The 72,089-nt window shown below is 36.6% G+C and overlaps 1 protein-coding gene across 1 annotated transcript; it reads right to left on the bottom strand.

Annotated features, from left to right (window-relative positions):
- Nucleotides 1-15,787: 15,787 nt before the first annotated feature.
- Nucleotides 15,788-46,363, bottom strand: LOC149777226 (uncharacterized). The gene is made up of 8 exons (XM_089941969.1): nucleotides 46,244-46,363; nucleotides 40,855-41,110; nucleotides 37,761-37,843; nucleotides 27,132-27,548; nucleotides 23,803-24,370; nucleotides 21,643-21,773; nucleotides 20,060-20,185; nucleotides 15,788-16,803 (listed from the first exon to the last, which is right to left on the bottom strand). Exons 1-8 carry the CDS (start codon nucleotides 46,361-46,363, stop codon nucleotides 16,522-16,524), a joined length of 1,983 nt encoding a protein of 660 aa, XP_089798095.1. The 3' UTR covers nucleotides 15,788-16,521.
- Between the last annotated feature and the right edge of the window lie 25,726 nt (nucleotides 46,364-72,089).

The raw sequence follows: 72,089 nt of genomic DNA, 5'->3' as shown, positions 1-72,089 counted from the left end.
CAGACGTTGAGCAGAGCGACCGCCAAGTATCCGATACGTCGCGTGGAAGTGAAAACCTTCACCATTCCCAAGGGACAGCGATCCATGATCGAAGATCATCTGTTTCAAGGACAGTTACCCAAACGTTTAATCCTTGGTATGGTCGAGAATTCAGCCTTCAACGGAGACTTCACTGAAAATCCTTTCCACTTTCGACACTTTGACGTGTCCAAGATCGAAGTCAGTCGCGATGGCAAGACCTTGTGTACCCGACCTTTCGAACCTGACTTTACCAACAAAAATTACTTGAGATCGTACTTGTCCCTGTACGAAGGCACTGGACAATTAGGGACCAACACCAGTCACGGCATTACGTACGAAGATTACGCAGGAGGCTATGCTTTGTGGGCTTTCGATTTCACTCCAGACCAAGGCAGCGACGAGGGACATTTCCACCCTATAAAATCCGGCCAGATTCGTGTGGAACTTCAATTTACTAATGCTCTACCAGACACGGTGAACGTCATCCTGTATGCAGAATTCGATAATACCAAAGAAATCAACAGTTTGAGAGAAGTCATTCTAGACTATTAGAAGCTATGGAAGACTGTTCTCCCTCTTTACCTAGTGGAAAAGCTTTGAAGATGGAATGTGAGGAGACCGTGGAAGGAGAATCCCAACACAAAGACGAAAAGGACATCGTGATCAAGTCGAGATGTCCAGAACAAGAACAGCAATTGGTCTCCTACTGTGCTACATACCTGGCAGACAATTACGATATGGATGAAGCATGATTACTATGGATGTCAAAACATCAGTCAAGAAGAAAAATTCAACGAATATCTGGACGAAGCTTGGAGTCTGTTTAAAAAAGACGTGTTACGTTGGTGGTATAAAGACTTGCGTGAACATTTCTGTCCTCCATTAACGACTCGAGACATCCATTACATCAATGCCCTCTTTGACAAATTCAAAGAGAAAGTCGAGATCGAAATTGATCACTTATTATCAGCAAAAGAACATTTAGTGACTTATTTTGATCGTGATTTTTCTAGAAACGATGAGAAAGTAAATCGTTGATTTTGTGACTAATATGCTTATTTTGTTGTCTTCAGCTAGGAAACGTAGTGTCCATCCATGACTCAATGACTTGCAACAGAGGAAATCACAATTTCATTCACAACGTTGCCAACCCTGTTTAAAGTAGAGTGTAAATTGAAAAAAAATGTCATTTGAAAAAATGTTTGACGTTATATTGTTGGGTTATTGTTAAAAAATGTTAGAGTTGTTGGTTAATGTTAAGTGATTTTGAATAAAAAATGTTCTGTTTTGAAAAAAATGCCTTTGTGGTTTGTTTGGCTATAAGAATGTTGATTTATGCTCTTTGACTTCTTACTATCCCTCTCATGACACTCATTGAACGTTACGGCTCGAAAACCGTAGAGGGATGTTTTCCTTCACGTCCGCGCTTTGACTTTAAGAACCGGGTTGTTTCCAGTCTAACCATCCATTGTCGACTCATCCTCCTACGAAGATGTGCTCCAAACTAGCTAAGCTAAACGAAGCCTATGTGAATTTGCATAGGGTCAGACACAGTCTGATACCGAAGCCAGAAAAGATAGAGAATGTGAGAATGTTAAAAGTTACTGAAGACCTGATAGAAGAGCTCTTCAGAGAAGAAGTGAACAGGGAGAAAGAAGAATGGACAGAGAAGTACAGACTTCAGAGACAACAGCAGCAACAGCAGCAACAACAGCAACAGCAGCAGCAGCAGCAGCAACCTGAACCTGACAGAGGCTTTGTCGATTGTCGTATCGACACCAAAGAGTTCTTCTTCTCTTTCCGAAGAAGCAGACCTATTGCCAGAAAGTCTATCCTCAGAGGACATCGCATTCTTAGAAACTAAAAGATTGCCATAGCAAACAAAAAAACAAAAAAAAACAGCCCTTTTCAGGGCTACCCAATACTCTAGAAAAGACATAACCATCAATTTGCCAATGTGTGTAGGCAGAGTAGTGTGAATATAAACACTAACTCTTTTTTTAATAGTGCGAGTGAATGTGTTTGTGTGTTTGTGTTTGTAACATCTCACGTACGTTGGTGTGGATAGTAGATTAAGATCATGGCTTTTTTTGGCTGTTTGAGGAAAGGGAAGAGTAGATTTGGGGGGTTTGATTGGATTGCTTTGCGTATGTGAATAGTATATTGAAGTGATTAATGAAAAAAAATTTTAGAATAGGAATGGGTAGTATAAAAAAGTGAGTAAGTGTTTCTTTTAGGTCCGCGCGTTGTTTGGTCATGATCTAGGTAAGATCAATTTTATGTTTTTAGGGTGATGTTTTCCTTCACGTCCACGCTTTCACTATAAATTGAAACTCGCTGGATAGTCTAGCTACCCTTGTTGATTGATCAACAATAAAAATGAGTAGCAGACTTGAAAAACTTTTTGAACTCCAGATGCACCTGGAATATGCCAGATGCCTCCTGAACGAGCTGGCTGCGGAGGCCCTTGTGGAAGAAGCCAGGATAGAACAGGAGGAGGAAGAGAGAAAAATGAAAGAAGAGGAGGAAAGAAAGAGAGAGATCAGGTGTCACCCTATGATGAATCCTGTGTGCAAGGTGACACCTAAGGCAAGAACATCTCCCGAACCTGTAGCTACACCACATTTACAACAGGAGGTAAGGATGCCAATTCATCCTAGAATAAGAAATAGAAGAAGAGAAAGGGAAGTATTCACTATTCCAGAGACAGAAGATTGGAATAGTGAAGCCACTCAACCCGCCTCTGCGCTGACAGCAACAAGGGTGAATTGGCAAGGAGACCAGGAAGGTGCCAGCATTAGATAGGTGCATCTGGAGTTAAAAAGCAGCCTTTTTCAGGGCTACCACAATCTCTAGAAAAGATATAACAATCGATTTGCCAATGTGTGTAGGTAGAGTAGTGTGAATATAAACACTGACTCTTTTTTTCTTGTGTGTGTGTGTGTGTGTTTGTAAGCGCCCAACTATGTTTGTGTGGATAGTAGATTTGGGTTTGTTTATTGTTTCTTAGCGTATGTGGAGAGTATAGTTTGGGTTTTGTAACCGCTCACGTACGATTGTGTGGATAGTAGATTATGGATTTTGTTTATTGTTTCTTAGCGTATGTGGAGAGTATAGTTTGGGTTTTGTAACCGCTCACGTACGATTGTGTGGATAGTAGATTATGGATTTTGTTTTAATGATTTACGTGTTTAAATAGTAGATTTGGGGTTTGTTTATTGTTTCTTAGCGTATGTGGAGAGTATAGTTTGGGTTTTGTAACCGCTCACGTACGATTGTGTGGATAGTAGATTATGGATTTTATTTTAATGATTTGCGTGTGTAAATAGTAGATTTGGGGTTTGTTTATTGTTTCTTAGCGTATGTGGAGAGTATAGTTTGGGTTTTGTAACTGCTTACGTACGATTGTGTGGATAGTAGATTATGGATTTTGTTTTAATGATTTGCGTGTGTAAGTAGTAGATTTGGGGTTTGTTTATTGTTTCTTAGCGTAGGTGGAGAGTATAGTTTGGTTTTTGTAACCGATCACGTACGATTGTGTGGATAGTAGATTTGGGGTTAGTTTATTGCTGATTCACTTATGTGAATAGTATATTATATGAAATGAGAAAGTAGGGGGATGTTTTCCTTCACGTCCGCGCTTTCACTATAAGAACTCACAGTTTTCGTCGTTCAAACCATTCTACAAAGAATAAAAAAAAGAAGATGGCTTCGAACCAGCTCGATAAAATGAAAACATTACAAGACGTCCTGGACAATTTAGGTATGATGGAGCAAATGTTAGTGAGGTTAAACGAGGATCACTATTCTTATAGCCCCCATCGAGTGAAGATGGAGATTAACAAATTAAGAAAAGTAAAGGACATGATAAGTGATGTAATGAAAGAAATAAAGGAAGAGAAGGAGGATGAAGAAGAAAGGATAAGGATGAGAGTATGGAACGAGAAAATTGAAAAGGAAGAAGAAAATGAGAAGAGGAAGAAAGAAGAGGAGGAGAAGCAGAAAGAAGAGAAAAAGAAGGAAGAAAAGAAAGAAAAGAAGAGAAAGAGTGTAGGAGAGAAAATAAGAAGTTGGTGGAGAAATAGAAGAAATTAGAAGAAGAAGAAACCCAAAGGCCCTTTTCAGGGCCACCCACATTTCTCGAAAAGAGATAGCCTTTCGATTGCCTACCCCTTTTTTAATTTTTTTTTAAAAAAAATCCCATGTTCAATTCCCCTTGTCCCTAAAGTAGTTTTTTTTTAACATGTTCAATTCCCCTTTGTCCCTAGACAAACCAAAACTCTATTCCCATGTTCAATTCCCCTTGTCCCTAGACAGACCCAAACTCTATTACCCATGTTCAATTGCCTTTGTCCCTAGAATCGATATTTTTTTTCCATTGTTCGAATGCCTTTGTCGCTAAAATGGATATTTCCTTTTTTTTTTTTCCTTTCTCCAATGTTAAATTCCATTGTCGCTAATCTAACCCAGGTTTTTTTGCCCATGTTAAATTTCCGTTGTCGCTAATCTTACCCAGGGTGGTTAATGTTAAATTTCCATTGTCGCTAATCTTACCCAGGGGGTGTTTTTACTGCTAATTCCCATTGTCGCTAATCTCACCCCATTCACTACTGGCCTTTCTAGAAGGAAGTGCCTCCATCATGTTTGTAAATAATAATGTACTTAGTTTTGATGAAGTAATGTGAAAGTATGTATTCTCAATGATGACAAGAATATCTAATTGAAAAAACTGTCGATTTAAATCTCTGTAGAACTATGGCATTCATTTAAATTCTAGTATTTTAGTAGATGGAACAAATTACTCTTTAAATGCGCCACTGAATTTCAATCTTAACGATGCAGAGCACATTCCATTGCTGCAGATATATCTGTAAGCTTGTACATATGTATATGATATTTTATGTTTACAATGTTTTTACTTTATATCTATATTTTAATTTATGTAGTCCTAGATATAAAAACATCTTATCTAGGGTAAACGTCATCGAGAGCAATGTTGATGAGATTTTATGATGGCATAGCTTATTTTAGTAATGAGTTAGGTCAGAACCGGATAAGTGGGCATGAGCCAAGCAGTTCCCATGTAAATCTAAAGGTGTTGATTCTGTATCTCGAAGTGAAATATTTGTGATAAGGATTAATATTCTGTACAGTGGAATAATGTAGAAGGGATTGTTCCATTATCTGGATACGTCTTTTATTGTTATTATGATGGTAACTACGGCGAAGTCGGATTTATAATATTGAGTTGACTGACCCAGGGAAAGAGTAGGAAAATAGTTCCCTGTAATGTGGTGTTAGAGTGGTGATTTGTATTTTATGGTATTTAAGTATTGGCGCTACGTTAAGGAAATCTAACAAGGAGAAACCATGAAGTTGTGAGGTGCCATGTAAATGTGAAGTTGGGATTTTTGTGGTCTTTCATTGATTAGAGGAAAATTATTTATGGTCTTGGCGCGTTATTATAACTTTCAGTAAACAACGGTTGTTGTAGAAAAGTCCTTGGAAATAATGGAAAAACGAGGGACTTCAAGCGGAATTCACGTTAGTGTTAGATTCGCTCGGTAAGGAGATCCCTTTGCATATTACAGTATAATAATTAAAAAATGGAATTTCGTCTTGGAAACTCCCACCTCAATTTTAGCTTAGTCAATCAGGATAAAATTTATCTAACCGTCGTTATTGATACACGCCCATCGAAGTTAGAGTAGTTCTCTTGTCCGCCATTGTTTATGGCGATTTGTGGAGAATTTAATTTATCACACTTATTTCAAATGACACATAATTGTCTCTGCATCATTTCAATGCGTTTTCCGATGCCTTGACTCCAAATTCACATAGCCTATTATACGTGTCAAACCGTTATCAAAATGGGTTTTAATTAAAAATCAATCATGCCTCAAATAGGAACATTAAACGCACCTCAGGCCAGCGATTGAATACGGTGCCTAGCCCATTCATCAATTTAATTGTTACCTGTCTCTTTGACCTTGGTTAATTTAAACGACATTTACAAAAAATGTGCACTATTACCTTACATTCGCGGATAATGAAAGTTATTGATGTCAGGTATCAATAAACTACCGTACATTCCGAAATAAATCAAATGAAAACTAACAACTTTCAGATCGTCTGCTGAAATGAATCGCAGCGTCTATATGCAAGTCGCAGCTATCTATGGATTGTACTTTTCATATTAAAAAATTAAAAAATGTTGGTTGAACTTTCTCCGATTGGGAGTCTTCAAGGGCAAGAAAGGAAGAAAAAAAAAATGGATGGATGCAAGTAAGGGAGAGGAAAGAATTGTGTGTATGAACGCGCGAGCTGCATGTTTAGTGCTCGTTACGTCTACTTTGAAACTTAATTACCAAGTATGCAGGGATCTGTTTAACGAGTCCATAGATTTTCACACATACCCACGTCCTGCAACAATTGCCACTTTTAATGGCGGGGCCCCGCGTGACAAATTCGTCTAAAGTGCTAGCCTTTACCGATTACTGCCATCTCACCCGTGTCCGTGTCGGTTCGATTCTCTGGTTCTGCCAATGTAAAGCTTGCCAGTAGTTTCCCATGGGTCGCTGATTTTTACCGGGGCTTTACGACTCCACCAGCTATACTATATGCCATTTATTGACCGTCTTGCGTCGAGAAATGGCAAACAACAACTATTTTCAATGGTGAAAAATACTCTCCAAAGTCGTTCAGAGGTTTTAAACAATATTGCGGTTATCCAGCTGATTCTACGAATGAAATCCATCGAAATAATGGTCTTCAAGGGCAGTTTTGTTGCATAGTGCCGACTCCTCTATCTCAGCCATGTATTATCCATTGTCTTGGAAGTATTTTCATTTTTTTAAAACTGATGCACGTTTAACGGCAAATGATCACATTAAAGGTTATATCTTGTAGAGGTCATTGAAGTAAAATGTATTGGCCCGAGTCATGGAGGAGGCCGACCTAGACTGATCTGGTTAGAATTCGAACCTGATCCCTTCTGGTCGCGAGTCTGGCACACTAACCACTTAGCCAACCCATAAAGTCAACGATTGATTCATTTGAAAGAAAATATCTGCACAGTTTTTTAATATAAGAATAACATCAATGTTAATAATTATTACTGGTGGGGATATTGTGATGTTGAGATGACAAGAATTTTTCAGAATACTGTCTTGCTAGCTCTGTAATGACATAACCTAAGTACCTTGCAAAGTATTTAGGGTATGAAAAGTAGGCAACTGTGACCTTTTTTTGTCCATGGTGAGTAGTACTCTCCAAGATGAATATCCCCATCAAGTTTCATGACTGTAGAGACAGGTTTCAGTGAAGCTAAGCTAAATGCGAAACATTATTATCATCAAGGCGTGAAAAGTCAGGAGTAATGTTTACCTTTGATGAACAGTACCCCACATCATGAATAAAGTTTCATGACCAAGCATTTGAATGTCAAAGAAACCGAGTAAAAGGCAAAAGCTTAATGATGATGCCAACACAAACAACAATTACAAAGTGATGCCTATCTTTTGCAGACAAGACAAAAATGTCAACAACGATGATGATGATAAGATGATAATGTTGTGCAGTACACCAAAATCTGAGAAGTTTTGATGGTTCCAGTCTGATTCTAAGTGGTCTTTAAACAACATACAGCAACACATTGTGCACTGAAAAGTTTTTTTTACCCATGGTTTTGAAAAAGGAAATAAAATTGCACATAGGAAACCTGTGGTTGGGCAATCAGTACTCAAATGCAAATTTTGATAGAGATCCTATTTTAAAATGTTTGCCAAATAAATATGACCACCCATTCAAATACAAAAAATGTAATTAAAAAATGCTGCAAGATCTTCACTTTAGTTAAGAAATGAAGCAATCCATAATTAAATCCTTCTTTTATCTTCCATCCAATCACTCTTGTTTCTTTCATCAGATCTATACAACTTTGCAGAGAATTCAGCTTCACCAAGGCCTCTCTCCCACAGCAAACCTATTACTAAAGTCTGAAAAACTGTCCAGCCACTTTACTTTACATTATGTTATATCTCACATGTCTGGCCATCAGATTGATACAATTTTCATTTCTGATGAACAATATGTTGTCAAAAGTCTTCTGGTGAAAACCTCAAGGTAATATGACTTTCCATTCAGAGGGAGTTGTGATAACAAGAGTTTCAAGATGGCCACTGTGACGGCAATAATAGACATCAGATCAGCCTCATCTTCATTTAGGATCAACTAAATATCATTAGTAGTCTTTAACTGAGGGAAAAAAAACAATGTTGATATGACCATCCATCCTGGAGGAGTAGCAATAAAATCTTCAAGATCCTCTAGTGAAACCCCATGGAATGTAACTTTCCATTCATCAGGTGTAGCATTAAGACTTTCAAGATAGCCACTGTGGTATCGGACTGTTGTTGATGTTGAGATGACAAGAATTTTGCCACAGCAGATCAGCACCATTGTTCGTTAGGAGCAGTTAGACCATGGGATGAATGTGCGTGTAAAAGGTTCATGGCAATCCTACAAGAGGAGAAGCAATAAGAAACATATGCTAATGGATAGACAACAGAGCATCACATAAACTCTTAAGCGCCATGAAAAGTACAGCTAAAATTCACAAGATATTTTTGTTCAATGCAAGAAGCCAGAGTGTGTGTGTGTGTGATTTGGATTTTTAACGTAGCTTTAACAATTTTTCAGTCATATCGCTATGATGTTTGCAGCGAGTTTATAGTAATGTCTAGCACTGGGGCATAATGCTGCAGACATGTAGCGTGATGTCCCACAAAGTCACATTATCCTGACACCAGTCCTAACACTAACCTCCTAATGCTGAGCGCTAAGTGAGGTAGCTGTTATTACCATTTTTTAAGTCTTTGGTATGACTCTGCCGGGATCGAACCCATGACCTCCCACATCCGAGGCTGATGCTCTAACTACTAGGCCACCAGAGCGGTCCCTAAGAAGCTAGACTTATCTGGTTGAAAGACAATGGCTTTAAGTAAAGACAGCCAGTACAACCACTATCAGAAACATAGTTTATGCATCTGTAATTATCCTGATTAACCACTACAGCTCAACTTTAATGTGAAATGTTGTTGTCGGGCTTAACACAATTTTTCAGCAGATAATGGGCTAGAATATTTGGTAAAGAACTCCAGACCTGCCAACCCTGATAACTGAGTCTCAGTAAGGCAGTCGATTTTTTTCTGTAAGATTGACTAGTTTTCAGTAAGATGTAACAAAATATCAATAATTGCTATTGTAAAGCTGGAAAAGTTTGACGCATGGACGATAAATATTATGTTCAACTGAAAAGTTTGTAAAGTATGTGTAGACTTTATTTACCACTAGTGCAATTGCACAAACTCTATTTCCAAACCCTATGCAGCTCAATGGCTTGTTGCTATCTCTCAACTTGACATAATTCTTGGAAATTCTTTTCCATTTCACGCGACGACGGCAATCATATCTCCCGCAAGGAGACATACTCAAATTGGCACGTGATGTCCAATAAACGTAATTGCGTCCTTTCCATCTTTTATTCACAGGAATCTGAATACGTTTTTATTCTTCTGTGTTGATTATTAACACTTTTCTAGAAGCGTAGTTTCCCTTTCATCTTAAACATGCCTCACTTTCTGGACGCAATTTTTAAAAATTATATAATCAACAGTTTGATCATGCAGACGCGTTGCATGAACAATAAGTGCATTTTAAAACATCTGGGGTGCTGCTGTAAAGTTAGTCTGGTTCACTGACTAATTTCACTAATTCTAAGATGAGATCCAGATATAAATAAAACTATCAGGATTTTTTCGCAACAATTTTTTTTTTTTGGTAGTTTTTGCTAGTATGCCATAAGTCTGCATTTTAAGGGTAATCTTCGTACGACTTAGCGGCAAAATCGTAAGAGTTGGCAGGTCTGCAACTTGGTAGAACCCAGAGAAGAACTGTTGACCCATGGGAAACTTTTTCCAATGCCATCGTTGATTAAGCCACGACTTGAACTCTCCTGGAAGTGAGATATGAGTGCCTTAGGCCACTTAGCCAGCAAGGGCACCTTTGAACTGCATGTAGTTCACTTAATTCTGATAATCAACTGTATAATACAGTCATCCTGCTGAGGGTTAACTATCACAACATAGAATTTATAAGATTTTCAAGATGACTGACATGGTGACCATGTTAAGTGTTACACTGGCATCTATTTTTTTTATATTTATAACCAACTTACATCAAAAGAATTTTTTGGGTAAAAAGCTCATGTAATTAAGATCATCCATCAAGAAGGACTGACTTTTTAGTTTTGGTTTTAATGCCATTCTTCAGCACAAGACAGACCATATATATATATAAATATATATATATATATATATATATATATATATATATATATATATATATATGCCAGTAAATCTGGGAGTAAAAACCCGAGAAAACCCTGGGAAGAACAACCAAACCATAGGAAGCTACTGGCAAGCTTTCTCACCTATCCACATTGGATGAAATGAGACTGAAACCACTCAGAAAGAGGTTAGATGCCAGCGATCTGTAAAGACAAGTGTCCATTCTACCATCCAGTCCCCCCTGCCAACATCTAGGAGTCTAGAAGAATGAGCAAAAAAAGCTTTTTTTTTCCCCTTCAAATTGGCTGACAGCAGCTATACTGGTATAGTGTATGACAGATTTGCACCATTTTTATTTAGAACCAACCAGATGTCACAAGAAATCTTTTGCACAAACTTAAGTATTACCAACCATTCAGGATGAGTAGCAATAAACGAGTTTCAAGATGGCTGACAGTGTCCAAATTGAATGTCAGATCAGCACCATTTCATTTCGTACCAACCAGACATCATACAAAGTCTTTTAGTGAAAACCCCTTGTTGCTATGTAAATCCATTCAGTAGTATTTTTAAGATTCTGACACTTGCCACTGTGGTGGCCATGTTGAATGTCCAAACAGCACCCTTTTTGTTTCAGTCTAACTTGACCATGGGATGAATGTTTCTGTAAAGTTCATGGTAAGCCTCCAAGTAGTTTAGGAAGGTATGCAATAAAAAAAAACTTGAGCTAACGGATGGATGGATGACAGCAGACTATCCCACAAGTTCTTCAGGTCTATGACCAATTGAACTAAAAGGCCTCTGTGCTGGCCATATTTAATATCCTAGAGAAACCATTTTCATTTAGGAAGCAGAACATGTTGACAGTGACCTTTGGTTGTTAAAACATAGTCTAAACAGGGATGCATCCAATTATCGAGTTCATGATTGGAACATAGCAGACCCTTGTAAGACATTTCAAAAAAGTTAATGAAACATGAAATACAGTGCAGAGAGGCTGCCGTTTGCAATAAGGTTTAATTAAGATGCATTCCCTCATCTAGTTTCAAGATTCTAGGAAGAATAGCATGCACAGGCTGCAACATGCAAAATACTTGTGTATCCAAAAGCTAAACACACATACACAAAATTTACCAAAGCCAGTAAAAGACAATTAGCTTTTAAGGATGAACAGCGCCTGTGAAATGAGCATCAAATATTTAATTCAAACCATGTCAGTGGAGCATTAAATATGGGACACTTCTGCAATGATCAAGTAGTGTCCATCAAGACACATCCCTTCAGCAAGCTGGATGTATGCAAAAACCTATATTATTATAAACTAAATACAAAGGGGGGCCCCAGGTGGCTGAGTGGTCTAACGTGCTTGCCTTTAACAATCCCTGCCACCTTACCATTGTCTGCATGGGTTTGAGTATCAGGCTAGGCTTATGCAGGCATGAGAAAACTTACCAGTAGCTTTCCTGTGGGTCTTTGGTTCTTCCTCCACCAGCTATACTGGCTGCCATGTACAGCCTATTGTGTACTGAATAATAGCATTAAGTTCACAACAGCAACTAAATAAAAGATCTTTACTTACACCAGTAACCTGAAATTCGGACTAATACTATACTGAGCATGCAAAATAATATCAAGGAATTCAGTTTAAGACCATTGCATCCTTTCAACTGTCAAGTATAGAAACCATTTTAGAATCTTTTTAAAATAACAAAATTTTCAAATTAGCTGCTATAGTACACATGCTATACGTCAGTTTGGCACCATTTACCTTTACAGCAAAGTAGACATCATTGGAAGTATTTTTTTAAGCAACAACAAGATTTTCAAATTAGCTGCTATAGTACACATGCTATATGTCAGTTTGGCACCATTTACCTTTACAGCAAAGTAGACATCATTGAAGTATTTTTTTAAGCAACAACAAGATTTTCAAATTAGCTGCTATAGTACACATGCTATATGTCAGTTTGGCACCATTTACCTTTACAGCAAAGCAGACATCATTGGAAGTATTTTTTTAAGCAACAAGATTTTCAAATTAGCTGCTATAGTACACATGCTGAATGTCAGTTTGGCACCATTTACTTTTACTGCAAAGTAGACATCATTGGAAGTATTTCGGCAAAAACCCCATTTCTAAATAAGCATCCAATCAGGAGGAATAGTGACAAGACTGCAGCCATAATGGTCATACGACAGACACCATTTTCATTTAAGACCATCTAGGTATCATAATAACCCCATCTTTATATTGCCATTGCCTGGACACAAGTAGAGATAATATTTCCATGATTTAACTTTCTGAATGGAGTAGCATCAACAAGACTTTCAAGATGGCTACTGAGGTGGCCATATTGGATGTAAAATCAGTACCATTATCATCTAAGAACTAGCCCGAGATTGTAAAAAGTCTTCTGGTGAAAATTACAGATCATTTTCTGTTCAACTACAGCTGGGATAACATTTTTATGATAGCTTCAATGGTGGCCACATTGGACATCACACTGGTACCATTTTTATTTCTGACCAGCTAGACTGCATTACACAACTTTGTAGAAAAAATTGTTGATACAACCATATATTCAGGAGGAGCAGCTGTAAGATTGAAAAATGGATGCCATTGTGGCCATACTGGACACAAGATCGCAACCATTTTCACCTAGGACCAATGAGGTATAAAAAAAATTTAAAAGTGAAAATCCTATATTGATAAGACCATCCAAGTATCAATAACAACATTTTAAGAACTGGATATCAAATTAGCACAAGTTCAATCAGGTCCAAACAGACATCACAAGAAATCTTTCAGTTAAAACTCCATGTCCAAACATCATCATTTTTATTTAGGACTAATTAGATTAGGTGTCTCAACATATGGCCTGCCAGAGCAGGTCTCTTGTGTCAAATCTGTATGCTCATAGTTCATGATACGTATGGCCCAAGTGAAGTACATTTATATCATATCTGTCCTGCCACAGCAAATGAGTTTGACACCCCTGAACTAGAACATTGGATGACTGTAAAGTTTCAAGGCAATCCTCTAAGATGTTGTGAAGCTGTAGCAGTAAAAATCTTGTGCTAATGGACTGGCAGTGGACAACAGACCATCCCATTAGCTCTTCTGGTCTATGACCATTACAACTAAAAACATAACCCAAGCCTGCAAATGTAAAATACAGGTCATAGCTTTTGTTGTAAGGGTGTCAATAAAGCATGAAATTGGTCACAATGACCTAACTTTGTGACATGAGTGTAGTCCTCATTATGAATTAAGGTATAAAATTAAAAAAAGGGTCAAAGGGTGTGTGTGATTTGGATTTTTAACGTAGCTTTAACAATTTTTCAGTCATATCGCTAAGATGTCTTCATTGTGGCAGTTTATAGTGACGTCTAGCACTGGGGCATAATGCCACAGATATGTAGCATGTCCCACCCAGTCCTAACACTAACCTCTTAATGCTGAGTGCCAAGTGAGGCAGCTGTTAGTACCATTTTTATAAGTTTTTGGTATGGCTCGGCCAGGGATCTAACCAATGACCTCCTGCATCCGAGACGGACGATCTAACCACTAGGCAAAGGGTGCAATAAACCTTTGTACTTACAAGCTAAATGCAAACACTTAATCCAAGTCAGTAAAATGTGAAATATAGGTCACAGTTAACTTCTTTTGATTCATACACTCTTCTAGTCTGACTCGTAAACACAGCTTGAAAAATTAACTTTACAAAGAAAATGTAACCAAAGTCACAGAAGTGTGAAATGTGGCTTACAACTTACTTTTGTGACAAGAGTGTGGTACTCGTCAAGATGCACCCACTTACCAAGTCTCATGATTCCAAGTACAACAGTATGTATACAACGTATAAAAAATTTGAGCACAGAACAAAACTTCACCAAGAACATAGAACAAATGATACAGGAACATAGTTGGCCCTTTCCCAGTGGGCAGACATTATGAGACCCATCCAGACTGATGCCAAGTATCTATGAAAACAGAATGAGATGCAGTGAGGCTGTACATCTGTATAGATTTTGATATGTGCTGATGCTGACACCCACACAGTAGTTAACACAACCAATTTATACTTCTTTTAAATGAGAATAAAACATAGATCGACATTTAGGCTGAGCACATAATAAAGCCTTCATAACACACATGCCATTTTCTCTGTGCAACATCAGTCCCAGGTCCAATCCATAGCAAAAGTATGCACAAAGGTTTAGTGGTTTCCAATCTACGAGTAATAGAAAGTGAATTTCCCCCCAAATCATGGAAAATAACAAGTGGCATGATATATGTACACCCCATGTTTAACACTCCTCTATTGAGAGTGCTGAAACATTTGTGCAAAATCAACTTTTTCATTAACTGACAGGGACCCTAACTTGTCCTTTTGACCCTCCAAACCAACAGACATCCATATTTCATGTATGTGTGTGTTTGTGTGTGATTTGGATTTTTAACATAGCTTTAACAATTTTTCAGTCATATCGCTACAATATCTGCAATGTGGCAGTTTACAGTGATGTCTAGCACTGGGGCATCATGCTGCAGACACGTAGCATGATGTCCCACCCAGTCACTTTATCCTGACACCAGGCTGACCAGTCCTAACACTAACATTTTAATGCTGGATGCCAAGCAAGGCAACTATTAGTACCATTTTTATAAGTCTTTGGTATGACTCAGACTGGGATCGAACTCACGACCTCCCGCATCTGAGGCGGATGCTCTAACCACTAGGCCACTGGAGCGGTCAAACTTCAAGTAAAAGCAAGCCACAATGTTTGAACTAGGTCTTTGATGGAGAACCAATGTTATTGTGTAGAACCCATTTTTCTGCTTTCAGTCAGTCGCCTTGGCCTTTCAAATTTCACCCCAGAATTTAGAGCATTCTAACATGTACAAGTCATCCACAAAATTTGGTCCAGAACTTAAGTGTAAACTAATGTTATTGTGTGAAAACCAATTTTATTCTTTCAATCAGTCACCTTGGCATCTGACTCCCAAATCACCAAGTACAAGCCATCCACAATGTTAAGTGTAGATGATGGAGAATTCAAATTATTGTGCAGAAACCATTCTTCTTTCAGTGACCCTGACCATTTGGTTCTGAAATCAAATGGGTTCTTCCTTATCCCATTAACAAAGTTTGGTAAGTGTAGGTAGTAGAAAACTTGAGTTATGTGAGGACCATTGTTCTTCTTCAGTCACAGTGACCTAAATCTCAGACATTTTTATCCCAAAACTGACAGGGTTCTTTAAGCCAAGAGCAAGCCATGAACAGCACCTGGTAACTGTAAATGATAGACAAATTTCAGCTTTTGTGTGGAGAAAAAAAATTAATAAGACACACGTGTAATATAACATGCTTGGCCATACAGCAGCAATTAAAACACATTAAGTACAAAGAATGTTTAGAAATTATTTCTATTTTAATTATTTCTTATTCATATTGCTTAGTGCTATTTGACTTTGACAGTGAATGATTATTGTACTTTCTTTCTTTCTCTCTCTCCCCTCTCAATGTGACTTAAACACTTCTGACAATAAGAACGGTTTCCTTAACATAAAAGTATAAAATGTACCAATAAATCTCTTACACTAAATTTGAAAGACATACATGAATACATGCTACAACAACAGTCATGTGCATTACAGACCATGTCAAAATCATGTGTTAGTTTATAATCATTAGAACAATACATTTGATACCATTTCAATCATGGGAAATTTTATTCTGTTCTTGAAATAACATTTACCGTATATACATATATATATATACAATATGTACATTTCAAAAGCATCTGTACAAATCAAACCCAGTTCTATCAATTGGTCCTGCAATATGTGAACCACCAGGAATCGTATTACTTGTCGAGACCATACAGGTCCATTCATAACAGGCATTTAACTTGAGCATAAGTAATACTCTTCTATGAATAAAAGCATAAACATATGTACATTTCTGAATACAAAAGTTAAGCTATGCCTTCTTCATTATACTGGAGCATGACTGAAAAAGATACTCTTATTGAACAACTGTAGTGGACAGTTCAAGTTCAGAAATGAATAAAGGTTTCTAGTTCTTTAGCTAGGGAACTTAAAAAAACCAAACAGCATAAAAATATAAATTTTGAATTATGCATTTCACTTGATTGTGTTAGGCGGAAAAGTTTGTGACTGTGATTGAAACCCAAGTCCAATGCCCCTGTGTGTATGTGTGGCCATTCGGGCAAACTCATATTCTTTGTCCAGACGTGAAAACAATTCATCCTGCTTTTTCTTCTGTTCATCAGTCATTTTCTCATCTTTCTCAGCAACCCTTCCTTCTTCATTCTCTTTCATGCCCATCAACTTGCGAAATTTATTGGCCATTTTCCCATCATTGTCCAATGCAAAGGCCGTGGACTGCCACTGTGCCTCTTTTTCCTAATGAAAACATTGATTTTAATATGCAGAAGATTACTAGAGAAACAAGCATATTACAACTTTTACAAGAAAACAGATCTAGTAAATGACAAACCATTGAAAGTCCACTTATTTAATTAAATATTAAATATCAAAGTTACGCATTTGACATTTGGTATATTCTGGTAACCAAACGTGTAATGAATATATTACTTCATAAACCTTATCATCTGGGACAGAACAGAACACAAGAATCTCTTAGATGCTATTTTTGGCTATGCAGACTGCAAACAGTGTGCTAAGTGTTACAGTTACCTCCCTTGGGTAAAAAAACCCCCACAAAACAACATATTCCTATTTTAACATATAAAAATCAGTATTATTTTATTAAGATCTAACCTCATTTTCCCATTTCCATTCATAAATAAATCATACTGCAGCTCATTTATATATGTAGTTCAATCATTTCATACATTTTGATCATAAATTAGATATTTGCATTTGAACTTTTGAAACAGTGGTTATCTACCTTACTCAGTTGTGCATTGCAAGCTCATACGCTACTTGTTTACACTCTGCTTGAAATTCACATGATCTAGTATAACTCTGGAGTTATTTTTATCAAAAATAGCTGAATTTATCTCTTTATAATTGATTAATTATAGTCTTACAATTTTGTTTAAGTAACAAGGGCTTTTCTATTTAAACATACATGTTACCCAGGGAAAGCACTTTAAAAGAAAATATATGCCAGGGTACTCAGATTACCCAAAGACTTGAATATGAAAATAATACAAATTTCTAAATGCAACTATGGGTGACTATTGTATACTAAAAGTGCCTTCCCTGGGTCCCATGTATGTTTTACTTAACAGCCCTAATGCACACGTGTATATAAAACATGGTGTTTTGAGGTTAAATTTTAATCCAACACCTCACATGGAAAATAACTATTTATTTATTTAACAATCATTACTTTAACTGAAACTGGATACAACACAAGGTATTCTGAAACTTCCCAGCATGGATTAAGGAAAGCAAGTTAATAATCTGGAGCAAAATAATAATAAAAAACCAATGTAAAAACCGATTACAAAGCTCACCTTGTGAAACTTCTTGCTGTTTCTAGGAGCCACTGTAAGCTTTATTTATTAAGCGTAAAAACTAAACAGTGAAATGCTGACCTAAAAGTGTGTTTTTTAAAGACTCTTTTCCATCTTTAATTTTTCTGAGCTGAAGTTTTAATTGGCACTATATAGACAGTCTTGAATCATGAGAGTTCTGTGAAAACCAAATTCCAATTATGACCAGCCAGACCTTGGGAAAAACATGTAAATATGATTTCATTACAAATCTACACGTAGTTCAGGAGGAATAGTGACAAGAAACTTGTACAAATGGATAGATGCCAGACAACAGGCAATACCATAAGCTCTTCAGGTCTATGTTGTTGTTGTAGTGTTTAACGCCATTTTTCAGCACACGATAGGCTATACATGGCAGCCAGTATTAATGGTGGAGAAAGAATCCAGGAAAGCCCCAGAAAGAACCACGGACCCTCGAGAAGCTACTGGCAAGCTTTCTCACATACCCACATTGGCAGAATCCGAGACTGAAGCCACGCAGACAGAGGTTAGATGGCAGTGATCCGTTACGGACAGTGCTTTAGACCACTTGGCCACTCGGGTCTATGAACAGTTGAGCTAGCAACTTGTGTTTATGTGCTAAATGCAAAACACCTAATCAGCCAGCAAACAATGTATGCAGGTCACAGAGACCTTTCCTTCATTTATGAGTGTGATACTAATCGAGATGCATAAAATCAAAGAGTTTAATGGTTCCAGACTAGAGACTAAACAGTGCTAAAGAAATCAACTTGAATCAAATTTTTTAGTGAAGTGTAAAACATAGGTCACAGTAGTCCAATTCTGTGATGAGAGTTAAGTACTCATTAAGATGCATTTCCTCATTAAGTTTTAAGATTCAAGAGACAACAGCATGGTGTGTGTCCATGTGATTTGGATTCTTAATATAGCTTTAAAAAAATTTCAGTCATATCGCTAACGTGTCTGCAGTTTGACAGTTTATAGTGAAGACTAGCAATGCGGCATCATGTTCCACACAGTCACATTATCCTGACACCAGGCTGACCAGTCCTAACACTAACCTCTTAATGCAGAGCGCTAAGCAAAGCAGCTGCTAGACTTTTGGTATTACTCAGCTGGGGTTTGAACCCACAACTTCTGCATCCAAGGCAGATGCTCTAACCACTTAAGCCAATGGAGCAGTGGATACATACAGGGTGCAATGAACTTATCTGGTCACCATGTGGACTCAACAACTTGACCAAAGCAATTTAAATAGCAAGATGTAGTTCAGTGATATTTTGTACTAAATGTGATGTAATAGAAATACATACAATCACTTCGAAATTATAGCTTGAAGAGTGCTTGAGAAATGAACTTATGCTAAATGAACCCAGAGTGAAGCATGAAATACGGGTCATAACAGCCTTGCTTAGTTCTCAAGAAATTCATCTCATCACCAAATTTCATGATTATAAGCATAACAGTGTCCAAAAGACTGAAGCTAAATGCAACAAGAGTAAGGTGACATGGACCTCAAAATTGATACTGTTCTTCCTTACCTGTAACGTCACAGAATGACTTGTGTCACTCTTATCCCTGATATCTATCAATGGGTTTAGTAAATGTACTGTATGATTAGGTTGCACTAGCAAGCACAATTCCAGCTGTTGTGCTAGCAAAAAGATCAGTTCCAAAAAGTGAAATGGCTTCACTGGCAAGTCAGCACAATTCCAGCTGCCATGCTAGTAAAAAGATCAGTTCTAAAAAGTGAAATGGCTTATGAAATATAAGATCATGAAAAAATTTTCTGTGATATCAGCTCAGTGTCATAGGGGTGAGCAAGCACATAAAGGAATCAACTGTTTACCATAATAACAAGTGATAATAATCTAGAGGAATTCAGAAAATAAAAGCAACTTAAAAAACTCAAAACCTTCCTAAATAATGATCAATGACAGTAACTTTGATCCCAAGGTGAAAGGGAAAAGCAATCATGTCACAGAATGAACTGTCTTAGCTTCAAAATGATTCCTCCCAAAAATGATTATCTATCAAGCAGTTCATTACTAATATACAAATGAAAAACTAAGTGCAACTATCAACTAGCAATGCGTACCAATTCAGGCAGAAAAGTGCTATGTCTTGCATACCACTAATGTAGGCTCTAGAACAAATTGCCAAGATTTTACCTCCTTGTGATCCTTAGTTTTTGACCACAGTAGTTTCCTTTTCTGAACTTGTTCAGCATATTTCAATGGGTTAACAGCTGCAGGGTTATAGTATTTTGGTACTGCTATCCCAGTCATTTCTTGAGCCTGAAAGAAAGAATAAATTTAGTCACTCAATATCTCGTAAGTACAGTTCAATTCCAAATAGGTCTCTCAAGTTAAACAGCTATCCTGCGTATCTAGTCAGAATTATTCAATTGTGTCAACTTCTTGCAACAGGCATTTCTGCTTCACAGCTCCAACTTTAAAGTCAGTAAATGTGTGATAACGCCTGCACTATGAAACTTTTCCAGATCGTTTGAAGACCTCTGCCCAAGATCACAGAACCCTCTCGTACATGAACTAACCCTTTATTCTAAATTCTGATCAGTTAATGTCAAATCAGGGACTACAAACATGTCAAAATTTTAAGGCAAATATATGTGAAAACCTATGTAGTACTGGAATCCAAGTAGCCTACTTGGTGGCCATTGTTTTTCTGTACTAGTGACATGAAATATCGCGTTACCACATGCCTGTTCTAGCAGAATGGTCACTCTACCCTTCTATGATGGTACCCACCGTATTTGGGAAATTCCATGTCTTTAATCTCCAAGCCTTAATACAGTGTATATAATATTCTACATGTGTAGTTTGGGCATCAACTTGATATTGTTTAGTCCTTATTTTTCCAATGCAGTGCAAACATTAATGCTCTTAAACTGTCTGGAAACCAGCACCCTCCACAGAAAAAATGGACTAAGGGCAACAATGCTTAAGTAAATCTTCTCGGTAACAGTTAATGCCAATCATAAAGACAATGCAAAATATATATATGCACACACACACATGAAGGCCAATATTTAAACCAAGGACCATTTGTGCAAATTCTACTTCTTTCCACTAGTGTTAGGACTTGTTGGCCTGGTGTCAGGATAATATGACTGGATGGGACATCACGCTACATGTATGTGGCACGATGACCCAGTACTACACATCTCTATAAGATGCCACACTGTGGATGCCATAGCAACATGATTGAAACATTGTTAAAAACATTAAAAATCCAAATCGCACACTTTTCCCACTCAACAACTGCAATTTTTATCTTTCTAAAACTGATAAAATTTAACAAATAATCTCACGGACATCATAGAAGCTAGCCTCTACCTATGTCAAAATATGGTAATAAATGTATAATCAGGTAATGAATCTGTCGCATTCAAAGATTCTGATCAAAGTGAATTCTTATAAATATTTTAATTATCTCCAATCTCAGGGTTGATATTTCCAATCTTTGGACATGCTGGCATGGCACATATGATGTGGCAAGAATTGCCATGAAATGTGCATATCTGTTCTTTCCACTTTGCCATATATGAGCTTCATACATGGAAATTAACCTGTTCAACATGACTTTGAGCTGTATGGGATAGCTGGGATATGGAATTGACATTCCCATAATTTGCACTGGCACAAGGAAGCAACATAATCATACTCTAAATTTCAATAAATTATTCCAAACAAAATTTCAGCGTATGTCAACGCAAACTATATATCAGTACCTTTTGATGCATAGCTGCCATGGTCTGCAACAGCGCCATCTGTGGTGTGACCCCTGTTGTCACAGAAGACTTGGCTGCCTCAAACAATGCCTTCGTATTCAAGGCCATAGCACTGGGGGGTTCCTTTGTCTCTGTAACAGTAAATACAAGTTCACTATTGATAAAAAAAATTGATAAACTGTCCACCCATATAAAGCTTCCTAAAAAAAAACATGAATAACAAGGCTGGATGGTTTCACAGCACTCTGAACAATTAATGACTATACCTTGGGAGGGAAATGGCAGCAAAGTGCATTTCCATAGCTGCCAACCCTCATGAATTTGGCGTGAATTTCACAACTTTATCAGTGATTCACGGATTAATGCCGCAAGCCAAAAATTCACAAATTCTCCAATTCTCAATTATTTTAAATCTTTAATAAAATAACAGATTTCCCGATAAGCACTAGTCATGATAATCGCCAGTTGCCGAAACGGTCCGGTACTACTGGTCGCGATAATAGTAGAACTACAGCCGATTAATACAGCTGGCCCGGTAGCAAGCATTTTAGCCTATTTTAATCTATATGTATAAGAGTAGTTTTACAAATTCTTTTGAGAGAAACTGGGACCTAACTGGAATTTTGCTCTGCGCATGTGTCACCAACACTGATTTGAGTTACTGTTCAGCATCGCATGTAAGATCTTGAAAATGTCTTCACCACCAAGGAAAAAGAAATGTATTGCTCAAAAAGTGAAGTTTAATTTGGAATATATCAAAAATTGGCTGTGCATTCTGCCATCAAACATTGATATACATCATGCTTTTGGCACACAGTGTGCCACAAATTGTAGTATTGCGCATGGTCGCAGAGACGATGTGAGGAAGCACATCGGTTGCAAAAAACACGTAAAAGTTGGGAAAATTAAGAATTCGCAGATTTCAGCTCTGGACTATTTTAAGCCATTGGCGGAAGACCTGCAAGCTACCAATGCTCAAGCCTTATTTGTGAGTTGAACACAATCTACCTTTATCAGCTGGAGATCATGCTAAACATTTGTTCTGACAAATGTTCCTGGACTTGAAAATCGCTTCCAAATTTTTCTGTGGAAGAACCAAAAGTGCTGCAGCTCCTGTGCATTCCTCACAGCATCAGTGACAGCCAAAGAGTATTTTCTCTAGTGAGGAAAAATAAGACTTTAGGGCATCCTTAGCTGCAGGCAGTAAGTCTGAACTGTTTAGAAAACTAATTTACGATCAAGCAGTTGAAGTTCAAGTCTGCCACAGTATCACGTCTTGATAAATAACCACAAGAACAAGTGAAGTTTATGAATACCATAATAAATAGAAATGCAGATATATTTCTGCATATATGTAGTGTTAGTTTTATATTGAGATCTTGATATAGTGTAGTACTGACGGTCAGACTGGATGGAGTTATTGTCATGGTATTTTTCACTAATTCATGTCCAAATTCATGACTTTTTATCCCTATTTTCACTAATTGTGAGCCTGAAAGGTTGGCAGCTATGCATTTCCAAGGACACACAAAGGCTGCCCTCCAAGATGGGTACTGAACCTGGGACTCTTGGGTTGTAGTAGTCTGATGCCCTACTGAGGCTCCCTAATTTTACAATGGAATGATAAGTGATACCATTAGATGGCAACATTAGTATCATAGATACTGAAGTAACCTCTCTTAGCATTAGTTGACTATTAAGAACTATTTCATTTTCACACAATAATACCTGATTATTAAAATGGTTTCATTTGTTACTTTACAGCACAAGACAAGTGGGTTATTTGGTACCAATGCTACTGGAGTAAAGTGCTTTGCCCAAGCACACACCATGACTTAAGATTTAGGTTAATTCAGCTGTAGGACCTAAACATAATCCCTTTGAACTGCAAGCCTGGCATGCTAACCAGAGAGCTATCGTGGCCAATGTCGCCATTAATTGCCTTTCACAACAGTCTGGAGGACACACCAGGCCTATTCTATGGATGTTGTTCATAAGATATTCTGATTGTATAAAAAAAAAAACATTTCACCTGTTTCACTGTTCTGATGTATTCCCATCTACCATCCAACTTTCAAAAACTCAAAACAAAAAGTGTACTTTTGTCTCGCTATGATTATTGGTGACACTAAGTTTATGTTGCAGTTTGACAAACTATACCTGCTGTTGTGTTTTCTGTGCTGCTATCTCCCAACATTCTTCCAACTTTCAGCAACTGCTGTCTCATTTTCTCCTTGAAAGTCAAAGGTTTGTTTGGACTCCTGCTCCTGCTCCTACTCCTGCTCCGGGAGCTTCTCTGTCTACCTCTGCTTCGGCTTCTACTGCGTCTCTCTCGACTGTGACTTCTCCTGTCCTTACTCAGACTCCTCTGGCTTTTCCTCTCTCGACTTCTGCTGCGTTTGTGTTTTCTTTCGGGACTACGACTCTTTTTTCTTTCTTTACTGTGGCTTCTTTTCATGTCTTTGCTTCCAATCTGTCCTCTATCCTTACTGTCCCTTTCTTTGGAAACTTTATTCTGACTGTGTTTCAGATCTTCACTGTGGCTACTCTTCCGTTCCTTACTCCGACTTCTATGAACTTTGCTACTACTATTATCTTTTCTGTCACGACTTTTGGATCTTTTTCTCTCTCTACTTCCTCTTCTATCTTTGTGTCGACTGTGTGATGAATGTCGTTTTTTGTCACGTGATTGAGAATGACTCCTTTTGTGCTTCTTCGATGAGCGATGCTGGAATCAAAAGGTGTTTGAATTGTTATTTCTGATCCAATATTTGTCAATGTTAACTAGTACGACTGTGACAGGTCTTTCATGTACACTCATGTTTTCAACACTGATTTTGCAAACACTGTCTCCAGTTACTGTGAATCAAAATTTTCACAAGTATAAAGATTTAAAAATATTTAGAGGGATGAGTTACTTAGTTAACAGAACCATAACTGAACTGGAAAAGGGGCCAAGCTTATTTATAATATGGAGAATCTTTCATATTTATTGGTGGAAAGGGCAACTCCATTTAATGAGTCATTAATGTGGGCAGAGGTCCTTACAATGAATTATGAACGTGAAGGTGAGGATGAAATTTTCCTATCCATCATAAATACACATTTTTCTCACATTCAGAGACTGATGATCTACTGGGCGAAAAAAATTACCAGAAAATTAAGATAAGGCGATTTCGTACTTTTAACCAATGAGTGTTGAAGCCAATTCTGATATTCTTCACCAATACCATAAATTTAAAATTATGTCAGGTTTGCATATTTTTTATTTAGGGCCAACAAGACTGCATATATAGGACCAACATCGCAGAAAATCTTCTGGTGTTAAAACAAAGTTAATATGACTTTCCATTTTTGGAAGCAATGACACAATTTTCAAGACAGTCACTGTTGTGGCCATATTGGAAGTCAGACTGGCACCATTTTCATTTAAGACCAACAGACATAACAAGAAATCATCACTAAATAGCAACAACAATATATTGGATATCTCACCATTTTCATTTAGGATAAACTATATCACTGGATGAATGTGTGTGTGAAGCTTTTTCTTGATCTTCCTACTAGTTTAGTAGCAGTAGTGATGTTTAGGGCTGACAAAATTTTTATGTCTAACAGGTACCCATCAATCCTAATGATCGGTTACCTAGGTACCCGATCAATGGGAAATCGTATTAAACAAGAACCTGCACTTCATTGTTGTAGGTTCATAAATAAACCCCAGATAGGTATAAGCGTCCTTATTACTAATATGTGGTAAAACGTGTACTCCGAATATAAAAATAGTAATCTATATATTACATGCCATAGTTACAGGAAACTATGAAGAACGTATATCTGCTACTTACCTGGATCTGCAGTTTTCACATAAAAAACTCACATTAACTAGTCAACATGTTTAACTTTCAATGAATGGTTGTATAGTCAAGTTTACAAATTCTGCAATGAGCATGATGGTGTGTTCCAATCTGAATGCTGAATTACATCACACTTGAATTGTTCTTTCAAAATTTGCAAAGAGCTATTGATTTGTCCTTTTCCTGATGCAACATATTCCTAAGTTTAATGAAATGCCTCTACTTGAATATTTTTCAGTCATATAATATATACTAACCACATCGTTAAAGCCTATTTCAGTTAACATTAGCACCATGTTTTTTTTTAATACAGACTGGTCAGCTACCTAAGCGTGCATCAAAATATAATGAATCTGTGACACATGGTTTCAAATTGAAGAAACTCATCTGTTTTCTTGGAAATGTCATGTACAGTTAGTTACTATAAATGGGAAAGAAGTGTGTGTGTGTATTTGTGTGTGATTTGGATTTTTAATGTAGCTTTAACAATGTTTCAGTCATATTGCAACAATGTCTGCAGTGTGACAGTTTATAGTGATGTCTAGCACTGGGGCATCATGCCGCAGAAATGTAACATGATATCAGACCCAGTCACATTATCCTGACACCTGGCTGACCAGTCCTAACACTAACCTCTTAAAATGCTGATTGCCAACCAAGGAAACTGTTAGTACCACTTTTGTAAGTCTTTGGTATGACATGGTCAGGGACTGAACCCACGACCTCATGCATCCGATGTGGATGCTTCAACCACTCAGCAACTGGAGCGGTATTGGAAAGAAGTAGTTGGAGGTCTATGATAAATAAATGCACAGTAGTCAATAGCCACATGACAGAACCATGAGCTGTACATGCTATTCTGTGTCTTGCTCCTGATGTTGCCAGACATAATTGTTGATCTGAACTTGGAAACGTTTTCTTTTCTACATGAATTAAATGCATACCCATTGGCTCATTTTATTACGGGGGGTTATCAATGGATGGGTACCTGAGTACCTGGATACCCATAGACAGTGATAATAAACTTGTTCTAACAGATGTATGGCAAATGACTGTCCATCCCATAAGATCTTCAAGTCTATGACCAGTCAAGCTAACTAGAAATCACAAATACGATGCATATACTATGTAATCTTGAGATATTTCCACATGCACAAGATGCCACCTGGAATATGATGCAATTAAAGTACAAAGTTTAAAGTCAGACAGGGACCATAAGATAAATTTTGCTGGATGAAACAAATAAAAAATGACCTAGGTTTTCTTCATGTAAAGTCTTTAAAAAATTCTTCAGCACAAGATAAACTGAAAAGCCAAATTTTAAATGCAAAAGGAGCCATACGCTTGGACTAAAAACTGTAGAAATCATAACTTCCCTGTGTTCTTAGTAATGTAATAGCATCATACTAACTTTAATTAAAATCCATTAAGTCCATCAAAAATTATGTGAAAACAAAATGTGTGATGGATGTCATGGAACAAAACAGGATCAGGTCAGATATAAAGGGATGGGACAGGTAAATCAACATAGCTAACAGAATATTCTTCCACTACAGATGTGGCAGGAAAAGAAAATTTCAAAGATGTTATCATATTTTTTATTTCAGTATATCTGCATAAAGTATATCTTACCTTCTCCCTAGATTTTGACCTTTTCCTTGATGATTTCTTTTTATTTCTTGACCTTGACCTTCTCTGTGATCTTGACCTCTTTCTGCGCTTTTTCCTTTCAGGTGATCTTGACCTTGATGCAGCAACCGGGGATTTCTGTTTCTCAGCTGGGGATTTCTGTTTCTCAGCTGGGGATTTCTGTTTCTCATTTGGGGATTTCTGTTTCTCTGCTGGGGATAACTGTTTCTCAGCTGGGGAGTTCTGTTTCTCATCAGACTGGGACTGAGGTGGTTCTTCTTGGACTTCCTCAGAAGCTGGTGCTGCTTCTACTGTTTCTTCAAACATTTCTGGAGATTGTGACCTTGAACTTGAAGGTGATGATGACCTTGACGAATCTGATGAGTCTGATTCGGAGCTCCTCTCCCGCTCTTTGATCCTCTGGAAATAAACACAAGTACCAGTGCTAATGCCATTAAAGTACTTTAACTAATACAGAAGAAAAAAAAACATATGCGTTAACATAGTGCATTCCAAAATTTCAAATCGTGTATCCCATGATATTCATGATTGTGACGGTAATAAAGGGTCCAAAGTCATAAGCTTGACAAAATCTGAGCCAGGGATTTGATCAGATCTGTAATTCATACAAGAACCCACCCACCCATCGCATATATTTCACCATCTATTTAAATTATTTAACCATACATATATTTTTATTTAACTAGGTAGTGTATAACCAAAGAATGATTTGATATCACGATAAATAGCTCAGTAAAGCATGCAATATCATAACTTTGACAATGGGAGTTTGATAAAAATTGTTATCGTGGTCCAAGTTTTCTATTTAAACAGGCCTGTACAGTCAAACCTGTCAATAATAGTCACTCATAAGCAATGGCAAAACTGGCCACTGTGCACAGGTTCACCTTTTAAAATCCATTTTTTTAAAATAGCAAATACCATGCTTTGACCATGGAAGACAATGGGGTAATTAGAATGACCATTGTGACCACTGAACATAGGTGATCATTAGGACAGGTTCAACTGTATTACTATTTTTCCCCAGAAAAGAATATAGTCACATCTCTGCAACCTCTGAAATTATATACACCATTTCTACTTTGATACCATGTTGAACTTAGATCATGTGATCACAGGCTTCCTACAAATTTTGACTCCATGTTCCATGCATCTTAACCGCTGTGTGCCCTTTGAGTAAACGTTCTATCATTCGTATGTCTTTAGCTTATCTGAATTCTAGAAGCAACATTGGATACTGACATGACACAAGTAAGATTTTGTTTCAGTCCCTTTCCCAAACATCATTTCTGATTGGGAAAAGTCAATTAAAACACATTCTTTAATTGAGATAAAAGTTTTATGATGCTTTAGGACTAGAAATGAAGACTTTTAAAGAAGCAAACCAGCTAAGTGTTTCTCTGAGAGAAAAAAAGACCAATACTTCTTTTGAAATTCCAGAGTGCTGGATAATATCTGTGATATTCTTTAGTGACAAGATTTCCAAAACTGGCCACTGTGGCAGCCATATTGGATTTAAGATGGGCAACATTTACATCTAGGACAAACTGAACACAATTAGAAATATTTTGGTGAAAACCAAATACTGAAAAGACACCCATTCAGAAAAATTAGTGACAAGATTTCAAGATGTTCAATATCTGGAGTCAAATTGGTGCAAATTTAATTCAGGACCAATCATGAAAACCATACATCAATAATACTTTCCAAATAGGAGTAGCAATGATAAGATGTTCAAGATGGTTGCCATACTCGATGTCAGATCAGCCCCATGTTCGTTTAGTACTAACTAGACATCATATGAAGTCTTCTGGTGAAATTCAATAATGAAATGACTTTATGTTCAGGCAGAGCAGTAAACAAAATTTTCAAGATGGCTGTTGTGTTGGCTAAATTGTATGTCAAATTGCCATCATTCTGATTTCTAACATACCAGACATCATAAGGCCATTAGTGAAAATCCCACGCTGATACAACCATCAATTCAATCCAGGTGTCAACATCTGAAGCAAAAACCCCATGTTGATATGACCTTCATTTTGTGTTGGGCATGATAATAAGAGTTTCCTAATTTCAACCTAATTTGAATCCCACACCATAATAAAATGGTGAGGGAACAAGAGTCCCAGTATAATCCATTCTTTACACATCAATTCTTGCAAGATTTGTCAAGTTAAAAGCTGCCTTGAAGAATGTGACTTTGTGATACGAGTTATACTTGCATATTTGCCACAAAAAAGCAATATGAGAACAAGTGTTTCAATTCTAATGAATAATTTGCTTTGTCGATAACTGTTTGTCATTTTCCTTTTGGCAAATTATAATGAACTCCCATTCACCATTAAATGGTTACTGGAACACCTGCTAAGAATTCAAACCATACAGATCAGGTTCAAGTCCTTCCCAGTATTCCTTAATACAGTGTTCCCTCATGGCATGGTGTCTCAGTATAACACTAGATCTTTCATAAGGTATGTAAAGCCATGGATCCTATTACCGTATGTGTATGTGACTTGGATTTTTAATGTAGCTTTAATAATTATTCAGTCATATTGCTATGATATCTGCAGTGTGGCAGTTTAGAGTGATGTCTAGCACTGGGGCATCATGCCACAGACATGTAGCATCATGTCCCACCCAGTCACATTATCCTACCTAGTGAGGCAGCTGTTAGTGCCATTTTTTATAAGTCTTTGGTATGACTCAGCCGGGCTCTAAACCCGCAAACTTCCGCATCCAATGTGGACGCTCTAACCAATAGGCCACTGGATCACCTTATGTAAAAGTGAATATATGTATTAAAATAGCAGAGTATAAGGTGTCTCAAAATAACAGTCCCTTTCAAAAGGTATATGTGGTAATAGATGTTATATCGTTGTAATACTATCTCTATCAGTGGTTTTCAACCTAAAACTGAATGATGTGGCCCAAATAACACATTAAGCAGGTCCATCTTACTTGTTGAAAACAGAAGTATCAAACATTTAAAATATGCTTGGTAGACATTTAACTGTGTAGAAATGAGTTATTATATGATTAAATGATCATGGTTGGGTATTTATCAATGTGTACATTTTAACTAATCACTCATAAAGCAAATAAATTCTGAAGGACTTAAATACCCAACCAGGATCATTTAATCCTTATAATTCCAATGTACTTCCATTCTGTTAAAAGATCAGCAGATTCTGTCAGTAAAACATTCACTTTTATGTGGATCGAAGTTTTCTTTCATTAGCCTCTAAACTGCAACAGAATACACAGCATGATCTTCGCTAGCCAAGAGTCGTTTATTCTTTATACAGTAATATAAGGTAGTGTCGCAGCAGGTCATGCCAGTGATATGTTATGATCATTATTTAAATATATAAAAAATGGCTGATGCTGTTTAAACCAGGCTATTCCTTTCTTCTAATAGCATGCTGTTTACAGCATTTGTTGTTACTTTCTAAGCATTTCTACTGTTCAAAAGCAAAACCATGTCCATTTCTAGTGAGATCACTTGCTTGACATATGACCCTGACCTTTTATAACAGCTGCTGGAACATGTTGAAGTAAAATGCAGTAATTTCCAAAGACTGGCTTTCATAGCCTGCCATATGCCTTCTTTGGCAAAAGGGGTAAGTGTTGGAGTCCAGGAAGGTCTGTGCAATTACACAGTTTTACCTTTGAATCGGGTTTGTAAATTTTTATTGGAAATCACAGGAGCTGGTGGGCTGGGGCTTGTTGTTATTATTAGGGTTTAAGGGGTTGATATTATTAACACTTCACATCAAATGACCTGGAAAAGGAAACCAAATGTGGTCTGCAGAATTTATTGATGTGCCAAAAAATTCCAGATCAGCATCACATGACCATTTACATACAATCAAATTGTACAAAACATGGTAAATTCATAAAAGTTGGAATTATAACAGTACATTGATTTGTATTACATTACTATGATACTGTCAAAAAAAACATACAAAACATTTTTAAATGTGACATGTTGTGTAGGTGTGGGCCACATAAAGAGCAGCAAGCATGACTTACTATGGTAAATAGATTGAGAACCACTGGTCTGTAGAATACTTAGTATAATGTATCCTCACCTACAACACTGCACACATTTATGTCCCCTTTCAACAGCACTGAGGTGAGGTATCATTGTACCCTGTGCACAATACCTAGAGTTATTCTCTTTATTTATTTTGCCCCAGTAAACCTGGCATAATGGTAATCATACAGAGAACTGAGACGAAAGTAGTCAGGAATCTTTTATCTAAAATATCCATACTCGCAGCAGTGGCACCTAAATCCTAAGGATAGTAACATACTTGGCAACTCATTGGCAATTTACTCTGGCAAAAGAAAATCTTTTTAAACTACAGATACTGTGAAAACTTGTAGATGGAGTTTAAAATCTTCCCCTCCTTTTAACTCATCATATCCATTTTTTTTATTTTCCATTCTGAAATGCCAATAACCCCTGGGCAAAAGAGTGAACAAAAACCATACATTAGTGATATTTTAGCTGCCCTCCTATACTGAAATTGCAGATACCTCTCTAAGCAAGGAATAAACAAACACCATATATTAGTGATAGTTTAGCTACCCTCCTATACTGAGACTGTCAGAAACTGCAGATTCCTCTCTAAGCAATTATAAACAAACACCACACATCAGTGATAGCTGCACTACTCCGCTGAGATTGTCTTTCAATTGCTGATATCCATAATCGCAAAGTAGTGAACCACCAGACGACAGTGATGGAGCAAATTAATCAATTCCATAGACCAGCATTAGCAAAAAATGTGCAGACAGAACCGAGTCATAAATCAATAACAGTCTTGTGTTGCTGTATCCTACAGTGTAAATACTACATAATAATTACTGACAACCATCAGCACCTACCTCTACTGTGACAACTTAGGGGTAAATTTAATAAGATATGAAACTGCCAGTTCATCCCCTGTGGACATGAGATTATCCTTAAACAAATGTATTCCCTTCTTTTAAACAGCAGCATCCATTCTATAAAAATTTTACGTCCTCAAAGCCAGGATGCTTTGTGCCAAAAACATGAACTGGCAGGGTGGTTTTTGAGAAGCTTAAAATAGCAATTGTTGATGGATGCATAATACACAATGGACAAATGACCGTACTTGGTCTGACCTGGCATAGGTGAACTCTGCACAAAAAGAATATCTGAAATGTGATCATGCAACTTTGATGACATATGAGTGGGGGAAATAACTTCAATGCAAACCATAATAAAAAAGGATGGACAAGGGAAACAATACATGCCCTTACCACTGTCATGGTAGCAGGATACGACATGTACTAAATTTATGTTAAGAAAAAAGACCAAGACTATACTGAAGATAGAGATGTTTCTACATTATAAGGTAACCTTTCTCTTGTAAACAATCACTAGACAGATCACACCGTGGTTAGCAAACCCAAATTTGCATGCTAATGCCACTTGTGCTACATGTGTCTTGGTATCTCTCAGCCTAATGCAGGCAAGATAAAAAGCAGATGTCTACAAAATATCATCAAACATAACACAATAATGTATAATCTTCACAAATAACCTTAACTGTTAACTAAATACCTAAGGACGTAACAATTCTGCGAAAGAAAATGTAATGATAACATCATCATTTTATGTGTCTTACCTAGCTTCATACTTACTTGTACACTGGAACATCACCCTTGTGGTGATTTTGAAGGTCTGCCATGTCCCACATTTGCTGTTTTGTATTTTTTGCAAATTTTCAGGAAACCTATGATAGGTAAGTAACTATGTCAGAATGGAATATATAGAATGTACAGTTACCCTGGCAACAACTGCCAGTCAGTGGCATAATTTACATTACTTAGCAACAGTTTTGTTGTTATCTCACAAGACTGAACTTGTCTTGACACAAGAACATTTCTGAATAGTATGCAATTGACATGCCAAGTTCCTGTGAAATAAGACTGCTCTAGAAAAATCTTTGTTTTACTATGAATTTGAAAATAAAAGTTGCACCCCAACCCCACCACAATCACTTACAGTAAACACAGAGTATTTTCACCATTTTCTACTTGTACATGTGAAGTATCCACTGCATTACTCTCTACTACACAGTGTAATGTCCAGGTAATGCGAGTCATATCCAAAATAAAAAAACTAAATTCTGCTGTTTTAAGAGAAGACCAGGAATCACTAGCTGCAATCAGTCCTTGCAGGGAAAAAGCTAAATGTATCCTTACACTGGCCAACTAGACTCTACCCATTCATCTGGTGTGAAGTAAAGCCATTATATTTAACCACCCCATGTCAATTCACTACACTAGGCAGCATCATACACCAGCACAAGTGTAATATGGTAAATACAATGCGTGTCCTGTAATTCATACAAGAACCCACCCACACCACCTATCACATATATTTCACCATCCATTTATTAGAAAAAGCACGGTGCTTGTGTATCATTAGAAGAATGCACAGCATCAACCTTTTGAATATTCTGATACTCTACTGATCTAAAATAATTTCCAGGAATCCACAGAAAATCTATTTCTACCACTCTTATTCATCTGATGCGCAAGCAGTATAACCATTTTTGAATATTTTTTTATAACTCCAACATTCTAAATTTGGTAAGAAAATATTTCCTTATATGACAGAGTTAAATGCTTACCAGACAACTAAATCTGACCAATTTAACACACTCATGAGACAGTTAACTCTGCTATGACTATTTTTACCTTGGTGCCAATGTCATGGATAGATCACACTAACTCTTCCCAGATTTGATCTAAGTGATTCCAATTTTTAGACCATTTTCTTCAATATGTTTGCCAGGCCAGTAGGTCAAAACTGTAATCAAGGCTCCTAATAACAGGATTATTTTTTAAGTAAGATTTTTTTACATCCCTGAAAGGAGTTGTTACAAGCAGAAAATGGCAAAATGACCAAATTATAACACAAGACTATTGGCATGTATTATTATTTTACTCATATACCTGTAATGGATGTTTCTGTATTTTTTTTGACACAAATAGCCTAGCTGAAATGGCACACAAAAAAAACCAACAATTTTTCATTCCAGTAGTTACCTAAGACAATACCAAATTGCCTGTAATTTTTTGTACTCTAATTACTTGTATGCCTTCAATCCATAAACAAGGATAGGGTCTAAGTGTTAAGCAATCAATGCAATCCTGTAAAATGTGAACTTGACCCAGAGGTTGGGTGGGATTGGTAGAGATTGCATTGAAGTAGCATCATCATGAATAATTTAAAGTATTAGAAAATTCAACAGAAGATTTTAGTGACTATCACGATATGAAAAAAAAAAAACATTAATTCCAAAACAGAACATTGACACTAATTCCACTAACAGAAAAGTGAATGGTATATCTCGCTTTTGGACTAATATAGGATCTCCAAAAAACTGAATTCTGCATCAACAGGTAGTTTTGTATTTGTGCAAATAATGGAAGTTTTCGAATCTGCTGAAATGTATTGCATATTCGGCAACATATATACATCCCTATTTTGGCATAACAATATTCAGTGATAAGTGCACGTCTAGTTTTCCTTAAAGAATCAAATAAAGGGGCACACTACTTATCTGCAAAACAACTGCACTCTAAACCAAATAAATGCACTTTAAATGTGCATCTAATGCTCAGAAGTTCACCTTATTTCATCATGAATAGTGGTCTTAGGAATAACAATACTGTAATATCAGAAATATTTGTGAGGGACCAATTTCAAGACATGAGAAAAAATTAGCCAAGTATTGATAATGAGACACTATGTACATACACTAATTATAGCAGAGTGTTAAAGTTCACACTTCACTGATTTTCAGACAAAGCCATTGTATCAATATCATGTCATTCAAGTCTTGTGGTACACAGTGGTTATCAGCTATCATGTCAGTCAAGTCTTGTGGTACACAGTGGTCATCAGCTATCATGTCAGTCAAGTTTTGTGGTACACAGTGGTTATCAGCTCAATGATCTCAAATTGCAGAATTAAACATGTCCACTTTTCTCATAAACAGTGATAATTATGTCTGTTCTGTCATTTAATGTCATGTGAGCTGCATTTATCCATTCTTCATGAATTGGCTTAATTAATGTGGTTACAAGGTCCATTAATACAATGCACTGATAGTCACCAGTAACATCATTTTCATTATAGTCTATATGACCTGCCTATCATACCAGTCGTGGAAGTGTGATTTTAATTTTCTTTTGTACTTTATTTCCTGTAAAATCTAGTGGCTTAAGTTGGCCTGTACATGAAGCAGGCACAAACAAAGGAGTGATTCTACCGTCTTTCAAATGGCAGCTTCACAATGATGGCAGCTGCTTCCTTTGATGTTGAGCACTCAAATGAAAGCAGTGTGATTGATCTTGACAAGTGTTTTATTTGTGCAAATCGAGTGGTGGTCAAACTTTAGTGTTGGTGGCTGAATTGGCATCCACTTGTATTATTCATGTGGCCAAAAACTCAGTGTAAATATTTAACTCATCAGGTCTTTCATTTGTGCTAACACATGTTGTAGTACTGTTTTAAGCATTCAAGTGACCACTGTTTGCTTGGCATAGTTTTATTCTTTTCTATTCCTTATTTCAGGTATTTGTAGATGTTAAAACATGAATTTAAAATACCTATGCAATCTATGACAGGCAAAACAACTCCCCATTTATAAAACCATATAAATTGAGCCCATTAAAAAGTGATGCTACTGCAATAATAATAATAATAATAAAAATAACACTAATAAAGCAAGCTGAAAAAATGTGCCCTTTTGAGAATGATATACAGGTTTAAGTGCCTTAATACATTATTATTAGTTTAGTAATATATAAGGAAAAAGAATAGCTGACTTGTCTTGTAAAAAATATAAATAAATTCAGGAGTAAAATCTTTGTTCTTCATTGCTGAGCAATCATCAAATGAGTTAAGATGCCAGTATTAAGTTACTCTTCATTTTATTCTTTCCACAGCATAGGACACATGTGGCAGCAATGCTTATGAACAGAATCTGAATACATGTTAGGCACAGGCACATATTTAAGCAATGGTGATAATAATCACCAATTATAGTGACTTGTATGTAAAGTACAAGAAATTTATTTTACAAGGCCTTGTTTTAAACTGTTCTTTCAAGCATCCTCTAAACTTTCTGGATGAAACTTAAAAAGAATACTATAACCAGTTTCTAGCAGTCAGTGTACATTTAGATCTTGTCCATTTGATAATGTGGTCTACTGCTAAAATGTAACAGGGTTGATATTGTTTTTAGCTTTGACCATACCCAGCCATCTGATACAAGGACAATTCACGTTTAAAAGATAATCCCTTTAATCTACTCAACTGTTTGTGAAAACATCATGTTATTGTACACTCTACTGCATGTAGTTCAGTTCCAATAAATAAAGACTTTTACGCATTATTGTGGTGTTAAGAAGCACTGACCTGCAATTGAATATGTAGTTGTTTTGGGCAAAGGATTATTGCCACTTATGATCATAAAAAACAACTGAAACTGAATAAAATATACTGGTGACGGTTTATGCTTGCAGGATACAAATAGTGGTACTGTGAGTGGGAACCTTCCTGAGCAGTTCAATTATATAAAAAAGACCTCCTTTATCACAGTTTATGCATTATAGCATAGTATTAAGCTTTGGCAAAATGAATTAGTCCAAACTTTAAGCACAGCAGCATTGCCTGCTACAATCACAAATTAAATCAGGTAAATTTAAAAAAACACAACACAAGGTATCTTGCAAGTGGAAAGGAAGCCTGGCTGGATGTTAACAAGTATGATGCAATGCCATCCTAAAATAATCTGTGGAAAACTCAAGTGTTTCTCTATCCCAGCATGGCAAATGGCAAGTAGTTAACCGACACCTAGAAAAAATATGACTTTCTTGTAACTTAAAACCATGAATGCATAGTGACTCATTACCAGTTAATTCAGTGTCTTTGTTAAATCTGAGTAAAAAAAAGACTGTACTTTTATTGTGTGACTATACTGAGAGAGACAGAATGTGTGTGAGTGTGTGTGTGTGCGTGATTTGAATTTTTAATGTTGCTTTAACAATTTTTCAGTCATATCGCTACGATGTCTGCAGTGTGACAGTTTATAGTGATGTCTAGCACTTGGGCATCATGCCGCAGACATGTGGCATGATGTCAGAGAGAGAATGAATTATACAAGTAGTGATCTCTCAACATATGGAAAGGGAGCTAATTCCTCTAGAATATACAGACATTGGCTTTATTCACATGCATTGGTGATGAGTTTTAAACTCAACAAATTTACTCTTTATCAACTTTAAGTGAACAGTTCAAATACTGTAATTGTTTTAACCTAAGATTTATTGTACGTCCCACCAATAAAGTGTACAATACATTACAGACAATAGGGCATCTCTATGATGAAGCTTTCATAACATTAAATATGCTTATGTGCCAATGTTGAAGTTCATACCTTTCATCATATAGCTGTGTAAAGAACTGAAAAAGAATGTGAGTATATATTAAAACACAAACATTCAAACCAAATAGCTCTTTGTTTGGATGACTTGTTCATTTTCCTACAAATACTATACCTGTCTCATTAGGAAAAAGGCATCATCATCCTCTTGATCATCTTCACCTTTATCTGTATCATCTTCACCTTTATCTGTATCATCTGCAAATATGAAATGCAAGTATATAAATACTCCAATTCATGCATACAGAATCAATAGCCTCTGGGATACATTCAAAGTTAAAAACCATTCCTCAAGTCTAAAAAAGAAGACAAACACACAACATTAAAATATGAAAACTGTATTGCAGACATCATACATTACATCCACCAGATGTTAACCACTGGCACATGGTCTTTTTATTATCAACAGCCCATGTCCAGTAGGAAATCATGCCAGAAATGGATTAAGAATAATTAAAACTGATGCTCCATCTGAAACCAATGTGAATTACAAAAACACACTGGCATTAATTTCCATGCATGAGAAATGGTTCAAATTTAAATTCCACTAGTCCAAACCACAGGATGTGTTTATTGAGTACCCAGAGCTTGAGGTAATGGATGTGGAAACATAGTATAAAAAAAGTAGATTTACATGGCATAAAAAAAAGAGATTTGAAAGTCTATTTTTCTTGCCAACATGTAACATTCACTGTATTTACTTTCTATCACCACAGAAATCTGAACAAAGAAAAAGAACACAATTAGTGTGCCACTACAGTAACCTATCAGGTACCTACCAGTGTCGTGTATAAACCATGTGGAAATAATGAAATGTCAAGACAAGATGTTTATCTGGGTGAAGTTTTTTTTTAAAAATCTGACGTTTACAGAACTTAAACTAAAAAACATACTGACCAATTCAAAACTAGCTCGTGTAGACAACAGCAATGTCAAAGAATTTATTGTGCTGACTATATGAACACCAACAGGCATGCATTTTCACTAGTGCCAAGCATTTCTTTCCATTCATATGGCTGCTTCAGGCAGTAATGACCATTACCGCAATAATGTTTTTCTTGCACACTACACAAGTGCTGTTTCAAGTTCACATCTCTTTTCAGCTACTTAATGAAGTCTTTGTCTTGCAGCCAACTATTACTGAATGTACAACTTCCAGGCATTCTGTGATTAGTGCTCCCTAATAAGACCAAAAGCACACTTAATTAAATCACATCATAATGCACAACTCCAGTGAATTCTGCTAACGGCAAGCTGATGATGAAAAATCAGAATGTACTTCCAATCCACACACAACAAAAAATAATTACAAACCAACATATTCCATCATATTTGTAAGCAAAATCACTCAAATCAAGTACATTCAGTAAAAAATCAGCAACTTCCAAGGCACAAAAACGAGCTGTTCAATTGCCTAAGACATTCAAAGACCCTTAATGACTGCAAACTCTGCATATGTATATGTGCAGATAATTACAGTTGTGGCAACTTGAATTCAGCAAAGCAATTTGTCACTGCTCAGATTTTCACAGAACAGTCAATAAAATGTATTATTCCCATACAAGAGAAACTGATGGGTGTTATGTATATTTAATTTATTTGCGTGTTAGTTTTTTTTATATATTCCATTACATTCTATTGTAAGGTATCTTTGTAATGGATTTGACTTTTTCCAGAAATTCAGTTCAGTTGTTTGACCTGACTGTTATAATAATTGAAACACTATCTAGTTTCTGACCTTGATTCAGAAACAGTGGCAGTTCTGGTAAACTACCTTTTTTTTTTTTAAATTTAAAAATTCTTTCCCCGAGTAAGAACCATTGATGGCAGTTAAGGCCATACTGGGAGTATGTGATGTTAGGCATGTAAAAAGTTTCTATTTTGCTCTAGAAGGATGACCATGTGACCCTCATCCGGGAATCTGTTTTGCATCTTAAGTTAGCCTTATATCTAGTGTTTTGTACAGAATTAGTGGGATTTAAACTTTTGACATGTTGTGTTGTTGTGACCAGTCTGGGCTGAGATTTTATTTTCTTCAAATCACTGGATTCCAAGTGATTATCTTCCTTGGAAATACTAGTGCTCGAAATTAATTCTTGGACAAAGACATTTATCGAAACTTGTACATAATTCAAAAACTGGAATAATATTTTCTGTGATTCAACAAGAGACAGCTGACACTGCAGCACTTCACAGGTTACAACTGATATAATCGTCTTCCTGGATTTCATCGGGATTCAAACTGTTTCATTCAGGGCTTTTTATTACTAGGACTTTTATTCTTTTAATTTTTGGATTTGATTCATAAAATCGTTATGTTCTTTTTTCTCATTTTTCACTCGATATTCTAGGGAAATAAAGTATTTGTTAAATTTTACAAAGCTTGTTGTCTGCACTTTTTTCCTGTTACTTCTTTAAGAGCCCAGACTCGTAACATAGGTTTCAAACAATAGCATGCTTCATCCAAAGATGAATACACTTCTTGTAAAAAGAATAAGCAGACATACTTAAAATCAGTATCAAATGTTCGATTTTGATGCTGGTAACTAGAGGGAAGCTTTGACCATTTAATCTGCATTTCATTACCTGTAAATACCAATGTGTCAAGCCAGATAACAGTACACAATACTTTTACCCCACAAAAAGTTCAACAAATTAAGGTTTTGCAAAGTCTAAAGTGTTGAAAGAGCAATGTAAATGATTTTTAGGATGTTTCAATGTAGCATAAAGAAATGTCTGTGACTGGTTTAAGCAGCAAAAAATGAACCTCTATCTGGTAACCACTAAAGATGCAACCATGTCACCATCTGTATACAGGGTTGTATGACCAAAAGGCGATTCCTCAACCATTAATACTGGCCGCCTTGTGTAGCCTATTGTGTGCTGAAAAATGGCATTTAACCCCATAACAACCAAAAGGCGAGGCTCCAATTTCATTAAATCAACTCTGAAAATGAAAGATCTGGTTGAGCACTTTCCGTATTGGAAAATATTATTTTGGGAGATTTGTAACAACCAATTTGTATTTGTTGCCAAGATTTTGTTTTACTATTAATTTGCAGAAGCATACTGCAATTGTGCACACCAGAACAGACATTGGGTTGCACATCATTTTTCATGGCTTGCACATTTTTTTTGATCAACTTCTAATGTTGTGAAACCAGTTTGAACCATGTCTGCCACTGTTTTCTAAAGAACATCAGATTTACCTATACCAGCAGCACCTGGTGATGAAAGGGAACGGGATTCTTCTGACTGCTCAATTCCAGTGGAGTCGTCTTCATTCCCCTGCCAGCAGTTTGTAGCTCCCATGCCAGGGTAACTAATCATGCCATTGAGAAAGAACTGGTCTGCAGCAGAAACTTCCTGTGTACTACTGCTGGTACCATCTCCAGCAATCATCTTTTCAAAGGAAGCCCATTCGTCATCAAGTTTTGACCCAAATCTGGGACTTACCGTGTCTGACTAAAAATAAAGAAAAATGACAGTCATATTGCAATTACAGATCTAAACAAGACCTTTTGGGACACAAACATCACATGATTTAACTACTATGTAGCTTTAAAAAAAATCAATTCAATCTGTATGTAGCTGTATTACATATCCAAATTTCAGAATCTTGCATTTCTATGTGATAGATAAATATACAGATATGTTCCTAAGTTAAATATACTGAGTACATCAAAGAAAACTGACAAAAAAAAAAAACCTAAAGGATTATATTTTTCTCAAGATCAATAAAAGCATATCTATCCTATCTTTATGCGGTCAATTACCAATGATGACCAATCCTTCTAAACTGGGTTGATGGCAGTCATAGATTTTTCTATCTTAAATTACATACTTGTGCTGTTTTCAAACTCAGCAGAATAATAACAATCAACATTATAATTTTTTTTAAAAATCAAGCTTTTCTCAACATAATACAAAACCCATTGGAATGCTGCACTGCTTGCCAAGGTAGTCATCTCATACTTACGCATTCAACCCAGGATTTCTCAGCAACTGACCCATTGTGGACGATGATCCGGACGACTCATTCACAAGTCAAGTTTGACTTCCCAGTAAAATGTGAAAGCAGAAAAGTCTTGTTACACTGGTTTCTTTCACAGAGTATTATTAGCATGAACTTATAGCAGATACTTTATTTAACATTTCACCCTTTCCATAATTCTGATGAACACAATACAGTGTATCAATACCAGGCCCTCCTCCACCCCCAATCATCCGCACTTCAGGCACCTAAGGTTTAGTAAAATGTTATTTTTAAAGAAAATTCTTGAGCAAGCAGGCATTATTTGGTTATCAGAGTCTGTATGCTTCAACCCTAAGAAAAAAAAATGAGGACTTTACTTCAACTAGCAATTTCCCAGATCTCAAATACAGTCTGATCAAGTATAGTTGCCTGATCCAACTAAGCAACCATGTGACACAAGTTCGTTTTGAAAAACAAACAGCAATATATACAAGAAATAAAAAAGTTTATTATAACAATCTTAACTGCTGATGAACCAATCATGCCAATATTCTAGGAACAGTATAATTAAAATGAAACCAAATGGCCCAAACAATTTCAAAGAGTGCAAAAATAACTTTCAATGACTCAAACTAATTTTTAAGGATTTCAAGACCCTGAATTTAAAATGCCAAAACCCAGTATTGTCCATGAAGCATACACACCTGGGTTATGAACAGCAGTTCAAAATACTCTTAATATAAAATAGTGTATCATAATTTAGAACCAGCTCTTGAAGGTAAGTAAAAGTTAAATTAAGTGCCAAGCGGCAATCATTGTTAACATCAGCTCAATTTGTAACATAAACAATATACACTAGTTTCTATGCCTAACTAGTTACCACATGACCATTGTTCTATATTCTATGCAATATTTTTGTTAGTAGCAAGCACAAAATGTATCTTGCATTATGAGTATTTCTAAAATGACATCTAACCTTATATTTATCTTCTTAAGTTGATTACTTCCAAAATTAATGTCATTCTATGGCATAATTTTCCCAGTCAACTTACAGGAATCTCAGGCAAAATTTTCAGGAATGATATCACCTGCTTTGCAGTCCATCTGACACTTTTCCACTGATAAAAGTAAAAATCACTCAGCCTGACTATACTTACTCGATGCCTTTATCCTGATGGAATCAAATTTTGACATTTAAAGCAAGTGAATGTGTTTGGGGTTTTTTTTACATTTTGGTTGGTTGAAATGTATTGGTACCAAAGTTGGTTCAAGGAGGGACAAGTTTCTTTAATGAAACAAAACTGTATACATTTACTTGCTTTCATCAACTTAAGTATAATCTGTTTCATTACAGAAACACCCACTTCATCTCACTTGCTACTATATAATAAATTTTGCCACTTGCTGTAACATTCCCTTGTATCAGTAGATTCCTGATGACATATGCTTTGCTATATTATTATGATGAGCTGCTCTTGACCTGAGGTAATGATGTTTTCCATACACATGTCAGCAATTCAAATGTGAGGTCAACAGCCACTGAATACACACATTCTGTTCCTGCAATCTCTTCCAACTGGGATATTTACTAAAAAAAAGGAAGTGCTCTACAGGAATTAATGCAATGGATCAACAGAAGAAGGATTATACTTACCATCTGGATACAAAGTTTAGTGAAAATACATTTTTTTATTAGTCAGTGTGCCAATAATCTGACCAAATTATAAAGTGGACACTCCCAACTTACTCGTGTCTTCACCAAATTGTTTCCTGCCACCAGTCAGGTCAGAAAATAAGGTAAAAAAGGCAGAGAACTATTTACTGGTCTAGGACTCCAAAGTGTACAAGATATTCCTGGAAAGTTGTCATCTAGTTCCCGTATGTTGACCCAAGAACATGCTAACAAATACCATTTATTTTGGAAGTAATCCATCAATACATAAAACATAAATATCAGGGCAGATGTCGTACATTGTAAAACCAGCATAGCATGTTAATATTTCCTTGACTAAATTCAAATATACTGCACTGATTCAAAATTGAGAAAAGACCATGTAATAACTAGCTTTGCAAATCAAGTGCAGCAATTATTTTTTAAATAATGTATAACCTACAGTTGTGACAAGTAATTTGCTGAAATTTTGTTTCAAAAATAGAACAATTTCTTGAGAATTCCCTTTGCCCCCCCCCACCCCAATGCAAGTGGAATAACTATTCCCAAGCAGGGAAGCATAACTCTATCCATGTTTCAAAAAATAACATAAGATCCAGAGAACTAAAAACAGGTATATTTTGCATCATACCCTGTCTTTGTGTGGCAACTACTTGCATGGAATTATTTACATTAATGCAAAGCAACAAAAAAAAAAAAAAACCTGCATCTGGCTTAGAAAAAAATGCATGTGCATGTTTTAAGGTGAGGAAAGGAACGACAAAATTTTCAAATTGCCCTCGATTTTCTTAATCTGCCAAATTCACTCAGCACATACATCTTTTTAATGGAAAGAACAAACTTTTTAACCTATTTTCAAAAATATTAACCAATTCAACCTGCCTGAAATTAAGCAGGTGGGCTTGTAATCCAAACCAGATCATGCATTGCCACCATGGCAAAGTACAGCTCTAACCTGTCATAATGCATTTTGCTATAATGCAATTCTGGATATAATACTATAACAATATGGACCCCATAACCGAAATTATAAAAATCAAAATTAATTTTTATAAATAAAATAGTTTTCAACATGCATAAGACAAAAATTTAACATAAGATCTACTGTAACTAATTTGGACATTACCAGAATGTATTTTATAGACAGCTTAACTATAATTAGCAAATATTGTATTAAGGCAACATCTGATATTGTATTCCTAACAGCCTATTGCCCACTCGAAATTACCCCCATCTCGAATAAGCCACAGTTTTATTTTACAGTGGTAACTACTGCACAGGATTGTCAAATATGCCTTTAGCACCAAAACCATTCTGACAGATCAGTGACTTAATCTCTGTATACACATCTTACTGATTATACCAGAGACAAGCACAATCTGGATCAGTTTACTGACACCTAGACAGCAACAGATCACAGAAAAAAGATTATTTTGTGGCACATCTTTTTTATTTGCTGCTGCTTTCAGTAATATGTTGCTAGCAGCCCACAAAAAGATGCTCATTTGCATAATGTAGCTACAAAAAAAGGTCATTCAAATTTTCTTATTTATCAGATTTAAAAACAAGAGTTACAGGCTCTGAAACGTGCGATTTTCGAGAATTTTTTCATTGTGGACAAGTCCGTGCACATGTGAAAACTGGTGGGAAGAGTTATTTGGACAATGTTTTAAACTCTATGGTGCATCCCTTCTTGAATTACTGAACAGTGGTAGATGCAAAAGTAAGTATTTTTACTTACCATTAACTTGATTCAACTTTAGGAATCCTGTTCCATGCAAGAATTATACATTGTCTTCTTCGCTGCACATACATTGTACACATGCGACTCTATTTTCAAAGTAGGTAAACTATGTGGCACACGCGGCAACAAAGAAATATGATTGGTTCAAAAGGTTATACTTATTATCAGAGGAGCATGGACTTGTCTCAACAGTAAAACTTCGCGAAAATGCAACGTTTTGGAGCCCGTAACTTTAGTTTGCTTCAACATAGAAAAGTCAATTATGGTTTGATGGATAGAAAAATATCTCAGGAGTAAAACAAGCCATATAGTGTGGATGTGTGCCTTTAAACATGGAAATAGCAGCAACAAATCGAGGGTCATGGGTGGAGCGAAGTATTTGGAAGTTCCGTACCTTCTCTCATATATTATGATAGAGAGGGTCCTATGTCAGAACGGGCCATGGGGGTAATCAAAGGTATTTTTGTCACTCTGGATGATTTTTTTCCTTTAGATTATTGTTTTTTTTCCTCAACATCAAGCTCGCGTCGAGCACCTGTGGTATTAGTGCCCTTCTGGTAACAGTCAGGTTAGAAATTATAAATCAATGATTTAATTGACTTAGTAGTTCTGTGCACTTTTTATCACATTAAACGTTTTCGTTATTGAAATCGATAAGGGTACAAACAAACGGGGATGTATAGTCAGACTATAGTAACTAGGCATACGAAGACGAAGCCGAATACCTGAGCTAAAGTAACAAATTATGTTACACGAAGTGTAGCATCAAATATTTGCGTTGATTGTTAACTAGGAAGCAAGAGTAAAGAGAGAAGTGTCATCCCCTGCAATATTATATAGTACATGTATGATGTGTAGGTATATTTTATGTAACGATACGAATCCCTGTGCCTTGAGCATAGCTCTTTATAGGGTAACATACCAAGTATGATGTCGTAAAAAATGGTGCAAAACATAACTGATTAATGACTGGTGTTATATGAAATGTTAAAATTGATGGGTATGAATTAAAAGAACATGATAGGAACCTTTATCCCAACGTATACACTTTCGTATCATAGCACTATATCTCCATTATTCATAGCTCCAATTTGTCGGCCATATTGAAATTTTGAAAACATTGGTATGGCTAAAGAGAAAATAAACTAGTTTGCTCGAAATTAACCAATTAGTAAACATATACATTTCTGCCTTTAGTTGACTTACGTGCTTTGTGTCGGTGTCCGTAGCTTCATTTTCAGGTGGTGAACTGTCGTCTTCACCGTAACTCGCTAGCAGGTCCATTTTGCTGATTAGCCAATTGCCCGTATGTAAGAAACTGTTCATTATTTGTTTGCCTCTCAGCTTAGAGATATTATTATAGGTTAGAGAACTAGTCCAGGCATCAAAAAGCCTACTAAATTATGAACAGAGAGCACAAGGTAACGGACATTTTCTATACATATGTCTTTGCGAGGGGGGAAAGAAATGGCATTTACGCTAATATTTAGATAAATAATATGATAATTTAGTTAAGAAAAACAAAGATTTCATAAAAAATTTTTACAGTTATTCCACTGTGACTTAAGAATGCTAAGAAAATTATACACGTTTAAGCATGACAAGTTATGACGAACATTAATATATAAACACACACAAGCACACAAATGTTATGCACTTGTATGTAATAAGACGGGTGGATTACTGCTACTACTACTACTACTGCTGCTGCTGCTACTACTACTACTACTACTACTACTACTACTAATAATAATAATAATAATAATAATAATTTTACGTGAGAAACACATAATTCCATCAAAAGCCCGTCCGACATGTGATCATCAATATATGCACAAGATCTATTCCAATCACTTATAAACATGCAGGTATTCCCATCAAAGCAGCAGGGAAGTTGAACAGACCAGTGCGTCCAGCCAAAATAAACCTTCCTATGCGAACTTTCTCTGTAGAAGCCTCAGAATTCAAAAATAAAGCCTTCTACGGGAGCTAATTTTCGTGCATTTCAGACCGAGTGCATCGGGTGGTAGCGCCGTGTGTGTTAGTAAATATAGCGTCCAGGACAGGAAAATAAAAATCAGGGAATTTTTTTGTTGCAACTTGGGGCTGCTTTTTCATGAATAAATTTGATCAAGACCAATTCGATACCGACTGCGTGGATCGTGAAGATTTATCGTGATGAAACCATGCGGCGTTGCCTGAGCGCGGCTGAACAAATTTTTAAACTTATTTATATCCATGTCGCCGTTACACCAGGTCTGATGAATATTTCTCAGCGTGTGCGTGTCTACGCCATTGAACACCGATAAAATATTGCAATTGTCCCTGATCACCTTTGGAATCTGCGTATATCTCTGTGTTACGTAAATAAAATCGGTGTTCTTGTGTCTGCCACGCGAGAATATCCTAGCCGGATTGGTCTGCTTGTCCAGCATAACATCGTCGAATACAACAAGATTATTAACATCACCGTCCAAATTCTCCACGGATGGAGCTTCATTGATGTCTGTGATGAATTCGATTGTGCCCTCATCGGTATTGTCACTAAATTCTTTTAACACTTGATAACATCGTTGATCGTCAACGGATGGTGCAACCAAATACAATTTGTCCCATTTTAGCCATCGCATGATCAAATTCAGTAACAATTGTGTCTTACCAGATCCAGATGGACCAATTATTATCATTCTAATCGAATTCGGTAATACCGCATGATGTTTCACTTGCTCGCGTCGTTTCGTGGCTGAAAAATCAATTACATTCATGTTACTAAAATACATGGATCTATATTGTGTTAAGTGTCGCACACACACAGCTACAATAAATCCAACCGAAATCGTTACACGCAACAACAGGAACGCAATTGCAGGAGAATGCGAAGTTTGCAAGACACGCAAGTTCAGATTTGTAAAAAAAAAAACTAGAAGAACCGGAGGAGACATTGCCGCCTCCTTGACAAATCTACCTGGAACGCCCTGGGCAAAATATCCCGGAGAAAAGCATCTACCCGGATATAATTATTGTGGACCCGGAACAAGGCTCGATATCAGACTCGACGATAATAACCAACCATTTCAGGGTGAAAATCCGGTAAACGCTATCGATAAAGCTTGTTACTACCACGATCTCGCGTATCGCAGCGGGGATTTACAACAAAGGCATCTCGCTGATATCAAGCTAATTCACGCATTAGACGCGATTCCTAATAAAAGTTTCAAAGAGAAATTAGCAACCTGGCTGGTAAAAGGCGCGATGAAAGGTAAATTAGTACTCGGCGCTGGTAAATAATATGGAGCAGATATATTATTATCCGCGAGGATTTTGGCGAGGAAAATCAGCGATTGCCAAACTTGCCAAGGCCGCTAAAGTAAAACAATCCGTCGCTGAATCGTGGCTATCGAAACAGGCAATTTGGCAAATATATCTTCCTCCGCCTAAGAAAATACCATAAGCAAGTTTCACTGTCAGTGTCCCTAATGAGGTCCATCAAGCGGATCTTATGTTTCTTCCTCACGATACCGTTGACGGCGTCACGTACAAATACGTTCTGACAATCGTTGATATCGCTAGTAGGTATAAAGAAGCAGAGCCGTTATCGAATAAAACAGCAACGGAAATTGCCAAGGCATTTAACGAAATTTATTCACGATCCCCGTTAACATGGCCGAATCTTCTCCAGGTTGATCCGGGTCGAGAATTTCTTGGTGCGGTTACTTCATTGATGAAAAAGAATAATGTCAAAATCCGTCGCGGTATTGTAGGTGTTCATCACAATCAAGCTATCGTCGAAAGATTCAATAAAACGCTTGCAGAACGATTATTCGGATACCAATACGCGCGTGAATTTATTCAGAATAATCGATCTCACGATTGGGTATCAAGATTGCCTCATGTAATCAACGCGTTAAATAACGAGACAACTCGAACAATAGCAATGAAACCCGCAATTGCAATTACAAAATCGAATATACCCCTAAAGCGAGATTCCACAATTCAACCTGTACTAGGTAGCGTCACAGTCAGATATTTATATAAAGAAGGCGAGGCTGAAGGAGGAAGAAAAAGAGCAACCGACCCAACCTGGAGCGTTACAACACACAAAATATCCGCTGTAACAAGATCGTCAGGAAGACCAGCTATTTATATCCTAGATTCGTTAGCGCCTCAACGCGGATTTACCAAGGAAGAATTACAAATAGTACCAGAAGATACTCAACTACCGCCAGCGTCACTAAGATAATTTACTCGAATTCGTCCTAGTTGAGATAATTTTCTTACTCTCGACACGGCCAAATATACCAAATTTGACCAAGAAATTCTATCATCGACGATCCAAACTTGGCCATCTACGGTCAATCCCTGCGATGAGTGTATCGTTGTTGCGTAGCCTAATTTCCACGGTGATTTTTCTGCATTTATCGCGTCATTAACGAGACTAATATCAACAAAGATAATATCATTTAGGACCAAAATCTTTTCCTTCCCACATGGCAAAATAATATTAATATTTTGTCGTCGAGTATCAGTGGGCCTGTAGCATAACGGTACCTGCAACGTGGGAAATTTCTCGCAATGCAGCTTGAATAACATTTCCTGAATAATATCACGAACAATTTTCCTACTAGCGACGATCAAATGATCGGGACGCCACAAATTTAGAAAATTGCTCATCGGAGTCTCGTCGATTATTTTCCTCATGACGTCACATTGAATCTTATTCGGCTGTAATCGAATCAATTTTTTGAATTCTGTTAGTAAAGTATCCGTCGATCTATAATCAGCGTCGATTTCCTCGTAATAATCAACGAAGTTTCTGAGCCATTCGTGAGGCGATTCGCCATCAATAGGATTAGGTTGGCCGTGATCCCCGCACATTATCACAGCGGTATTTTTCCCTTCCAACCAAGTCAAGATCGATTTTAAAATATCTAAATTCACTGTGCAAATCTCATCAAATATAATGATCTTGTTGATATATTTATCGCCCATACGCACCGAGTCCCATGAGCCACCGCTGTATTTGAAATAACTGTGATACGTGCACGAATTAACGCCACGCTGCTTTATTTCTCGCGCTAGTCTATGTGTCGGAGTCAATACAATCATATCGGAGTTCGTAAATAAATTTATTACTCGCGTTGTTTTACCGCTACCACCAGGACCATTTAGGTAGACGAATTTGCTGCGTGAAATTGGGTCAAATGCAGATGCGGCTATCGAAGATTCCAGAATCGAAGATTCTCCAAATTTACCTTGGTGAAATTCATCGCGATCTTCAACATCAGCGTCTTCGCAATAATCTAGAATATCCTCGTTTTTTATTCTCCACGTCCCCCAGGAGCTACCATCGGTGATTAAAATTTTCAGCCTATCTTGGTATTTTTTATCGATATAAAACGAATCTGTTGCGACTCTTACCGCGATATCAGAAAATTTGTTTATCATCGAGAGCAAATTTATACTAACATAAGCGAGCATCGATGATCGTAAATGCGTATATTGCGCTGATTCTCCGTCAAGGTAGCTAATCACGGTACCTAACTTTGCTCCATCAATCATAATATTCTCTCTATTACAAAATATTCCTCGTGATACCGTATCGGCGATTATAAAATCCATCTCGGCGTCGTTGATAAATAATCTAGCGTGCCTGTGCTTGTGATCAACAGATCCACCTTGAGTAAATTTGCCAATTATTTTTCTTCCTATATCTTTCGCGTTGTCACAGTCTGTCGGCAGCCACACATCGGTCTGTTTTCTGTAGGATATAATCGCCTCGCTCACCGTCAACGATACTAACATCGACGAATCTAGCATATATCTCAATAACACCGTAGGAACCCAACGGCGCTGAGATAAATGCCTGCCGAACCAAATGTAGCAAATTTTATGTAAATTTTCAGCAAACTCGAACGAAGTAACACAAGCGAATCCGGTCATGATAAAATCAGGTAACGGTCCGTTAATCGCTACTCTTGTCATCTCGCTGGTAGGATGGCCGAATTTAGCAAAATAATCTGCACAATCGCCATATCCAAGGAAACTTCCAGGATAACACGCGCTCATGTCAACGGAAATCATATCTTCGAAATCGTACTTGGTATTCCACAATCCGCCATGGCCGTATTCGATACAACTAAGTTGAATATCAGCGAGATATTCATTCCTCGTAGGCTTCCATGAGTTTTTTTCTCTAGCGGAATGAGCGTCCACAGACGGAACTGTAAAGCAATTCGTTAGCAACTGGTCGGGATTCGACGAATATTTCACCGCGAGATTTTTCATCGACTCGTGTAATATTTCGTCCCTGTAAATATCACCGCATGGTAGAATAAATTGATCGTATTTTTCTTCACTCGAAAATAACCATATCGATATTGGATCAGATGCGCTTAATTTTTTGATAAATCTGAACATAGCATCGGAATTATTATTCTCAACATCCGCCGTGGAAAATTCCACGGGATAAAATTTGACCACACGATCCCGCGGAAATATCATTACCGATTGCGACCACGCATGGGAATTGTGATCGACAATCTCGATTGGTGCTCCTCGGGATCTATACGGCGACGAGTATAATATTTCTCCCGATAACGTTTTCACCGTGATAGGAAATTTAAGTTTTTTGCTCAACGCAGCTACATCGTCCACAGATGCACCATCAGCGACAGTCTTTGCCCACGCGTTAATTTTATCTAGCCTTAATTGTGTTAAACCAGATCCACGTCGAGCGTTTTTCATATGTTCGATAACACGCTCAGCCACGCAATTTATCATCGGTGATTCTTTCATCGCAGGTAGATTTTTCACATCCGGATTATTATTTAGCCGATAAATTCCATAAACAACTGCACTAGATGGATATGCCCTAGCATAATAAGGACCATCGATTCCCAATAACAATCCGGGCTTAGAATTTTTATCGAGAATAACATTTTTCTTACCGCCACGCACTGGATCTCGTTTATCGCGAATAATCCAAGTATCGTCGGGCATTTGTGCGATAAATTTTATTCCAAAGATAAATCGCTCTTCTTTGTGTTCGGTTTTTATGTACTCGATTATTTTCTTAGCTCGCTCCAGGTTCATCGTGGCATCGATGGAATTTGTTTTCCATGTCGACCAAGTGTGAACGGCTCCGTCATCGAAAAATTCTTTCTTCGCCAGATCAGCCTCAGGTATAATATATTCTGCCTCATCAAGATCAAATACATCCATGATTATATTTTAGACAAATGTTTAAATTATAATGAATCAATGCAAGTGGATATTAATCGGCTCAACAAAATTCTGTGACAAATCCTGCAGAGGCGATTATTGCGGCGCTCATATACATGCGATTCGACGTGGCAGTAAAGGACCACAGCGATGTTTAGTTTGTCAAGTTGGCACGCGAGGAAAAACTCGGTTGTGTTTGGCCTGCGGAGGAAAGAATTATCGGGAATTGCGGCGATATTATGAAAAAAGATCCTCGTCGGTGATAACATGTGAAGAAGATTATATTAATCGATTCAAGGCAAATAACCATTTAGACATATAATTATTATATAATGAACTTGAAATCAGTGATTCCAGAAACAACAATGACATGCGAGTTTAAATCTCATCCAACGATCGAGGGATACGAGGCGTCATCGGATGGTGTTGTCAGACATATCAAAACGAAGAAACATGTTGGTAGAGTTGGCAATTCGGGTTATTTGATATGTACCTTCAGCGGGGGTAGAAAAGGAAGATACACAAATTATACCCTTCATAGATTTGTGTTCGAGTGTTTTCACGGACCCATCAAGAATAATTTGGTAATCGACCATATTGACGGAAATAAACTTAACAACAAACTGTCCAATCTTCGCGCGGTAACTCAGAGTGAAAATTGCATATCCGGCAATACCGGCCGCGGATATCGACCAGCTAAGAGGGTTAAATCAGTAAATAAAGAAACAAATGAAGAAATCATATTCACATCGATGAATGCCGCTGCAAGGTACTTTGGTATTCACATGGTCTCGGTGCGACGTGCAACAGAAAAAATAATCAACGCGACATTTTCCTATCGATTTGGTGAATGGATCGAGTTTTCTTATATTCCGATAATTTCAGAATAAAAATAAGGAATCGGAGATTCTTCAGGATTTTCTAAAAATTAATTAAATATTACAAATTTGTATAATGAACGAGAAGAATATAAATAACATCATCGAGGCCATCGAGGATTTAAAAAATAAAAATGTAAATTTATCCTCAGATTTGGACACAGGTAAAATCCGGTCCGAATTTGAGACGATTGTCCAAGGGAAGCTCGAATACAGGTACACGCTGCCATCTGAATATAAATTCGTAAAGAAAATCCAGATTGCGATGTACCAATTCACGAAATTATATAAATTACACAATTTGTTGGGTATTTACCCCATCAAAAACATAAAATTACACAAATTTCTTAATTTCCCTGATTTTTATTATTTTTTTTTATTATTTACTAAATTAATTTATTTACTGAAATTGTACAATTTTCTTAATTTTGACGGGTATTTACCCCATCAAAAACATAAAATTACATAAATTGCACAATCTGACGGGTATTTACCCCAACAAATTTACTAAATTATATAAATTACTCAATTTGACGGGTATTTACCCCATCAAAATTAAGAAATTTACTAATTTTGAAAAATTTCCTGGTTTTTATTTATTTTTTTGGTTATTTTTCTCTGGCGGGCAGATTTAAGAATCTTCGATTCTACGATCTCACCAGCAAGTTGATACTCAGTGTTTCCCCGCGTATATCAAGCATATTTCCATTTTGATCCGTCAGTTTGAAATTTATCTTCGATAATAATCGATTGTGGCATCGCAGGTAAAACGGATTTACTGGCTCTTTTATTATCAAAAAACCCGGAGAGGCGCTAGATGAAAACGAATATAAGATAAATCCCTGCTGTGCCTGCTCTGACACAGAAGAATCCACGTTGTAGCTACCTTCAACGACGTCCACGTGAAGATAAATCGCGATAACTTCCGTTATGTTAACGATACCCGGCGAGATATGCCGCCCTTGCCCGGCAGGATCATTATCGTGTTTGAGAATCGATTCTGATTGTATTTTTTTAGTCCACGCGGCATGTAATTTCGGAAATAAATCATCGATGGTATCAACTACGGATTTTCTCATTTTATCAACATCATAATCGGGAAATTTGAAATTTGGTAGCGTTTCCTCGGTTAATCCAAATACTCTCATGAATTTTTGTTTTTCTCCTGAATTTCTGATCAACGTGAAGCTGCTAATAGGAAGAACATAATCGGCAATTGATATATCGTCGATTATCGCCCGAATGAACATGTCGTGATAATATTCAACATCATTCGCGAGTTGATTTAAAATCTTCACGCGTTCGATAATTTCGCTACATGAACCTGATTTATTTAAGATGCATTCATGAAAGGATTCCCGCAATAAATTTAATTGTAATTTATGTTCTTGATTAAATTCGTCGAGGGTTCTTCTTATCAAGATACCGTCTACGGGGGTTATTATCCTGTTAATATTGGTAGCGTCGAAGATTTTCACGCCGGGGGGAATTTTGGGAAGAACCAACCACGAGAGAATTCTTTCGTCCCTAAAAGTAAAAGCGAACACTACCAGGTTAAATTTGTGGTTGTTCATGAGGTTGATGGCATTGTGGATCGTAGTCCTGTGTCTATAATCTCCGTACCATCCTTCGTCGGTGGTAAAATCTGATTTTTTTGGCTCCGGTAGCTCTGGAGGAGCTTCTTCGTGCCAACCTGGAATAATAAAATCAGATTTTTCTGGTTTTTCCAGAGGTGGGTTTTCAGGCCAACCTAGCACTGTCCTAATCGATGATTGGTAAATATCGACGATATATGGCGATTTTACCTCGATTATCGATGACAGCGTTGGTTCGTGTGCTAATATTTTTATTCCTGGATTAGCATCGCCGGTTATATTTGATATCCTACTGGTAAGTTCCTTATCGATTTGCTCAATTTCGTAACTGCCTGTTGGTATGCCAACGACGTTCCAATCGGGAGTTCCATCGGGACGGTTTTTATTGGCAAAAACAAGCGAATTATTCGATGATAATCTACCAAATGATTTCGACCTAACATTGGGCCAGCTGTTATAGACGCGTAACTGTGACAGCGCAATTTCCTTGACGCTAATTGGTATTGGAAAATCGATACTAAATTCTGGCCTGGTTGAGCTTGCCGATATCAGCGTTGTTATCGGCGGTGTCGTGTTTGTCACGATTTGAGTTAGTTCCGACATTATTGATATTCATTTGTTCAATCTCAGAGTAGATATTTACCATCACGGAAAATTCGAGATCGGATATAACGCCGTCGTTGAGACTCTCAGAAAGCAGCGATGATAATTTCGAATATGCCTCGTTGACCTGGGATAGTTTACTCGTGTATAGGGACAATTTTTCATTTGTGCATGAGGATATTTTTTTTGCGATAATATTGAGAACACCGGCGATTGTCGTTGTCGACGAGATTATTATCGTTGCTATGATCGGCGCGATTGTTGTTACCGCGGATAAGATTATTCCCGCGCCGGCGATTATTGCACTTACCGCGTACACGGCGACATCGATGGCAATTAATCTGCGTTGATATTTTTTTATTTTTATCTGATATTCGTCGAGGAGTTTTTTTAACGAATCCTGCCATGAACGCGCCTGATTGTATCGGTAGTCCGATGCAGTCATTTATTAGTTAGGTTATCTAACCAATTGCGTGTATTCCGGATAAATATTCGAAAATTACTTGACAATCGACCATCATCACGGTTCTAGTTGGTGGTTCTAGCCTAAAAGTTTTCGTTTTATTTTTAAATATGGTCATAACAAAAACCCAGGATAATATTCACGAAAATCATAACCATCGTCTATTGTTACATTGAATTTTGTCATCAAGGAGATAATATATACTCGATATACGCCAGTAATTGGCGAAGTAAAGCTAAATGTGTTATTCTCAAGTGTCCAAGTAAGATCCTGTATTTTTACCACAAATGGTACATGACAAGGAATATTTTCTGTTTCTACCTCCGCTGGTATCGAAATACGCGCTAATATTCCAAGATTCATTGACGATATTTTTGTGTTAATATCGCTAATTTTTGTAGTTGCGTCGAGAAGTTTCGCACTTAAATCTCGAATTTCTCCGTCGTACACCGATGTATCGACTTTTTGAAGCGCCAATCCATGCACTATGTTAAGATCCCTGTCAATGTTGTCAATATTCTCGTTGATTCTTTTTATTTCCTTGTTGATATCGTCGTGCGATGCTTGATCGCTTTTCTGACTCATTACAGTATTTATTTTGGTAATATCGGCGAGAATTTTAGTAATATCCTCGTTGATTTTTTTCGTTTTCTCGCTGAGATCATCGTGTGATGTTTTATCGCTTTTCTGACTCATTACGATATTTATTTCGGTAATATCGGCGAGAATATTAGTAATATCCTCGTTGATTTTTCTTACTCTCTCGTTGAGATCATTGTGCGATGCATGATCGACTTTTTTCTTTGCTAGTTCGTTTGCGGCGGTGGAGATATTATCAATAGATGTTTTTATGTCCTCGTCAATTTTTTTGCTAAATTTAGTTAGGGTATCGTCGAGTTTTTTAAGATCGTTATTTAGCCTGTTAAGTCTTTTTGTCACTCTGTCCTGAAGATCGTCGTATAATGTTTTATCAGCCTTTAGAAGCAACGTTGCTGATAGCTCGTTGTCCTTTTTTTCCACATCCGCGATATTAGCCTTCGAGGGTAACTTCGCTATAAGATCGGCGATATCAGCGATGGATTTTGATACCGAATCTGATAGGTGAGTAAATTGATTAATGCGATCGTTATATTCGTCTCGCTTGATTATATCTGTTATTTTCACGTTGCTGGTTTGTAATCTTCCTTCGCGGCTCTGAAAAATAGCAACTTCGCCAGGATCCACTTCTGACAGCGATAGAAGATTGTTAATATCATCCCTGGTTGCGAATTTTGATAGATCGACGTCGTCTACCTCCTTCTTCCTGTAGAGGAATCTTCCGTAAATATCAACCATGATATTTATCTATGGCATATTCAAATACGATTCTATGATACGGACCGGATGATTTTGAAATTGCGTCGAGGACATCAATTGATTCTGGGCCGCATATCGGTGGATCCATTAACGTCTGCGTCGGAAGTGTCGAATACCAAATTGGAATATTTAACTTTGACACGTAATCGATCAATTCTTTTGGTGGAGCTAGTCCGTACGAGTCAAAGTAAACAACTTCGCGAGGATTAATCGCGTAGGCGACCCAGTGTGTGCCAGGGCCGGTATTTGAATCGAGATTTATTATTCCTGTCTCGGTGGGGTTTGGTTTTTCTGGTAGTTGATCCCGCATAAATACGCCTCTGAAAAATTTTTTTTTTCTTTGCTTCTTTGAATAAATCTAAATTTGAATAGGGCGTGCTAATCTTAGGCCGGATCCGTATGGGGGGCGTCTTAGATAAAGGCCGCTTCCCTTTTTTTTACCGTATCGCCTTCCCATTACTTTGTGTACTAGTTTGTCGCCTACAGCTCCGGCCGCACCTAATCATATCGCTTTTGCAATTGCCGGAAGAGCCCCGGATAATAATCCAGGAATAGCAGCTAGGAAAGGGAAAATTCCGCCCGTTTTGGCCATGTCTCTGATGGCACCTATACTAAGATTCACATGAACGCCGGAATTCGCTGATTTGGCTTTGGTGAAACGTTCACGTTGATTCTTAGTTAGCGACAGTTTGTTAGGCCCGCCCTGAATTTGATCGTTTTTCAGGGTTAATTTCACACCGCATCGCTTTGCTGTTGCTGTTTGGAGTTTTTTCATCTGACCCGGGGTCAGAGTTACGCTGACGTGTTCGTATGGCATATTAATAATCGTTTAATCTAAATTTAGAAAATCTAGGTTTTTGTTACATTTTCTCGACAGGAGCGTCGATGATTCTCATTCTGCCGCTGATTCCTTCCAAGATCATTGTTCTATCGCTGAGAATCACCGCGATCGCTTTATATAAATTATTTCCCGTGCGAATTCTTGCTTTGAAATGGATATCAACGACAGATTGCTTTACCAGATCGAGATGCTCCAGGGAAAAGTAATAGATAGGATAAAATTTATTAAAATCCAGCTGCGATATTTGCAATCCGGTATCGATATTTTGATCGCGACCCATAAAACTTAACAAGCGATGATACGCGCGGGCCGTAGAATAATTTTCAAAATTAATTGATATTTCCTCCGATGGTTCTTGTTGGCCATTTACTCTTAGTGATACGTTTGTTGCGTGGATACTATCAAATATCATGTGGCTGCGTATTTGATTATATCTTCGCGTGTGCAAAAAAGCGATAAATATATGCCTAGGTGCAGAGGTACCTTGCTGCGATGCAATACGCCAGGTAAAATCACCATCAATATCGGTATTTATGGAATCTGTTGTTGTTGTCAGCCATGACATGACAGATTTACCACCTTGGTTCATAAATGACAATAATTTTTCTTCTTCGATCATTGATGGAGTTATCGCTGGCATCCACAGGGTAAATTTGAGTAATTTTACCTGGCCGCCATTATTCGCGGCATCATTGGCATGTATCAAATTAGTAGCGGGATCAATAGTAAATTCTCGCCAGATAGCATCATCGCTATTTCCTTTTCTGACAAACGTTACGGTATGTTTTGCTCCGTAGATAATTTTCCTGAAATGCCTACAAAATCCGAATATATGGGATAACGGAATAGCACAAGAGAATCTTTTGCGACCTCCTTCTAGCATAAGTTTTCGCGTGGCAAATCCAATATTATGATCATTATTAGCACTAATAATCATATCTTCGATACCTGCAACGGGGCCGGGATTAGCGGCACGATCGTTGGGCTGTCTGACGATAAACGGCCTATTATCGGGATGATCAGAATTATCTTTGGCAAACATCATACTAGGGCCAGCTGATCTAGTAAAATCATCCGAGTATCTAGCTAGGCCTATTATCGTCGTCGCTAAGTCAACATCATTAGTGATTGACTCAATTTCTCTTCCGTCGATCATGTAAGTGGCACTCTTGAATAATGCCATAATGCCGTTGTTAACAAATCCGACCCTAAAATCTGCTGCATAGGCGGTATTATCTGTTTTAACAACTTCCCCAACAACTTCGATATACGCCTCAGATGAAGAAAATATCTTGTTGTATCGTGAACCTGAATTTCCAAGCGATTAGATGTGTTTGGTTCAACTGCGTCGTACAAGAAATATTGGAAATCACGCACGGATGTGTCTCTACCTACAGGCTCGTCCATGTCGAACACTTCGTTTGACACTTGTGCGAACATTTATTAATAAGAATTTCATCTAAAACGAAGACCGCTGCCTGATATGAAGCTTGTGTTTGCGACTTCCTTTGCTACTTCCTTTGCGAGATTTGTATTAGCAACTTCCTGTGCTAGCTCATTTATTTTTTTATTTGCTGCGTCGTTTATAGCTTTACTGACCTCGGAAGGCATTTCACTGGTGCTAGGTAATTTGACGGGTTGATTTTTTTTGCGCACCAAATTTGATATTTTGCTTTTGACAAAATTGAAGCCTTTACTGGCCAAATTACCAATACCAGAAATGACAGTCTCGCCAATTTTTCCTATTGCTTTTGATGCAATTTGCTTAGCTGCGGGTCCGATTTTAGGGACTACTCGCGTGACGAGGCTTCCAACAATATCGCCTAATCCGTTACCGTGAATATATTTGTATACGGGCAATCGAGAGTTAACTATGCGGACCTTTCTAGGTCTGCGTTGATGTTTGTGAATAATCATGTTATTTCAAATGCGTTGTTTTAATCGATGAGTTCGTCAACGAGCTCTTTGTAAATGTGAGAATCAATGACGCCACCGCGAAATAATCGCTGGCAAATATCTGAGGCCTCGTTGATTATTTCATGAGAGTTATTTCCGGCTCGTTTTCCTCCTATCAATATTTCAAGGCGAGATACATCGTTGACGACGCTGTCAGGGCAAACGGTATATCCGCTTCCTATTTTATCATCTTGTGGTGGTGGCGTACCTGGTCTAGGATAAGGATCTCCCCATGTTATCCCACTAGGATGTTGTGGAAATGATCTTCTTTTTTCAATTAGTTCTTTATATTCATCGAGCTCCTTTTTAAAATCTGAATATCCGAGATCGAATAAATTCATCGGCTTTCTTAAGCTACCAAAATAAATTAACTGCGGCCATGTTCCTGGTCCAAACGAATCAATGTACTCTTCTTTCAAGTAATATCTTTTATTCGCTGAACTATAATTCGCAGCGGCATCTAATCGTTCAGCATCATCTTTGAGCTCATCGATATGGTCTTCTCTCAAATAAATATTAGCAGGTTTACTATAATCAACTTTTCCTCTTAAACGAGATGCAATTTCTTCCTCAGTTAATACTCGAACTCCCTTGTCCGCAGGTGGTTTGTAATCGCTTGGTTGAACTATTGGTTCCTGGTCGCTCTTATCTTTTTTCTTTGGTTTTTTCTTTTTTTCCTGAGGCTGACTTCTTTCTTTTGGTCTGGCCCCTAATTCCTGTGGTTGAATATCTTCTTTCAATTCCTGTGGTCGAAATTCAAACTCCTGTGGTTGAATATCTTCTTCTTGTGGTTGAATATCTTCTTCCTGTGGTTGAACTTTTTCTTTTGGTTCTGTTTTCCTTCTTCGTGAAGTTTTAGGCTTTTCTTCTTTCTTCTGTAGTCTTTTTTCTTTCGCTTGTTGAATTTCTTCTTCCCTTTGTCGCCTTCCTTCTTCCGCCTGTCTCCTATTATAATTATACGTTTCCTTTGCGGCTGTTAAAAATCTTCTGTAATATGGATCCGTTTCTCTCGCCTGTGATTTTCCCGAGTAAACTTTATATAACATATTATACCAATTTTCACGGTTTGCGTATCTTTTTTTCCCTATATCAGTCAGATATCCTCTTCGAATATCAAAATAATTTTCCGCAAATTCACCAAATTGATCTATATTACTATACAACGTCGAGAGCGGCTGTGATATTATTCCCCATCCCTCCTCGGTGAAATTTTCTCTTAAATTCTCGAAATGGAACGCTTTTCTTCCTATAGGTGGTTTTCTTCCTCCAGGTTTTCCTTTACTTATTTTAAAACCAATTGCAGGGGTTCCTCCTCCTGGTTGTTGCCCGTGTTGTTGTGCTAGTATTGCTAGTCGTTCCGGTAATACTCGTGAGTGTTCCTCGATACCTTTCAACATGGGAACAATTCCGCGTTTCCTGATATCCGGACCTTTTTCGTCACCGTATGCGATTCGCTCGGTTGTTTCGGTAACTGGCTTTAACCATTTTGACGATATCTCGGTAATTCCATATTGCGTATCTTCGTAATCACGAACATTTTTCTTGAATAATTTTTTTACTGGAATAAGTTTCTTTAGTGCCGCTAATTGTTCTCGCGCTAATCTAGCAGAATGAGGCTCTCCAACTGTACTAGTTTTCGAACTCATATTATTTTCAAGTATATCATTTTAATGCGACGTAAAATTGGCCAAAGCAGCCCAACGTTGCAACAAAAAACAAAAATTATTCCCCGACATTTATTTTTCCTGTCCTGGACGCTATATTTACTAACACACCGGCGCGACCACCCGATGCACTCGGTCTGAAATACATGAAAATTAGCTCCCGTAGAAGGCTTTATTTTTGAATTCTGAGGCTTCTACAGAGAAAGTTCGCGTAGGAAGGTTTATTTTGGCTGGACGCACTGGTCTGTTCAACTTCCCTGCTGCTCCATCGACGTACTCTCTCTCTCTCTCTCTCTCTCTCTCTCTCTCTCTCTCTCTCTCACACACACACACACACACACACACACACACACACAGAGTCATAAAAGTGTTAAATGAGAGTAAAACAACTAAGAAACTGGAAAGCCGTCACCAGGACAAAATATTCATTGGATAAGACAAATATATTCCTGCAAGGAAACACTCATTGCTTGCACTCTTACATTGTAACAATTAGATACTGACGTTAATTTTTTATGGCTTGTTACTGGATCATTTCAATAAAATGTCTTAGAACATAATTGTCTGTTCCAATGTTAAATAAATGAAATAATGGTTTGAAATCATAGACTGACCCCAACAGACGAGAGTTGAAGATTTGTTTTGTATTCGTTTAACCCGGGTTATCAATGTGGTGGGAGACAACTGCAAGACGATTTGGAAAATTAATTTACTGCATACTGTTAAAAACACGGACGTTCAAATGTTCAAAATATTGCTCTTTTACTAGCTTTTCACCTAAATAATGTCCAAATAATTCAGAGCATTATTATTACTTTGCCAGTCCTATACTATTATAAAAGGGGTGCTGGACTTCACATGTTTTATTTCTAGTTTTGAACTTGACCGCGCTCTGTTGTTATCTGACAAGTACTGTCTTCCCCTCTAATACAGAACCTTTGGTTTTTAACCACGTGACAGTACTGAACCAGTCCGAATTGACAGACCGAATCCGCGAACGAATCAGATTTGGCAACTGGCAAACCTCAGTCTTGCGCGATTCTTGTGATATCAGCCACATTCGAATAAGGTTCGATATATTTCAATATATAATATATTTTATATCTTACTATTTATAAAAGCTCTGGTCCCGAATATACGTCGAAGGCATCGCATGTGAAAGACGCTCAGTCTTTTCTCTTGTGAGGCGTACAGGAGAGTACGTAGTACGCAAGCGCGGTACGCGGGGATCTTAGTGTTCAGGGTCAGCATGCTGTTGATCCACACTCTCTGCGACACAATTAAAGTTTTGATGTTACAAAGATTATTTGGTTAGTGCCCCTTTTCAGAGAAAAAGATGTAGACAAATATTTTCCTTATTTTTAAATTGTTGCTGAGAATTTGAAATGGCCAAGGGAGCATTGGACTCAGTTATTACATTGTACAGTTTTGGGCAAAGCCCGATATATCTATGCATCCCTGTCAGTACAGCAGAGAGCTGACCATGATTTGGTGAAGGAGTGCATCTTCAGGGATTATGAGTTAGTCCCTGGGGCTTATCGGCAAATAATCAGGAACTATAGAAAAAGAAGGTGGACAAACTCATTGAATTTGCAGGAGAAAAAGGGCAGTTATTTTTATAGATGGCGCTTAGCGAAGAAAGTTGATCAAGATTACGAAAACCATAGACAAAATGTATTACTTGAAGAGTTCAAGAACTGTGTCCATACTGACATTAAAACTTATCTTGATTAGCATAAGGTATAAACCTTGGAAAATGTTGTTTGTGCTGCTGACGAGTATTCTTTAACTCATTAAGTTTATTTTGTAAAAGATAGTTCCACTCAGCAGTCTTCTGGTAGAAAAGCATTTCAGCCTAATACAAGTCCTTCTAAATCTCAATCTGGCACACATTTTAAAAATCAAGCTTCTGATATGTTTGATCAAAGATACTTGTCTGTTTCTGATGCTACAAATTGAAAATAAGCATCAGAATCAAGACAGACCTATCCCAAATGCTCTTATTTGTAAGAGGTCAAGGTCACAGTCATGTATTGAAAGTAATACATTTGCTGGGTCTAAACCTCAGTCTGATTGTATGATGGAGAATTATGAACCATTCATGTCTTTGGGTTCTATGTCACTCTTGGGTGATTCGGCCAATTTCATCCCCATTAAAATTGTAAGGGTTACAGGGGCTTCTCGGAGTCTTTTATTGTCATGTACTTTTCCTATTTATGAGAAGTCTTCTTCTAATGAGAGCGTTTTTATTCAGCTAGTTGAGTGCGGCTTTGTCAATGTTCCTCTCCATTGTGTAAATTTGTCATCCTACGTAGTCTCAGGACCTATGACGGTCGGAACACTGTATGCTTTACCCTTTTAGGACATTCATTTATTACGAAGCAACGACCTAGCTGGAGATACGGTTGTGGTTAATCCACTTGAAACTGACAAGCCAGGTTTGGATCAGAAAGTTGATCCTATTGAAAATGAATTCTCTGACTTATACCCAGCTTGTGCAGTTACTAGAGCTATAGCAAAGAAAGCTCTTGAGAATGATATTGATCAGGAAAGTATTCCTTTAGCTGACACATGTTTTGGTCAGGCGTTTGATGAGGTCACTTTCACTCTTTATTTGGATCAATCAAATGGTATTGATCACAGTGATCCTCTTTTAACTACTCATTCTCTTTATTTTAATCAGGGTGACAAATGACAATCCCTTGCCGTCGAACAGGAAAAGGATCATGAGGTCTCCTGCTTGTTTCAAAGGATCATTAATGAAACTAAAGCCACTGAAGCATCGGTCTGTTATTTCTGGAATTCTTATGAGAAAATGGAGACCTCTCGAGGTATCTGCTGATGATGAGTGGTCAATGAATTATCAAATTATAGTTTCAAAATCATACAGACAGGAAATACGTAGTACGGCATATGAAACTCCTTTGGCTGATCATTTAGGGATTAATAAGACTTATCACAAGATCTTGACTCACTTCTACTGGCCAAAAATCAAATGTGATGTTTGTAAATACTGCAGATCTTGTCATACGCGTCAAATGGTAAGAAAACGAAACCAGAAGATACCCATGACTCATCTGTAACCTATTCCTGCATTTGACGAACAATTTAGCAGAATTATGGTAGATTGTGTTGGTTCCTTACCTAAGACCAAGTCAGGTAACCAATACATGTTGACCATAATATGTGCGTCAGCAAGGTTTCAAGAAGCGGTTCCTATGAGGAATATTAAATCGAAAACAACAGTAAAAGCTTTAATAAAGTTTTATTTTGTTTACTCAGTTTGGCCTTCCCAAATCTGTCAAATATGATCAAGGGTCAAATTTCAAGCCTCGAAATTTCCATCAAGTTATGTTTGAATTTGGCATCCAGCAATTCAAGTCAAAAGTGAAGTTATGGTTTGACATAACTGCGATGGAACGAGCTTTGGAGTCTGGTAATAGAGTTCTGTCTCTCTTGCTCATTCTTCAAAACTATTTCAGATTAGGTAATACAGCCCTTACAAAGTTAAGAAGAAAATTGATGAGTTAAATTATAATAATAATAATAATAGTACTCCTGCGATCTAAATAAATTAAAGGAGCACCATTATGTTGAGAGAGATAGCCAAGTGTTAAACATGCAATTAATGTAGTTGCTCCTGTCCCACTCAGTGAAGATTTAAGTGAAGAAATACCATCGGAGTGACAAATCTTCGGGGTTCAGAAATTATGAATGATCTGTACCAGAAAATGTCACATTTACAACAGCAAGAAAGGAATGAACTTAAACAGTTATTTTTTGAATATGAGCACTTTTTCAAATTCTCCTACAAGAACAAACAAAATTTGTTGTGATGTTGAAATTGTAAATTCCAAACCTGTGAAACAACATTCGTACAGGATAAACCATCTCAAACAGGAAAACTTGAAAAAAGAAATTTAGTATTTGCTGGAGAATGATTTAATATAGTCCAGCAAAAGTGACCGGAGTTCACCAGGTATACTGGTTCCGAAACCAGACAAAACTTTCCGTATGTGCACTGATTATAGGAAGGTGAACAGTTTGACTAAAACGGATTCATTTCCATTACCAAGAATCGATGACTGCATTGATAAAATCGGAAATGCCATGTATGTCACCAAATTTGACCTTCTGAAAGGATTTTGGCAAATTCCACTGACGGAAAGAGTAAAGGAAATCTCGTCATTTGTGACTCCAGATGGACTTTATCAATATAAAGTGATGCCGTTTGGAATCAAGGGTTCGCCAAGTACTTTTCAACGTCTAATGAATATTATCACCTCTGATCTAGATAATTGTGATGCTTACATCGATGATATTATCATCTACAACGACACCTGGAAAGAACATTTAGGGACAATTCGGAACATCTTTGGCAGAGACCCAGTGATGCAAGTTTGACAATTAATTTATCCAAAAATGGGTTCTGCCGTGCTAGTGTAACCTTTCTGTCACATGTAGTGGGACATGAACGAGATAAACTTACAGATGCCTAGGTCAATGCAATCTCTGAATTCCCTGTGCTTGTTATTCAAAAGCAACTGATGCGTTTTTAGATATGGCTGGATACTATCGGAAATTTTGTTTCCATATTTCCATAATTGCTGAACCCCTAACAAATTTATTGAGCAAGAAAATCAAGTTTCTTTGGACGGAAAAATGTCAGGATTTCTTTTGATAAGCTAAAAGCCATACTTAAAAGCGCACCAGTTCTCATAGCTCCAAATTTCAGCCAATCATTTAAACTGTCTGTTGATGTAAGTGATGTTGGGGTTTTAGCAGTATTGATTCAAGAAAACGAAAGTAATATTGATCATCCAGTGTGCTATTTTTCTAAAAAATTAAATAAGCATCAAAGAAATTACTCAACAATCGTGAAGGAATGCTTGCCATTACAACATTTTGAAGTTTACATTAGTTCAGCTCGTTCATCGATTATTGTGTTTAGTGATCACAACCCGCTTACTTTCGTCGACAAGATGACAAATGAAAATCAAGGACTACTAAGGTGGAGTTTGTTGTTAAGAGAATATAAAATAGACATCAAGCACATCAAGGGAAATGATAATTTAATATCAGATGCACTTTCCCGTGTAAAGAAATGTTTTATTTCATGTACACTATGTATAATTCATAAGAGTTATTCTTATGTTTTTTTTTAAACCTCATGTGTAATTAATCTATGGTAAAAAGAAAGCTTTATCATATAAATCTTTCTTTATCTTCAATGGGAAGTGTTATGTGTATTTGATTTAAATGATATATTATTTGATTTAATTGTTTGTTTGTTAGTTTTAAATGTTTTAAAACATATTTTTATATTCTATTAATGCTATTATAATATATTTTATTTACTGGATTTGATATTTTCCAACTATTTGAGAAAATATTTCAGTTGGGTTTTTAAACACTATGACGTCATTTTTTGTGTGTGACCAGTTTGAGTTGAAATTCTATTTTATGGAATTATAAATTCTTTTTCCTGGAAATATGTAAGTGTTCATACATAATTCTTGGACAAAGACATTTATTGAAACTTTATTCGGAATTCAAAACTGTAATGTTATTTTATGTGGTTCAACAAAGAACTGCTGACACTTCAGTACTATACTGATTACAGTATACGTCATCGCTTTCCATTTTCGATTTTTTTTTATCAGCACTCCAACTCAGATTCATTTAGGACTTTTTATTACTAGGACTTCGTCTTTTTGAATTCTTGGATTATTTATGGATTATTCTTGGATTTGATTCGTAAAACCGTAAGTTCTTTTTCTCATTTTCACCTTGTTTTTCTAAGGAAATAAATTATTTGTTAAATTTTACAAAGCTCGTTTTCTTCACTCTCTTCTTGTTACTGTTTTAATGAGCCTAAAACGTAACAAAGGTCATCGCATTGTCTGGTACATGGAATGCACACTGAATAGTACATGGTTATTACATTATATGGTACTTGGAAAGCACATTGTAAAGTACATGGTCATCGTATTTTCTGGCACCTGGAATGCTAATTGAATATTACATGGTCATCGCATTGTAAAGTACTTGGAATGCACTTTGAATACTAAATTTCATCGCATAGTATGGGACATGGAAAGCACATTCTTTAGTAAATGGTGTTATGTATATTTGATTTAATTTTTTTTAATTTTATTTAGTTTTATATATATATATATATATATATATATATATATATATATATATATATATATATATATATATATATATATATATATTGTAATGTAATTTTATTTACTGGTTTTGATAATTTCCTTAAATTCAGTTACTTTTTTTCGAAAACCTAACATTAGAGCTTTGTGTCTTAAGATGACCTAGTTCTTGGCCTTATTTCATGATTGGAAGTAAAGAGCTTTTATATTTTTATTCTTTCTTAGTGAGGGATTCATAGAGTGAAATTGAGGCTGTACTGGGAGTACGTGACTTTAGATATTAAAATAGCCTCTACGTTGTTATTTCTAAATTCTGGTTTTACCGGAATTGCGCAGTAGCCAGATTTACTAGTGATGTTTTGAGAAAATATTTCAGTTGGGCTTTTAAACACTTAGACATCAAATGTTTTTTATTGTGGCCAGTTTGAGTTGAAATTCTATTTTACGGAATTAATTCTTTTTCATGGAAATATTTAAGTGCTCATACAACGAGATTCGTTGATACCAATATAATGTTTTGCTTGAATTATTTGATAATATATACATGAATTTAGTTGTTTAAATTCGTAGATCAATTCTTTTGATATGAATATAACTGCGTTGAGTTTACATACATATGAATTAGCAAAATACTCTTCTTTAGATAAAGAATTGTTTGAATTACTAGTCTTGTTTTAAAGGAATTATGTTCTAAGAATTTCATATGTTACTTTCGTTAATATGAGTTGCGAGAATCCGTATGAATTCACCGATCTTAGATAATTTCGCGCATGATAAAGACTTGAGTACATGTTGACTAAAATTGAACGTTGTTAAACATGCAGTGTGATTTCATGTATGCTAAAGACTTGCATGTTTGTATTCGCTGAACATAACGTTAAGACATGTAGTGAATTTCATTCATTCATTTGTGTAACTGAGACAAGAGTGGAACTTCTAAGTCTCGGGTGTATTATAGCGAGTGATAATTAGCCATTGGGAAGCACATTAATCTTGTGACACTAGGATTGTTTTGGTCTGCCATGCTTGGGCCGACTAATAGCTTTGGTATCTGTTTCAATACCGATAGTAAGATCTGATAATGAGAGGGGAGTAATGTTCTATTCCCAGTAGAATAGCCGACAGAAAAATTAGCTTGTTCTCTGTTTATTTTAAAAGGGGAAAATACCTCTTCAGACGTATCCTCAGATGTACCTACGCACTGACGTATCCAAATATCTGTGTATCTACAAGCTTACATATCCACCTACCCACACAAAGTTCTTGGGCCGAAGGGAGGCGAAACAGTTGGTAGGTCGGAGATAAAAAAGGAAAAGGTAGGAAAAGAAAAGGCGAAAAGACAGAGAACAGCTACAGTGAAATTGGAGTGAACCAGAGCTAAGCAGGTTATGCAACTGTACAAGGCAATGACTTCGATTGTTCACTCGATCGTATGATGAACTAATTCTATCAGTAAAACAGATCAGCTGTTTTTATAATTATATTTGTGTTTTGAATACGGTGAAAGAGGTATTCCAAAAGAAGTGTATCTTCCTGATGTATTGTATAGTCACCATTGTTTATGTAATTGATTGAATTTTGATTTTCTATGTACGGGGGCTCGAATTATGCTGTTCCTTTATATATGCTCAGATCTCTATTTGTTCTACCTATAAGTTTACTCGATCCGGTCATTAACACTGAGGGCGATCATCTCCTAGATAAAGAGAACCAAATAAAACGGATATCTTGAAAGAAGGTACAATCCGCCAAACCCACACCCTTTACAAAGAGCGGGGGCGTTACCCTTAGTGGAAATTTAAATTAAGCCAAACAGTGAAGGTGTTGATATACCTGTGGCGGCCTGTATTGTATTGTTGAACCAAACGAATTTTTGCTGAAGCACAGTAATATAATTCCTGGTTTGAATTAACTATTGATCCCAGTTAATATCTGTGTCCAAAAATATTATTTTAAGCAGCACTCTGTATTTCCAAAGAAACTATTCAATAAATAAAATAATTTGAAGAAATAAATTCCACCCCAAATAAAATTAGGGACACAACAATAATACAAAGTTAATTCTGCTAGATATTAAAGCACGAATGAATAATCTTTTCAGTAACAACATTATATAGTCCTCCACTCGACCCCAGGTTACAATCAGCATATCTAAAAAAAGAATCGCAATAACTAATGGATGATAACCTTCTACTGATTACAAAATGAAACGTGTGTTATTATTCGAATGTCTGTTACTAAAATCTAAATATATAACCTGGACAATGTCAGATACACCAGGTAAATTGTAGAGGATTCCATTAACCCAGACTCAAATCCAAATAAACATGTTGAATTCTATTAATAACCACCATCATACTAAATCCACACACACAGATAATATTTTAGTTATGTATTAGTTGTTTACAGAGTATAAAATCAATAAATCATGTGAAGTAGAAAACAAACTTGATTTCGGACAAGGTTAAGTCCAACATTCACTGCTACATTACAATAGCACATAATGAAAATAAAGTATAAAAACTAACTAATACAGAATGCAAATTAAATATTTATAACAAACGAATAAAATAGAGAAAGGTCTTATTGACATAAAATGATTAAGAAACAAGAGATTATATTTTGTTGCATTATGAATACAGTTACAATTGTACGTATCGGATAACATCTAATGGTATCCTTCGGCTATCAATTTTCTTTCACCACTCTCATTTCATTATATGAATGCGTTCCACTGTATTTACTATTTCCATAGCTATTAACAGCATGCTCTTGGATTAATTATTTATGTACATAATGGAGAGGAACTTCTACGTTGAACCAACTTGTTTTTGAATCATTTTCCCTGTATCCATATTTGCCATCGTCTTTTCGCTATAAAATATGTTTAAACAGCTCATATATTTAATGTCAAAGCTCACAGCAAAGTACGTTGCTTGATGTTAAAGGTCATAGTACGTTGCTTATGTTAAAGGTCATAATACGCTGTTTATGTTAAAGGCCATAGTACGTTGCTTATGTTAAAGGCCATAGTACGTTGCTTATGTTAAAGGCCATATTACGTTGCTTATGTTTAAGGCCATAGTACGTTGCTTATGTTAAAGGCCATAGTACGTTGCTTATGTTAAAGGCCATAGTACGTTGCTTATGTTAAAGGCCATAGTACGTTGCTTATGTTAAAGGCCATAGTACGTTGCTTGTGTTTAAGTTCATTGTACGTTGTGTATCTATTTAATCTAATGGACTGTTATTTGAGAACACGGTTACTGTTTTGATTATACAGTGGAATGACAATTTCCAAAAGTATCATACAGCACACAGTTTCTTATATAACTGTCATCCCATGGATAGACAAAAATCACCATTCGGATGTATTTGCCACCTCCACTCATCACATGTCGAACTTACAACTATGTAATCAGAATATATGGTTCATTTCACAGACTGTTTCTAGTGTTGATTTCTAACACAAATTTCTCAATTAAAATGTTTTTAAAAATAAAATTTTCATACTTATTAATATAATAGCAATCGCTATTAGCCTTTATAGCTATTTGCGTTCAGTGGTAAAATTAGTTGTAACTATTATCAAACGTTATAGTTATATTTAATCTGTGCGGCCCTAGATATCGTAGTAATACTTATTATAGTTTATAGTCACATATGTTCAGTGCTAAATATAGAAGTAATACTTTAATATATATATATATATATATATATATATATATATATATATATATATATATATATATATATATATATATATATATATATATTACTAAATGTAGTTATTATTATTATTAGTAGTATAGGTCATATTTAAATATGTTCAGTGCTATATATAATAGTAATTGTTAAGCTTCTATTTACAATTGGATTTGATAATAGTTGGTGTACTCAGGGCCAGAGATGTGAAGATATTTTTAGGCAAAAGCTGCAGGATGAGATTAGGTCGATGGAAAGAGTGCTTATTTAGGTCATCGGAAGTAGATTTTACTTGTCAAAAATATCTATAATTGTTTGGAGATAACAATCTTTATTATAGAATCACTATGCTTAGAGTGGGGAACTTGACAAACAGATGTAATACCGGAAAATATGAAAGTATCTGCTATGTTACGTGCTTAGGCTTGAATAATCAGTAATACAAGAAAGATTGAAAACAACAAGCTTTGAAAAAAATTACAAATAATTTATTTCCCTGGAAAAATACTGTAAAAATGAAGAAGAAAAAAGAACTTACGATTTTAAGAATCAAATCCAAAAATAATCCAAGAATAATCCACGAATACAATTTTAGAA

Source organism: Sinohyriopsis cumingii, chromosome 18 (assembly GCF_028554795.1).
Source record: "Sinohyriopsis cumingii isolate HCF-2022 chromosome 18, ASM2855479v2, whole genome shotgun sequence".
NCBI lineage: Eukaryota > Metazoa > Mollusca > Bivalvia > Unionida > Unionidae > Sinohyriopsis > Sinohyriopsis cumingii.
This window is presented reverse-complemented; position numbering and strand designations above follow the sequence as displayed.

What these genes read in the sequence shown, in the direction of transcription:
- LOC149777226 (XM_089941969.1), bottom strand. Translation starts at nt 46,363, where the DNA reads ATGAACAGTTTCTTACATACGGGCAATTGGCTAATCAGCAAAATGGAC. An exon ending in CACAGAAAACACAACAGCAG is followed by an intron (nt 21,774 to 23,802) that starts GTATAGTTTGTC and finishes TTACTGTTACAG; the next exon opens with AGACAAAGGAACCCCCCAGT. An exon ending in TGGCAGCTATGCATCAAAAG is followed by an intron (nt 20,186 to 21,642) that starts GTACTGATATAT and finishes TCTTTCTTTCAG; the next exon opens with GCTCAAGAAATGACTGGGAT.